The following is a 71,351-nucleotide window of genomic DNA, read 5'->3' on the forward strand; positions in this document are numbered from 1 at the left end:
GTAAAACTTAGCAGGTTTAATATTTAAACATGGCTCTAAATGAGTCGTTTTTACTGTTCTTTCAAAGTGACTGGGGACTCCTGGTACACTCTTTTGTGAGAGCAGCCAGACAGCCTGAAAGCTGTCCCATGTGGCCAACCCTTCTTCCAGCTTTCAGGGTAACACCTGCAGCACATTTGGGCACTCAAGAATTTAATAATCTATTATTTTTAGATCTCTGTTTTAAGTTTTACAACTGAAAAGAAAAAAAAATACTCAAAAAAAGGCACATATCTGAACTTTCAATGACCCTCAAGGTATAAAGTTTAATTTCTTGGTTCAGTAAAGCTGAATGATTTTTTTTTACCCTGTCCCATGCATTTTGACATTAACTGTGCTCTTGTTCACTTAGTAGACAGCTGAAAGTGCCAATACTCTTGGCTTTATCTGGCTCTTCCTTATATAAATGTAACTTCAGCTTCTCCTCCTCCCCCTCTCAGCTCCTCTGAGTGGAGCTACCCCCAGTTCTCAGCATCTTGCAAATACTGGTTTAGTTTTACCCAAAGCCTGTTCTTTTGGTAATGAGGTAATTTTGTGTATTTTAACACACTCTGGAAAGATCCCTTAAGTATTTCTGCATCCTGTCTCCACATATAAAAAGGTGTAGACAAAACTACTTTGAAGCACCCCATAATTTCTGATTTGTTCACCTGCTTGTTACAGAGTCACCTCTAAGGAGTGCTGCCTTCAAATGTGGTTTGGGATTTCCGTTTTTAAATGTGTTCTGATTTGTGTATGATTTGTCTCAAAACAGCTTTACAAAGGCTAAATAACTTTTTAGTGCAGTGTCACCAAAAAAAAATAGCTCTCATTCATTTACAGGAAATAAGATGGCCAACAATATTGCCCTGTAGGTTGATGAAACTGCCAACTTTATTTTTATTCACAGACGATTCCTGAACGGTATGATGTTTGTGTGTAAATACATTTAATTATAGCATACTAGCACTTTATTTACAGCATTAGATACTTGTGTTTTTTCTTTGGGAAACAATGCTTTCTACCCAAAAAGGTTCTTGCTATTCACAGTTGAACTGTGCTGTTAACATTTGATAGTTCTTGAATGCATCACACTTCTTTAAACTGTTAAGGAGTTAAAGCTTGAAGAACAAACTTTGGTTTCTTCACTCAGACTGTAAATTAGTCACTGTAATGAATTAATTAACATCGTTAAAAAAAAAAGTAATGCTTAGCAATAGTATATGTTTTTTTTTTTTTTTTCAAAACTTGAGTCAATGCTTAAATTTTGCATGGATTTCAAATCACTGTTGGTGGCTTGTAGTGTTCATCCAGATTCTTAGAGCATTACACTTCAAAACAAATCATCCATCTTGAAGCTCTGCGTGGTCTGACAAAAAGGCTCTGCCAAACCACCGGTCTGGTGGCAGGTGGGGATGCGGGGGAGAGCGCTGACAAGTGCTGTACTGCGTGTAGCCTCAGCTCCCAGCACAGCTCCAGGACAGCAGCTGACTCTTTGTGGTACATGCACGTGAAATCTGGATTATTACAGTTATGAGAAGTTACCACTTGCAGCAAGGGTTACACTACAAGGCTGCTGTTTCCGTCAATATCCACGGCACACTTGATCCATGGCCAAGCATATTCTGCAAGAGAGAAAATAACAATGAGAATCTTTTCAGGCTCTCTCTTCTCAAATTGTTTCCCAAAATGACTGGCAAAGCAGCTCCTTGCCTTCTGGGTTGCATGCTGACTCTGCCTAAACTACCAGTCCTCCCTTCCATTCCCTACCCCTCTGATTTCCTCTCTCCCTTTTCTTCTGCTTGCAAGGTTCCCGTCCCCTCACACGAACTACACCCTCCCAAATCAGAACTTCAACACCACACTTCCCTTGCCACTATCACAGCACTTCAGCCTGGACCCTTATTTTCCTGTTTTCCTGCTACAGGATGAGGACACAGAAGCGCTGTGGTCTTCTGAGTCAGCAGCTGAGAGGGCAGAGGAGAAAATACAGCAATTCCCAGCTTATTTTCAGTGTGACATTATACAGAAGTTACAGGGCAACACCCATATCCTGTACAACCCATCAGTCACGCTATTTTGAAGTTATGCCATACAGTGGGATCCTCTGACTGGCTTTAATTTCACCTGAGGGTTTCCAACAAGGAAATGAAAGGCTTACTGGGGATCTGGGTGCTTATGAGTGGGAGGGAATAACAATGATGTGTTTTCCAAAATTAGCATTCATAGTTTTAGAGTCAGATCTTTAATAACAGAATGGTCAACAGAGGAGAGAATACATGAGAAGCCTGTAGCGTTAGGCTTCATCATCCTATTAGCTTCTGCATTTTTATAGACACAGACAAAACTACGCAGAGTGCCTGGGAACCTCCTTACCTGTCAATGGGGTATCCTCCTTCACAGACATTGACCAAGGCGTACAGCTGTCTCAGGGCATACTCATACTGAAATAATAAACATTGTTAATAATTTCCAGGATGACAAGCAGTTATTGTTTATGCAAACTAAGTTGTGGAAGTATTTCAGAGATGCTATTAACATTCAAGGCACTTATTTGCAAGTCGTGATAATCTAGCACTAGACTAAATAGATTTTTCTTCTGTGTACTTTGTTCTTTGAACTTCATTAGGTAAATTTAGCTGTTGCTACGCATTACCCCTTAGGGAGGGCCCACCTAACCAATTGCACTCAAAATAAAGACAAAAGCCCACCAAAGAACCCAATGAAAAAACCGCCCCCTCCAAAACGCTAAAGAGGAACTAGAAGTTTAACAGAGCTATGTGATCTCCTAGTAGCCTTGCTGCTTAGAAGTTCCAGCTGAGAGATTGCATCTGCTTTTGATTTGCAAATAGTACTTCCATCTTGTTCAACTGGCAGCTAATTCCATTGTTTTCTGCTAAAATCAATCTTTTTTGCTGTTGATTCATCCTACCTGACTGCTTAGGTTACCTCGCCTGACATCGGGATTGGGTTTTCTGGAATGGAAACTGACCTCTGTTGTTCTTGGCTAAACAGTGCCTAGCACAACAAGATTTGGTACTCAGCTCGGATCCCAGGAAGAATAGATGGCAATAAAAACCCTAAAACAGAAGGTGTTCTTGGGAGTTCAGCCCCAAGATATCACGGATATCTTGATAGCATCAGCTAGGCTACTGCAAGGAACCACGCAACATGCAATCAGAACAGAGAAATCTGAATGTACTGTGAATTCAGAGTGGTGGTGCTATGTTTCTGTTTTACTTGTAGTGATGCTTTAAGCAGAAATACAACATGACTTAGTTAATATTGGGATTTCTGGTGAAGGAGTTCCTGAAGGGATACCTTTAGCTATTAGGGAGTATTTCTGTTTGCTTTTTACTAAAGGTATTTTTAGTAATCTTCATCTACAAGCATGGTGGAAGTGATTTCCTGCTTCCAAAAACAACAGTTGCCCTTTCTCCAAAACTAAGCTGTAAGACTGCCCCCAAGCTAGCTTTTTAATAAAAGCTGATTTTGCAGACCTGCTTATGACTACTTGTTTTACCAGTATGTGTATCAGGTTATGTCTAACACTTGACTTACCAAGGGAGAGTGCCAGTTGAAGCAATGAGCTTTGAAGTGGTTCACCACTGACTGGTAGCAGTCATAATTGCTGATGGTCAATCTGTCTGACAGAATTTGGTTGGTCTGTTCTCTTGATCCTGTTATTAGGGTAATGATCTTCTGCATGGATTCCTTGATAAATTCTTTAGCCTGAATATAAAACAAGAAGAACTTTAAAACCTGCTTTTTTTGAGCCCCAATTTGAAGACTTTGAATTAAATTTCTCATTAAACCCTTCTTGGCCTTCAGCTCTTGGGATCTTTAAGGTATTCAATTTTGCCTCTTATATTTGGCACAATCGTCTGTATCTGTCCCTTAGCATCCAAAAGAAAACTAGGGAGACAAAAACACTCCTGGTGCACAAAATAACTCATCCTCCTTCTGGAGTTCTGCCAGAATACAGTACCAATATTGGCTACACATCTGCAGGAGCTTTTGATCTGGAAGACTTCACTTGTACTGTGACAAGAGTTTCTCTAATACCAATGAATAACTCCTCCCAGCAAAAATTTCCATGGAAGCAGACAGGGAATTTCCTGGCAATAAAAGCTGTGAGGTTTTGCATTTCCTTACATCTGTCTTGATAATTACTACTTAACATGCCTCAGGGAACAGATCCCTGAATTTTAAGGAAGAATAAACCATCAGACAGATGTTAGAAGTCTGAAGAGTCATTTTGTTCCAAATTATGAAAACTGGAAAAAATCCGGCTGGTTCTGGGGTGTGACTTCTGGCATTGCTTATTATTGACACAAATCTGACCTTACATACAGTGTGGTAGTTTTTTTGTTGTTGTTTGCTTTTCATTTAGTTTTGTTTTTCTTTGCTTACCTCCAGGTGTGTTTTCATCTCTGCAGCAATCTTCTTAGCCTCATACATGTCATTGGTAGCCATCAGCTTTCGTTTCATGATAGCAAGAGGCACATCAGGACTAGGTGTCAGGTCGTAGTGTTCAACAGGTGGCAGTGAAATGGGGGCAGCTTTCTTCCCCATGCCCTGAAACTGCATCACTTTCATAGAGGAGATACTCTGAAAGTTAGAAAATAAAAAAATAAACTCTTCGCTGTGCAAAGCTAAGTCTCTAAACTTGTTTTATTAGAAAAAAATAAAGCAGTTCATAGGGTTGTAAATGTTTTTGTTATGTTTTCTTGTTTGTTTATTTCTTTTTCTAAGATCAAGGCTGCCAAATATGGAGGAACTTCTATTTCCAAATCTCTGAAAAAAGAACTGTCTGAAAAATCTCTGAAAAAGACCGTCACGTTAAATAACCTGATCTTTTGACAAATATTTCAAGTATTTCTATAAACACGTTGAATAAACAAGACTATCATAAATGATGCATCACCTCTTAGCTCCTCACATTCAACGGAACAACATGTTTTATTAACATTACATTAATATTCACAATATGCCTGGAAGTGGCTACTACACTTCTTATACTTGATTGATGTGAAGAGTTAAATCACAGGCAGAGCTTGGAGAACAATTTGTATCCTGTATTCCTTTAGCATCAGGATCAGCTCTTAGACGCTAAGGGATTTTTTGTGTGTGTGATGAACAGTTTCATTTCCTAAATCAACAGATTACATCGTTTTGAAGAGACGAATGTGTAGGGCAGAAAAAGTTCTAAAATATATCTGACCCTGACCAGGAAGCCCACTCACATACATACCTTGTTTCCATACTGCATCACATGGCTGGTGTTGGTGCGTTTCTTCACCAGCTGAAACTGCTTGTGGAGCGTTTCTTTTCTTAGATCCTCCTGCATAAAGAAACTTCCATGTAATCACAACTACTTGAATTCAGGTATTATAAAAATGGAAGGAAACCTGGAAAAGGTCTTGGGTGCTACCTTGTAGAAGGAAGTATAGGGCATGAGCTGTACAGCCTTTGAAAGACATAGAAGTAAAAATGGAAATGAAAATTGGACAGGATATTCCCAAATTGCTCTTAGCGACCACCTAATCTCCCAGCAAACGTGCAAGAGGGGAGGGGGCTCACATAAGAATCCCAGACTTGTTTCAATACTACTGTTTTCCGTGATGCTAGCAAGTGGGTTAGCTACAGTTCAGTATTTAAGGAGCTCTGATGAAGAGGTACAACTTACTGAACTGCCCAATTTGTTTAACAAATTTGGATATGTTGTCTCATTAGTAAATTAAGATGATGTAACTTGAAATTAGAAGCTAGACAGTTTCTAACCTTACTTATATTTAAATAAAGGTAGTTGCGCAACCAAAGTGGTTCTGAATAGTAGATAAATACTTTTATCAACTCAATTTCTTTATTTCAGTCTCACATGAAAACAAAGATTTTCATAAATCCTTCAAAAGAACTTAAGAACTTCTCTTTCTTTCTTTTTTCCTAAGCCTAGTGATATTCATGCATGGAAATGCAGAAACTATTTACTAACTTACCATATCTGAATCTTCCATCCAATTCACGCTGTACCAGTCACCAAGATAAGTCTGCCTTTCATCATCATAATAACATGCATAAGAAGACTCCCTGGGATTGGCAGCAGTTGTTGCATAAACTGTAAGACCAATGGAAAGTAGGTTTTGTTTTTGTTTTGTTTTTTAATACACCCCACCCCGTCCATGATTTATGATATACTAAATATATAATATATACACACAATATATTTGCCTAAGGATTTTGTTTGTCAATCATTTATTTCTAAATAACAGGAAGAAAATAAGCCTATAAGCCATTTTGTTCATCATTGTCAGTACTGTTTAAGAGCTCCTTCCTTGCTGCCAACTGTGTGGTCTGGGGCATTTAAACAAGAATATGCACTTCTGCGGGGAAAAAACTGTCAAAAACTACTTTTCAAAGAACTGCCTGACAATGCACACTGACAGCCTATACATTCATTTTCCTAATTACAAGGATGAGAATGTGTTTCCAAGCTTGGAATAAATCCTATAAATCATCTTTTATTCCAGAAATTTTTTCTTCTAAGAAATACTCTCTCCAGGATAACACTATGCTGAGGGAAAAGCTAAAAAAACCTCTGACCCAAAAGCAACATTTCCAGTTCTCTCTTACACAACAGAAATATTTTAAACACTTCCTTGTAGGTATTGATACAAAAGCCATAGTGGTTTTTTGCCAAGGTCAACTCATAGCGTATTTGCATGACTGAAGGAAAGTCCAAGTTTCAGAATGAAAAAAGTTGTGCATGCTTTTCCTGTAGCTGTAGTGTTGTTTCCACTCAAAAGGTATCTACAGTTTAAAAGCCAAAAAGAGTCTCAAATCCTTTCTGTGCAGTAAAGTGCTCTTTCTTAGCATCTTTTAAAACGCTTACTAAGTAACCAGTTAAGCTTTGCAGGTCACAACCAAAGGCTGGCAAAGACAGCCTCCTACATGAATTGTCAATTTTCCACCTTTGTAAATCAGTAGTAGAGCTAGTAATAAAATCAGTCACCAGACTGGAAATTCCTAACAGAATAAACTTTGAAACATGCTGATTCACAGAGCGTTTTTGAAGAATCTCTGCCATGAAACGTTCTGCGTGAACTTTCTGTAAATCCCTGACAGGGCTGTAAGTTCAGGTGGCTGCCAGCCAAACTGCTCCAGGGCCAAAGACCCAGGAAGCTGAGGACAGGTGTGTGCTTGGGTCTTCCCTGGCATCAGAGCTTCAAAACCATGAGAAAGCCAGAACATCTGGTCTCTCAGACACGAAGCAGAGCTTGAAAAAGTTGTGACTCCTCATGCTAATGAAGGCTTAGCTACAGCTGAGAGATTAGAAACCCTGAAACATCAGTGTTCCACATCCTGTATTACTGCCCAAATCAGGGTAGCAAACTGCTTGGCAATCATGTACCATGGTTGCCTTTTCTACTCAACGAAACCGTCAGCAGGAACTTCATCCCTGCTGTTAAACAATGCTGATGCTGAGAAATGTCAGTACAAACCAGGTGCTACCAGTTAAGGGCAACCACGAAGTTTCTGAAAATAAGTAATTTTTCAGCTTCTCATTTGCAAGAAACTCAAAGCCTAGATGGTCTTTCTAGGACTCTGTTAGTTCTTTAAAAGGAACATCTCATAAATGGAAAAATAATTTTTCTAACTCTTGTGCATCCCTGCTTAAACCGTAAATGCAAGTGCCTACAACCTCTCCTTGATACAGGATCTGTTTAGGTCTTGCCTACGACAGGCTGAGAAATCTAAGTCCACTAAGTTAACTGATTGCTCACCATTGATATGATCAGCCAAATGATTCATCATAGATCCAGACTCACACGCTTCAATGTAAAACACCATCTATAAAACAGATCAGACACCTTAAGAAATTCCACAAACAAATGGAGGAAAGTCCTTCAGTGTTTTTCAGCTGTAGTTAGATGGCCTGCCCTGATATCCCTGAAACAAAAGATATCCATAATGCTACAAAAACAAAACATGTAGGTAAACAGATCCATTTTTCTTTTTTGGGAACTAAACTATGTGATTGTTTTCACTTTCTCATAATGAAAAGATGCAATCCATCTCTGTAGAATCCATGGGAATCTAATGACCAATGTACAAAGCACAAATCAAAAACATGGTCAGTCTTTAGGCCCAGCAACGTACCACTATTAAATGTACTATTTCTGGAGCCAATGGCCGCTTATGTGGTCCTAAATACAGCCAGCCATAGTAGATGGATTACCACAGAAAGTTGCTTTAAAAAGGCTATCAAAACGTTCTAAATATTAGCTTTTCTGCTTAAAACAACTTGTGATGAAATAAACACACAGAATTTTCTAAGAAAAGGTACTGTCTCTACTAACTACATTAGTAACTGTAAGAAAAACATTAGGCAAATCGAACTTCCTGTAGCAAGAGCACAGTCTGCAGCAACCAAAGCACAGGAAGAACAAGTCAGGTACGCATTATGAGGGTGCGGTAGTTATAGATGTTGTTTCTCCACTGTTGGTCAGAATATATACGTTATCGGAAGTCTGGGCTATATCTGTGCTGTATCAATTGCCAATAGCATCAGTGAACTAAAAGTGAAAAGGGAAAAATTGGAAAGGATCAGTCCTGTAAGTTCAAAACCCTAATCCAAGTTTTAATTGTCTGGTACCAGATTCCCTGTGCTTTACATGACACTGGAACTGAAGACAAACCATGTTCCTCCATGCCAGCTACTCTTTTAATCACACAACTTCTGATATGCTTCTTTACCTTCTGGTATTTCTTGTGATGATACATGTACCAAATAGTCTTATTCAAGTCCTTCACGTGAAGCTGTAAAATAAGAAGGCTTGTATTAAAACTGCTGATGTTCAGTACACACAATTCATGTAATAGTAATAACTACTAACTGTTTTGAATACATTTATTCCTTCCCCTTAAACATATCCAGAGTTTTGTACTTCTGAAACACAACATTCTAGCATTTACCACTAGAAAAGAAGGGTAATGGTGCCAAATGGTCTATGTATTGCACTAGACAGCTAAGTGATAACCATGTGAAACAGAAACTGGGATAATGAGGAGAATATTGCTCCTTTTCGGCCCCCAACCCCCAGTATGACAGTTCATGGAATACTTAGTGTTTTAGATTTAGTATCTAAGTATGTCACTTCAAAAGATGTTTTTTTTATGACAAACTCCACAGTACTCCCCCATAGTGCTTACGTCGTCATCAGGAAAAGCTAGAAGTCCTGGAGCTCCATGGTCAGTGAAATAAACAAATACATGATCCTTGGGACCACTGTAAAGAGAAAATTGCAAACAAATTTTTCAAACCACTCCAACCTAATTTTTACCACCATAAACACTGTCTGCTTATCAATGCCAAGACCGAATGCCAAGATGTCAAGAATTGAAAATAATGCAGCTGAAACACCTCGTGCTCTTGGTAGTAATTTTTCCTCCTAAAACATACTACTTGGCGTGCTTATGAGAAGAAATGAGTATCTGAAGGAGGAATAAAAACAGGGGTGTATAGCTAGTCCACCAGGCACGGGGGATCAGTCAATTACACTTCATGTTTCAAACTGAAAACCGATTGCTGATCAGGCAGAGGCTGGTACTTGGCAGGAGTACAACTGTTTTTTAATGTTTGTCTGAGGAATCTGTTTTACTGTGGGCATTTTACTAAAAACGGAATCATTTTATAACTAAGTTATGGTAAGGCATCAGTAATGTGATAAACCATAAAAACTTTTGTTAAGATCCTTATGCATATTTATGTTCTGCCTTGTTGTGATCCGTATAGCCTTACATAGCCAGTTCAGCATTGACCTATGTCTCTGCAAAGAACTGACCTATAGACAAACTCACCCGTTACACTAGACTGGTATTTGTACTACCTGGCTCTGCACATGGTTGAGCATTGCATGCTCACAGGTCTGCGTGGCACACTGTTTGCAGTACAGTTTTACTGCAGTCTAAATCAAATAGATCATGTTTGTGATACTAAGGTATTGCCCTAACAGCCAGATCTGCAAAGGGATTTTTCTTATAAATCACCTGGAAGATGCTCTGGAAAGCTTTCAAGCAGAGGAAACAGCTCTTGCCCCACCCAAGAGCAGAAGTCAGGGCACTGACTGAAATTCACACAACAGAGCCTAGCACACAAAGGGCTGGGAGGCATTTTTCTCTCTCTCACTCTTGACCATAAGTGCAAAAAATTGGGCCAAGGTGAAATGTAAATAACTAAGACTTCTGTAACTGGGCTCAAGTTGTCTTCCTGGGCAGCTAAGAGTCTTTGGCCTTCTGCACATCCACTCCTTTATTTGACTTACAATTTCAAGGTTTTACAGGTGAGGTGTGTTCTGAAGTATTTTTTTTTTATTAGGCTAAAGAATGCTTTATATTTGCTGCTTGGCTCATTGCAGATACTAGAAAAGAACAATCTTGTAACTGTACAGTGGTTTATTAACTTTTTACCTATATGACTTGCATGGATTATTTTCTATCTCAGCTCTTCATGAGGAAGTTTAAACAATTGAGAGCAATAACTTAGTCAACTCTCGCCCTGCTCCTTCACTGTTTTTATTGTCCCCAGTGTCAGGGCAGGACTCTTCTATTTTGTTTCATTGCTTTGGCTCTAAATTGAACTGTTAGATGAAACAGGCACTTATGGAATTTTACTTACTTAGGCTAATTCTTCCCAATGGTCAAATTCATATTTTAAAGTTTTTACAAGAAATAGTGTATATAGAAAAATATAACATAACTGTCTTCTAGCAGTACTGTCAGAAATACACCACACCTTAGAAAATAGGCATCATACATCTCACGTTTGTCATCTAAATGACAAATACTTTAATATAGCTGACACTGTCCTCAAGATTTTTTTATATCTTCATTTATACTGGACTCAATACCAACCAAGTATCAGCAGTTGCTTGTTGGTGCTAGTTTCAGGAACCAGAACCATTGTATCTCCAATATGAATGACCTGGAATTGCCACCAATAGTCTAGCTGCATTCTCGAGTTGTAAAAGGCTCTAATTTACCTTCTTCTTTTGCTGAATTCAGTGCCAATGTACAACTACATATGCAATTATTTTCTAAATGAAACTTCTCTTACCTTTTCAATACTTTTCCTGATCCCACACCTTTCATTGCTTCCGCATCCCCTCTAAGAACAGCAAGGAAGTTCTTTGGAGTAACATCCTAAGAATTCAAGAGGCTTTCAATTAAATGTGATAATAAAAACAACAACACAATCTTAATTTAGAAAGATGCTTTCTGAAAGTCAGAACCCATGCATAGATAGCAAGCTTAGCTGGCCCTTGATGCTCAGGAACAGTACTTCTTCAGTTTCCTGTATTGTTCATATTCTGGAGTAATTCCTGTTCTAATACTTCAGCACTTAAAAAAAAAAGTGCAAGCCAAGTTGAAAAAGTGCTTTTGTATTAGAATGAAGATTTACTTGTTCTGTATAGTTATCATTGGAAATCCACATTTTTGTTCCTACTTAAATTTCTGGGGATTAAAAAAGTCTTACTGCAACTATGGAACTCAATGTTTGTAGTTTCTCGAGATTTCTGTTCTGGTGGTGAAGCCAAATAAAAATCTCCTGCCTTGCCCCACTTTCACCCATCTCTTCAACCCTACATCCAGGTCCCTACCATTACATTACACTGGCAAAAGAATTTCTGGATCTAGTCTTTTAACTGTATTACCGGTGTGGTCTGGAATAAAAAAATAATCCCTAAAGAAATAATTTTGATTTTAGTTTCACTGACACAGTTCCCCATCTTGAACTTAACACTCCACCCCCACCCTTAACTGTCGGGTTGCATGCACAGACCCTTCCTTTCAGTCTATCACCAATAGCACATTAGGCACTGATGACTCACTCAGACATCGAATTACGAACTCACTAAGTGATTGCATTACTCTTCTGACTTAAGGAAACAATTTGTCTTACGAATTAACACTTTTAAACTTATAACACTTTTGAATGAAAGACCATGTAAGGATTTGCTTTTATGACCACTGCTTCACTTCCAAACATCTAGTGTTTACATTCATCTAATGAACACTGAGCTTCATGCCAAATTATGAATGCTAGGGGTTTTACACTACATGCATTTTAGTGTGTAAGGTACAGTCTAAAGGGATTTATCCAGACCACTGGTTAACGCTGAACCTTAACTTCCCTGTGGAATAGGGTTTCATTCCTACCTCCTTTGTATAGTCCTTGGGCACTCCAGCGTACACATCTGTGCCATTAGGTCTATTGATGACAATGCCTTTTGTGGGATTCCTGAAAGTTTAAAGGAACATAAATACGAAGAATTAGTACTGTGCTTCACAACAGCCACAGAACAACTAGAAAAACATTTAAACTGTCCTGCCTGGCAAGTTTACCTTAGACAGTACAAGTACTAGTGCCATGTGTTGTTAAGTCAACACAGAATACAAAGTCCTTTTCCCTTCACGCAGTTACTGATGCTCAGCTTAGGTGTCTTTACCCTCACAGTACCTTCAGGTATCCTGCCTCAGACTCTGTAGATTAATCTGAGGATAAAGGCAGGTGGTCTGTTATCCTGTTACCTCCCTGCTTTAAGTCTTGCCTTTAACGCCCTTTATTCTCTGCTGCACTTGCTGCTGCGCATATGAAATCTGCTGATTTCTGCTCAAGTTTGTCTCAGCATTAGAGGCTGTATAAGTGAACGGTTTTATATCAGAAGCAGTGACACAATGACAGTGACCAAGGATGTGACATATACACTTCTTTGTTCAATCTGCTTTCTGGGGATTAATCAATCTGTGTACTGGGTCTGGCTGGGATGTTAACTTTCCCTGCAGCAGCCCATACAGTGCTGCACTCTGCACTTGTAGCTAGAACAGCAGTGGTATCACACCAGTGTTGTGTCTGCTGCTGAGAAGTGCTGGCACAGCATCAGGACTCTCTCTAACCCTCCTAGGGGGTGGGCAAAAAGTGAGAAAGAAACATCAGCAGGGCAGCTGACCTAAACCAACCAAAGGGATATTCCATACCATATGATGTCACACTCAGCAATAAAAGGTGGAAAAAGGAAGAAGAGGGGAGGGGTGGGCTCTCGTTGTGAGAACGTCTGTCCTCCTCCCGAACACCGGCTACGTGCGTTGAGGCCCTGCTTCAAGGACGTGGTCAAGCATCGCTCATTTGTGGGAAGTAGAGAGTAATTTCTTTCCTCTGCACTTCCACATCGCCTTTACTTGTTTTGTTTTGTTATTCCCTTTCCCACTCCCTCTTCCCCTTTCCCTTTTTTCCCTTTAGTTGAATTGTTTAATTAATAATAATATTTCCTTAATAATATTTTTTTTCCTCTTTAATTAAATTATCCTTATCTCAACCTCTGAGTTGTTCTTTCCTTTACTTCTTCCCCTCCTCATCTGAGGAGGGGGAGTGAGAGAGCGGTTGTGGTGTTCAGCTGCCTAGCACGGTAAAACCACCACAATCTGATAACATCTTTTCAATAAAAGCCACTGAGTCATACATTGAGCTTCCCTATGTTTCTGTTTTTAGGTTATCTGCTGAAAACTGTTATGCCTGGAAGCTAAGATCAATTGCTCTCATAACAATGAAGAACTGACAAGGAGCTCTGGAGTCCTCAGTACTTAACAGATGCTGAGCTGTGGATAAAGGCTTGGAAAGCTCAGGAGCATGTTCCAAAGCAGACTTACTGTGCTGATGGATAAAACGTCCCTATGCATATCTCAGGCAGCTTTAAAAGCTGTTCCTACAAAACTAGTACAAACTTAAAAATATTGGTGACTGTGGCATATCTGTAGCAAACATAGTTCATTACCAGTTTGTGTTCAACACTTACTCATCATTATCTGCAATGTCATCATACATCATGACAATGATCTGTTCATCTGGAATTCCATTTCGGTGTACGATCTGGTACGCATGGCACACGTCTGCCTGGAAGTAAGCAGGTTTTCATTACTTGTTTTAATGGAGACTTCAATGTACCTTTGAGATCAGAAGAAAAATGGCTTTGCCAACCTAAGATCACGCTGTTGTCCAAAAGAAACTCCATCCCAACATTTTAATTTCAAATTTAAGAGACTGAGGGTTGTTAGCAGGCTGAAATGCACAGATTCAATCCAAAACTCTCTGTCTTCCTCTAACTAGCAATAGCTGGATTAATAATAAAGACTATGATTAAAATCTCTCCATCTACCTATTTCAAATTCCTACTTAAACAGAATCCAGAAGTTAACTGATATTTGTTATAAATAATTTAACAAAAGGTTCTCAGCAATGTTTTGAATTCTGCAAGGGAATCTAAATGAAAACGTTGTGCACTGACAGATTCACAGCAGAGGAAGGAGGAGTTGGATTTCCACCAATTTCAATTAGTTCTGCACCAAGCCTGCATGAATAAGCATTAAAGACTGTCCTTGGCTTAAACAAGTACAGTTTACCAATCTCAACTCTGCAAAGATTTGGTTTTTGTTTGTTGGTTTCTTTTGTTTGTTTTTAATTTTAGTTAAGGAAAAATTCCTTTTTAATTATGTATTTCTCATAAAGTGACACCACAGCAAGCTCAGGGCAAGAAAACAGATTTCAGTGGAAATCAGAATTGCAGGCTTTCTATTCAGGCTATTTTTCTGACTTGTACAGGATATGAATAAGCAAATTTTCTTTATAGAACTGTCTTTTGATGGCACAGAAACAGCAATACTCATTAAAGCACAATTACAGTAAAGTATGAACCTCTATCAGAATGTTAAATTCATAGTGCACTCAGCACATAATATTTTTTTCTTTTTAGACTTGCAGCCTGTGAATGACTGAATGGGTTATCAGCAATCACACTTAAACTCCTGAACTACAAAACCTACCACATGCAAGAAAAGCTGTGCAGATTTAATAGAAGAAATCTCACCTAACAAAACTCCAAACGTAGGCAAGAAGCAAGCTTTAAAACTTACTTCTGCTGAACTAGTCTAGTTTGCTAATACATCCACCAAACTAGAGTGGCTTATGTGGACCTCCTAAATTTTAGTTGACTTAGGTACATTAGCAATTTCCACTAGTTTAACTAAAAAGATGCTGTAAAATCCTACCACTTTAAAATCCTTCATCTCCCAAGTGTGCTTGAAAAACAGCAGGCAGTTGTGCAAGACTCGGGGAAGGGTGAGGCACATTCACTGTTAAGGAACTCTCCCACAGCAAAATCTCTTCACACAACTAACCCTGAATGTTAAACTATCCTTACTAACACAGTAAGGATATTTCCTACTACATGAGTCAGGCTAGGCTTTCTCCCACCTGTCCCAGGCAATCTGTACTGTTCAGAGTTCCCCATTTCCTTGTATAGCACTATGGCAGCTGCTGCCTCGACGAGGCAAAGGCAGAGGTTAAACCCAGTTAGAAAGGTACCCCATGCAATACAAAACACTAGAGCACAGACTTGACTACACGTTTGATTTTCAGAAGGAAGCTGGGCAAAAGTAGTAGAAAACACTCATCTGGGCTTCTCTACACAGACTGATGAGTAGATAGATCATGGATCTCCTCTCACCCTTGAGACAGTACTCTGCTTCTGTTACGCTGAAACAGCTATAAGCTGGCAACACAAGGAGATGCTTAGGCTTATTTTAGTGACAAAATATCAACATATTCAACCAGTAAGTGTCTGCGCTCCCATAGATACGTGGCTGGCCCCCAGGAACTTCGGAAGTGCTCTAAATTAATACCCAATTACCCCAAATTAGTTCAGCTTTGTAAATGAATACTAACAGCTTTTTTTGGCCTCCTTTTCCTTCTGATTTGCTGACTGTTTGCTCACTACATCTTGTCTCACTCAGATCTTGGTGGTAAATTTAAATTTAAATTCCCTACTGTTCATGAAAACAGATCAATTCCCAACAACCTTAACTTATGCCTGTTTAGGGTTTGTCCCAACCCTTTAAGGCTTCTGCTAAGAGAATTGTGCCTACCCATAATGTAGTGGTACCACCAGCATAGGCTAGCGTAGCAAAAATATATTTTGCTGCTAAAATTCCTTTGGCTTAGCTAGAATAGTTTTGAGCAAATGACTTTTCGTGTGTAAAGTTAGCTGACCAGACAAGCCACCTTTGATGCCGGTCATATGCTTGTCCTGTTTCCTCCCACACACAGAAAAAAATAATCTCTATAAAACCAGAATAGAAACTGCCTGCTGCTAGAGTAGGGAGGCATATGTGAATCTAACAATTTCCCGTTGATCAGTAAGTGCCTATCAAATATTACTGTTTAAGCCTTGTTTCTTCCAGAAATGTTTGTGGCATGGCTATACATGTATACCACCCTAAGACAGGGAGCTAACATTGTTCCAGGTCTCCAGTTGGTGTTATTCTTGTTGATTTTGTACATGAAATGAATGCTATGAACATTGACTGTAAAAAATCATCACTAAATGCAAGTCATGCTTTTGTGGTCGTGATTTGGTGTGGGTAGCAGCTGCCCTGTTACCAAGAGCACAGAAGAAGAGGGAGAAGGTGTAATATATAGCTGTACAGCTGCTCCTGCACAACCCAGCCCAGGTGCCAGTCGTAAGGGAAACTGTTAGTGGGATGGTTCAGATCTTTTATTCCTAAGTTCCTCTAAACCTGTTGCTACATCAGCAAATTGATATGGAAAATCTATGCTTAAATTCACTGCACTAATTAACTCCTAGATCTTGAAATCATGGGGATCAGAGGTGGAATTCCCCTGTTATCCTGGAACGGGCATTTGGAAAAAACTCTGAAAGAAAACAACAGCAACTAAAACAACAAAAAGGCAACCATCCTCACTCTCCTATGTCATAAAGCTGTTTAAACATTTGAGTGACACAGCTTTCGAGCAGACTCCCTTTTTTTTTTTTTTTTGGACACATTTGAGAGCATTGTCTAAATGCTTCTTATCTCCGGCAGCTCGATGCCGTGACTCCTTTCCTGGGGAGCCTGTCCCAGTGCCTGACCACCCTCTGGGTGCAGAACCTTTCCCTAACACCCATCCTGACCCTCCCCTGTCCCAGCTCCATGCCGTTCCCTCGGGTCCTGTCGCTGTCCCCAGGGAGCAGAGCTCAACGCCTGCCCCTCTGCTCCCCTCGTGAGGGAGCTGCAGGCCGCCATGAGGCCTCCCCTCGGCCTGCTCTGCTCTGGGCTGACAGTGTCAGCCATGCTTCATTCCGGCCCTTAAACATCAGTCAATCAGCCAAAACCCACAGCTGTATTAAGCATTTAGGAAAGCTTTTCCCATAGCTTCACTTACAATTTGATAAGCACAATGAGGAAAAGCTAACTGAAGCTGAGTAGCCAAGGCATCCTTCATGTCTGTTAACTGAATGATTCGAGAATTTATGCGGACTGTCCTGAACAAAGTAACTGCTCTGCTTCATAGTGTCCAAAACTCTGTAAAAGTACAATCCCTGACCCATAAAGCTCACTAAGTGCAAGACTAAAAACAATGACCAGAAATAAAACCATGTATGCAAATTTTAAAGTTTCTATTTTCAACATTTTAATTTTGTCAGATTTTTTAAGCTATTTTTGCTCCTTGAGTATGTGCTCTGCCTTTAGTAGGACTGCATTTCACAGCAGGCTTTTCCATTGACACTATTAATTTTTGCCTTTCGAGGTATCCAGACAGAATTGGTCTGTCTTTCCTCTTGATCTATTTGTAAAACCAGCTTTAGGTTGGAGTTAGCTGGTACAATCACAGCAGTAAGAACAAGAAACACTGTTTTTGTCTAATCAAAAATACTAAAGATATGGGTAAAAACACTGAGGAACAGAGAATCACCAACCATAAGACTATACACAGGCTAGCTCTGTAATAACAGGAAGCCTATCACAGTAGGCTGCATACTATACAAAACATTTTACATTTATGTTAAGAACTTGATCAGATAACTGTAAAAGACAAGTTTTGATCATCCTGGTGTGGAAACAGTCACAGTTCAGGCATCAAAACAGAAAACAAGTGCCCTGCAAGGTGTGAATCTGAAGTATAGATAAGTGCAGACAGTGGTTTTTTTCCTTATCTTGCCTACACTTGAGGTTTGCACCACTGACAGCGGATTTTGACCACTGACAGATAAGTCTTAGAAGGAGTTTCAGATTCCTTGAGGTTACAGGTGCAAACTAACTTTCTGCAGGGTCTGTACTGCCTTTACAAACTTACTGCTCCTGGAGCCTGTACAGTATCCAACGATGGACTACTTTCCCAGCACATTTTCATGTATGAAATTAGAGACATTTTTAAAAATGAACCTTCTCCCCCTCCTTTTATGGTTGCATAGTCAGATGAACACATCCTGTCACCAGGTAACTACTGCGGAAAGCAATGGAGTACGTTTTGACTGTGCTGTGTGCAGACAGCATGCCAAACAACTGGAGCTCACAAAACATTATGTGTAATACATACATGCAGTGTTTTGTATTAACTGTACACCGAACAGCTGAACTGAGCAATTGAAACCTAGATATGTGTCAGCTGAGGTTTCAACTTACAAAGGGATATTATGAGTGCTTAGTGGCATTTAGGAAATAGTGTCCAGTCCAGTAATAAGTAACAGTCACATAGAGTATCTACTTACAGGAAGATTCACATCTACAAATTCTTTTGTGTGCAGGCTAGATCAGAGAGGCTCTGAGGAAGAAAGGCAAGGGCAGGAGGAAAGTGAATTAGAGTACAATGTATTTTCTTCTGCAATTTCTCCTTTGGAAAGTAGACGAATTACAAAAAAATCAAACAAAGAAATCAGCAATTCTGAAGCACTGCTTAGTTTTCTGTTAGTACAAGTATTACTCTACCTAAAATTATTATTCTACTGAAGCTTGTATGCTCACTGTAGCACAACTTTCATGATGGATGAAGTACAGAACTGGAAGTTCAAGTCTGGTTCGTGGTTCCACTGAATATGTCATTTAAACACAGTGGTTTTGCTTCCCTAGCTGGAAAGCAGGGAGTACTAACACATGCAAAGACATGGTGAGCAGTCAGCATAAAATTTCTAAAAATCTGTAACAACTCCCGAGTTCTCTGCAGTACCTTTCTTCCTCTGTCCAACTCTCCTCAAAAGTATCTATTGTTCCGCCAGTTTTGCCAGGAAAAGTTTTCCTAAGCTTCTGATACCGGAGACACCCTTTTCTGGCTCACACTTTGTAGCGCACACACAGTTCCCTGACTAGCTGCTGGGCATGTCACAGAGTATGCGCTCCTACCACAGCTGCTCACTCCTGCCCGGCCCCTAAGGTTGGCCAAAAGAGGCAGATAGGCAAGACAGCACAGGCTTCTGACGCGCTGCACCTCCTGGGAATTAATTCTTTTGTAAGAAGCTAGGCACACTGACTTGCCCAGAACAGATCAGTAGGAGCTCAATCCCATTGTGAAGGATCCTCCATGCTGACTCTCTTATTTTATGGCTATGATTTCATAACTTTAAAGGGATTCTTAATGGTGTTCTAATTTTTGTTCCAAATGCTAATATTATAAATGAAGCAAGAGGTTGAGGTTAAAATACAGGCACTTCTAGGCTTTAAATATTGCAGATATTTTGCATTGTTAGTCAATGTTTTCTTCAGAAATGAAGGTGTTCAAAGAAACCCCACTCTCAATTTTCTAAACCTGAAAAGTATCTACTTAACTATCAGCAAGTTAAAAAACTATCAGCAACTCAAAAGTTAATTTGCTGGTGTGAAATTCTGACTTAGCACTGGACACAAATACTTAAGCGTACATCTTGTGTCCTTCATGACTTCCTTATACCTGGCACATGTACTTGCTATTGAAGGTCCACCCGCAGAAGTATTAAAAGCTCTGTGGCTGGGCCACTGCAGAAAAGGAATTCTCGTGAACCACAGCTTCCAAAAAGTGATTTTAAGAACAAATGTTGCAGCATTAACTCCTCCTAGTGGAAGGGAGCCAATGAGACTGATGATACAGCAACACAACAACCAAAGCACAACTCAGAATTTAGACATGCCAGGAGGGGCAGTGATAAGTACAACACTTCTGTTTTTGCAATTGTTTTCTGTTGAGATTTCAGCTTAAAAAGTATCTTCCTTCAGATTTCATTGGCAATAGGAATAGCCTATGATAAGGCCAGTAATATATCACCTGCGGTTATCAGGTAATGGTTACAGTGCAAGGAGCTGCCCAAATCCCTAAAGCCAGTTTGTCCAAGCATTATGCTAGCATCTGCCAGTAACAGGTTCTTCTTCACGTGCGAGAACGTTGTCAGTCTGGTTCACCAAGCTTTAAGCTCATTACTGCACAGAAAGTTCCAAACCAACTGTGAGCAGAGAAGGAGGAGAGGCATAAATACAAAACCCAGCATGCACAACAAACACAGGGTAGGTTTGTTTCTCTCTCAATCAACAGAAACGGAGAAGATAAGGTCTCTCTCTATTTTACAGGCAGCTGCATTAAAAATAATCATTACTTAGCAAGTTTCAGGAGTTCAGCAGGTCAGTTCGATATGTGTACCCAGAACATTTACTACAGCCTAACTTCTAAAATACTGGTTCTGTACACTAGTGTGTCAATCTCTGTTCCACCTTAACTAACAATAGTCTAGTAAAATATTTTTCTAACACTTAGAAACATATAAATGTATGCTTTAAGTCAGAATTAAATGGACTGTGTTCTCCATGAAAGCAAGATGTTCCCATCTAACAAAGGCCATGTTTAAGTATAGATGAAATCTGTTTAAGGGATTGCCCAAGAATTCCCCAAAGGAAAAAAATTGCTGTAGTCTCCTGACTGCTGATTATAAGCCTTGAACTTAATCAGAGTTAAGTCACAGTCCTGTCCATCCTGACACTCTCAATCAGACCATAATTCCACAACACTGGTTTTGACAGCAGTGCCAATTTTCAGAGTTCCTGTTTCCTCTTCTCTTTCCAACCTGCACCCCAGTGCACTGTGTCCTTGTTGTGGCAGCACTAGTCTGTAGCCATGAACTGCTTGCCTTAGAACACAGTAAGCAAACTGATTCAGGCTAAGAAGAACCCTTGTCCTTCACCCCACAAAAACGTACTGTAGCTATACAGCCCTAGCCAAGACTTTTGCTGGCAGAGAAGAAACAGAGATATTTCATGTTAGGATATAAGAAATCAAGTGGACAGAAACATGCGGGTCTCTCAAAAATAAGGTTTAATTCTACACATCACTTATTCACCTGCAAGTTGGGGTCAGGTGCTCTAGCGTGGTAATGGAATATTTAGCCTAAATGATACAGGTCTCCCAAGACACAGAAGTGTGACTAGAGGGAGAATGAATACAGCTCCTGCTGCTAATGACAACTTTTCAGAAGATGAAAGGCTGGACAAAGTCATAAGCAAATTAATTCAGATAGCAAAAGGAAAAGCAGAGAGTAATTCTTGGGATGAGAATGACAAGAGCAGGCTGTGCATCAATCTTGTTGCTGTTCTTTTAGAATACTCCACACACTCCTGGAAGTCCAGAAGTGAAAGCACTTGCCCAAATGACATAAGGACTTAGCTAATCTAGGTAGCTACCATCTCCCTGAACATCCCAGAGCAGGCATTTTCCGGAGCGTGGCAGTGTCAGCATGTGGGACCAGTGGTCCTTACCTGGTGTCGATAGTTGTACCAGCCGTTTGAACCTGCAACAATCACCACCCAGTGCTTGCCTCCATCTTCAGGTTCTTCCAGGGGAAACGTGCTGATGCCCAGAGCACAGCCCAGCAGCACAACCACTTCCAATATCATCTCTCTTCTTTATTTATTCCGCAAATGGGAGAAAGAAAAAATCCCTAGTGAAGAAGTTTGAGAGAAGTAGATCAGAGGACATCGGTCAAAAAAACAAACCCAAAGCAAACAACTAGATGTCCTCCTTGTGTGCATGCTTTCTAAAGACCATTCAACCCACAGTGTAATTTCTGGTCAGATCTTTCCTCCTTAGCACCAAGCTGCTACTAGTTACAAGACTTTTCTATCAGCTTTCATATCTAACTGAAAGCAGCTCTGAACAGTACAACCAAGTCTTTCAGCTCCCTCTGGTTGTTTTGTTCTACAGTAGCTGGCAGTGACTAAAACCTCTAACACAGAACAAGTACCGCTATCAAGCATTTCACAGATGAAACTTTTTCAGAGTGATACTGTTCTCTTGGTCTTCTCTGCTTGGATAATTTACTGGTTTCTGCTGACTGGCAACGAGCCCATTATCATCAAGTCAAATCCCTGGTGATGTGGGCACAATGATGGACAGACACAGAGAACTGCTCGGGAGTTCAATGTCAGAGGGCCACAAAAGCTCTCTGTGCTCACAGCGCCAGCAAGGGTGGGGACAGCCCTTAGTGCTGTTTTGCGCAAGATACAGCCCTTGCTGCTGAGGCTGGGGGGAAGTGCAGGCTGTGAGAGCCTCGTGCTATTTGTGCAACCTGTTATGCTGGTGGAGAGCAGATGTGAACGGGTACCACATGAAAGAGCAGTATTCTCATCTATTTTGCACAATGGTTAAGCGTATGCACAAGCTGCACAGTGACAGAGGAAGGTCTGAGCCTGTGAACCCAAATTCAGAAAACCAGAGCCAGAGAAGAGTTTCGAGTCCAGGCAGAAATGGCACTTTCTGCTTTCTTGAGAGGACCACAGGTAGTGTCCCTACTAGTCGGCTGCCTGAGCACCTTGATCGTTTGATCAAGTTTGCTATACAACCAAACCACTTGACCACCTCTAACAAAAAGTTTGCATTTTTGGTTGGGGGTGAGCAGGAGGAGGGTTATGTTCACCTGTCACACAGTCTCAGGTCTGCTGCATCCAACACGCCATCCTAAAGCAAAGTCCCTCTAAGAACTGCAAGCTCTTGTGTGGGATTTGATACTGGTCTGGTTACAAGAACAGATTCTGGAGGTTGATCACTGTGCATATGTACGTAAGGGGTTTGCTAAGGGTGGAATAGTGTACTTAGCGTGGCTTCCCCTGGAAGAAAAACTGGGAACTCCCCAAACATACTGTGTGATCAGAAAGCACAATGTCAAAGCTGCCACTATGCCAAATAACTAAGCATTACCAAAGTCAGTACTGGTTTACCATACTACGCAGTTTGAGTTCCGCACAGCCAGAAGCACCCATGTGTAGCCCCCCAAACGGGGCTGCAACAGAGAAGTAACCAGCCTGCTCCCAAAGCAGCTGCGTACGGTGAAGACAGCTCACGTAACGAGTAGTATGGCTCTTTCTAAGACTGGATCTTCTCATCACCAAGAGAAGCAATGCAGGTGGTAATAGGAAAGAAAAGACTATAAATATTTTTGAACTTTTTTTTTGTTTTCTTTTTTAATGGAGCTAGCACAAAGTGAAGGAAGTCATGTTAGCACACTGTTTTTTCTACAGGAAGAGCTATTACCACACCAGTGAACTCCAGAACAGAGAAGGAAAAATAGAACCAAATGTTAAGTGCTGTGACAACGCTTCTTCCAAAAACTCATTTGAATCTAGTACACTTATCTTTCTGGAATAAACCACTGCTGCCACTGCCTGCAAGCATGAGATTTGGGAGCACGAACAATACTTGATAACTTAACAATACAAGGTTTGCTGAATTATTAGCTACTTCAGCAGTTACATGTACATGAAGGAATAAGCAGTAATTTCCTGCAATTTGATAAACAACTACAATCTTTCACGTCGAGCTGCAGTTGTAAATTCTTGTCATGGTGCTGCCATAGAATTTGTATGCCAAGTCTGCCTTGTCACTTCTTCAGATTCTTAACACCAGTGACAGGACCCGCGGGAACGGGGTTAAGCTGAGGCAGGGGAAATTTAGGCTTGACATCAGGAGGGGGTTCTTCACAGAGAGGGTGGTTGCACACTGGAACAGGCTCCACAGGGAAGCTGTCACTGCACCGAGCCTGTCTGAATTTAAGAAGAGATTGGACTGTGAACTTAGGCACATGGTCTGAACTTTTGGGTAAACCTGTGCGGTGTCAAGAGTTGGACTTGATGATCCTTAAGGGTCCCTTCCAACTCAGGATATTCTATGATTCAGATGACTCAGATAACATACTAACAACTGCCTGGAAGATGGGCTGTGCTTACAGCATCCAGAAAGAAACATCCATTCTATTGCTTATAACATGGCTGAGAATCATATCAAGTTGTTCAAAACTTTCGTCAGGTGCCAAAATATGCCATGGACTAACAAACCTATGCCTCCCCACCATTGAGAAATATCCTGAAATATTAGACAGGAAAAGAAAAATCAAAGTATTTTAGACCATACGCAGAGATCTTAACTGAGTTTGACATGCTGGAATATAAAGCCAAGTTTCATGTGAACAGATCCCTCAAAGCTCAGCATTTGTTTCACACAAAGAAATTTCTTCACATTAATTAAAGCTAACTTCTCATTTTTCCAGCTAAAATTGTTTATACTTCCAGGAGAAGCACAAAGAGGAAATAACCAGTTCAAGTGACCACTGAAGGGCTGGAGATCCTGCCACATGAGGCTTAGTTCTTGGAGATGCAAACCATAAATTCAAATTCAGGTGCCAAGAGAAGCTGTGGTGCTGCCAGCCGCTCACTGGGCAGCACAGCGATAGGGCAGAGCCTGGCAGAGAGGCACCCGGTGCACAGGGAGAGCCACTGCTGCTGGCTGGTGGCACACCACACAACCGAGTAGCTTCAGAGAAAACACGCTCCTGAGGGCCATGGGCTGAACTGGTAACAGTTTGAGCGTCTCAGCTGATGGATTCACAGCCTGGACCATGCTAACACAGAGCTCTTGCTGCCAGGACCCCAGGTGAGCAGGACATGGGTGCTAGAGCTGCCAGCCCCGGGGCGCAGAGGAATGAATGAAGACTGAATATCGAACGCAGTCTAGGTTACCAACCCGCTCAGGCAGTCCCTCCACGAGGAACTGAACAGCCTCCCATGAGGCACAAGGATATGCAGATCCTCACATTTCTCATCTCTGCCAACACAAAGTTGGGAACGATACAGAAGTGATGGGAAAACAAGTGCCAAGCAATGTTTGCATTGTGTTATTAGAAAGCCACCCATGTTTTGTCATGGATTATTTAGAATAGGAAACATTCCTCTCTTATAGTCTCTAATGACATAATCCCACTTATCTTTTTCCTTTACTATAATTAAATCATATTAACAATAGAAAGGGGGAAAAAAAAGTGCATTAATAGTGCTTATTAACAGTGCATTAATAAGCCACAATTAACAAATGCTCTGTTCCCCAAGGTTTCCCCAGGAGCTTTTAAGATAGGCTTAACCATTAAACACACGTGCGGTGGGAATAGGTCTTTCATTTCTCGTTTCCAAACACTAAAGAAAAATAAATACCTATTTCTGCTTGGCTTAAAGAAAGCCTTTGATTGCTCAGGCAGGCAATTTAAAAAGATTGCGTTCTGGGTTGTGTTGAAAGAGTACTTGACCCACAGTTGAGAAGAGAAAGTTCCCGTCACATGCTATGTCTTCAGGTTGTATTAGAAGAGAAACCAGCTCGGCTGACCAGCTTACCACAGGCACATAAACAGCCTTTTTTTTTCTTTTTTTTTTTAAAGCAAGGAATAAAGTATCTGTCACAAGCCATCCTAAATGCATGCAAAGCAAGAATCTCACTACACAAAATAAACATCATCAGAACTGAATCCATCATGATCAACTGATCAAACGTGGCAGAACTGAAAATTCACAAGACCATTTTAGAGCTCTGGCTGACCCCCCAGAAATAGGCAAGGATTTCATCAGCTCTTCCTCGTCTTCCTAGTGGAAGAGTTAACCTTGCTTTGGAGACCATGTCAGGAGAAAGGCACATTTCACAGACATGGCAGCATCTGATCCACACACACGGGACCACTGCACATTCAGGCGCAGTTCGGATGGCCCAGTAAGCAGTGTGACCAGAGTAATTCACTCACCTCTTAAAACCTGCATGTCCTCCCTGAGGTCCCTTAGCCATTTCACATGGCATTGCTAGCACACTTCCCTGACTTACTACAAGAGGGATGCTTAGCAGCACCTCTGGAAGTGGCCAGCTCTGCTAGAATAATTCTGGCCAGCAGGCTGCTCCCTCTGCGTTCCCAGCCTTTCCTTAGCGAAGCGCTCCACTAAGATCAAAAGTCTCAGAGCAGCAAGATACCAGGTCATGCTACAGAAAGTAACTCGTGTTGATTGAAGTATTTTCCACTGGTGTTTAGAGAGATGTTGCCACCTTAGTAGCTAAATTCCAAATAGCTCAAGCACAGCCTCTAAGAGCTGCATAAACAGAAGCCGTACGCACATTTTCCCTTTGTATGAATTAACAACAATCTTGGAGAAAAAGAACAGCCTTAGCTAATCAGCTGATCACTCCAGTTCTTGGAACTCTTTTTTTTTTTCAGCTGCTGTTCTTATGATCTTTAGTTTTCAAAGCATTTTTATGACCTTTTAGTTTTCAGAATCAAGGCACAATTCCTCTTCCCAGACAGTGTTTGCACACTACCAGTCCCTGCCACATTTAGGTGCTGATTTCTGCAAACCACGCAACTCGTGATAGCCCTCCTCACAAGAGCCTGATGTCTGCAGAGCTCTGTCAGCAATATTCTACCTACTTGTGCTGTCTGCTCCGCAGGCTGAAGCACCAGAACCACCTCAGCCCCTGCAGGGTTAGTCTGATTTTCTTTGTACACTTCCAGGGGAGGAAGGAGAAGTCTTTGTGACCACAGCCTCTGATAAGCTACGTTTTGAAGGAGATGGAGATTAGGGTCTCTGTTGCAATGCAATTATTTACAAAGTCTACATGTAAATACCTTATGAATCAGCTTAATTGATTAGCACTAATGCACGTAGTGGCTAATATACCTTCAGAAGCCAGATAAGCCACTTGCAAAGCAAAAGCAAGAGTTCATTACTACGTTAACTCAGAACAACTTAGAACATTTCCAACGCTAAATCAAGGCACCCGAAAGCAATTTTAAACTCATCCCGCTGCTGGCAGGCTCCTTTCCCTCAGCAGCAGAGAGGCGGCACCATTTCCCAGAGGGAAAAAATAAAAATAAAATAAGACTCCTTGCGCTGGGATGTTTCCTGGGACGGCGACAGCCTGCCGGACCCGTTCCCGGGGTTATTTCGAGCACTTCGGGCAGAACCGAGCAGCCCTGCCTGATGCGACAGCTCCCCGCACGCCTCCCAACTCCGCGACGCGCTGCCCCGCGCTCATTACGGGGTTAATTACCTCCCTCATTAGGGGCCATTAAACCCCCCACGGCGTATTAAGGACCCCCAAGCCCCGCTCTCGCTTTCCCCCGCCCGATGCCTGGGGCCGGGACCCCCTCCGCTGCCAGCCCCAGCCCCAGCCCCAGCCCCAGCCCCTGCCCGGCCCGGCCCGCCCTTACCGCGCTGCCTGCGGGCCGCGGGCGCTGTGATTGCGGCGGGCGCGGCGCGGGGCGCACCGAGGCCACCGCGGGCCGTGGTGGGCGGGCGGGGGCTGGCGCCGGCCAATGGCGGCCGGGCGGGGGAGAGGCCGCGACGCCCCCGCCCCGCCGCACTACGCGCCCCGGCATGCCCGGCGCTCCCCCGCGCACTAAGGGCAGCGGGGGATTGGCGCGCAAGGCATGCTGGGAGTTGTAGTCCGCCTGGCGCCGGGGCGCCGCGGCGTGGGCCGTGCTTTTCCTGAGGTAGCTCCCGAAGTCGTGGAAGAGGACGAGGGGCCCGTGCTCGTCCCGAGGTGTTTCAGCAGAGCTGGCCGGCCGAACTGCCTCCTGGCTCTGGTGAGGGGCAGGAATCTGCGGGCAGCACCACACACAGGTGCGGGGCTCTGGTCTGGTGGCTTTCTGTTTTCTCTTTTATATGCTCCAAAAAAGCTGAGAAACTCTGCTGTAATCATCTCCGTTTTTAATGAAAGAGAAGAAGAAATCATTTTGGGGAAAAAAAAAAAAATAAGAAAAAGAGCCACATGCTATTTGCCCCGTTAACCACACAGAGAGGAGCACACCTGCTTCCATCACGCCAAGTATTGGTTCAAAAAAACAGGTTTATGAATTGTGAGCAACCAACCACATTTCTGAATGCCTGCAGAAAGTCATGCTTCTGCTCAGAATTTGCCTCTTGTCTCATCTGCACCGCCTCGGCTTTGGTTAGGTTAATAAATTTAAAAGGTCAGTATGCGTTAATCATCAGTATTTTGTAGAAGTGCACAGTCCTGACATCAGGCTGTTAAAATTCGGGCTGGTTCAGAAATGGCCTCTTTGACTTGACGCAGACCATCGTGCTGGTTATCCAGCAGGAGGAACCAGCCCTAAACCTTCCTTTCCCCTCCATCTAATTTAGTCTTAGACACAGGTTATGCTTGTGCTCTGAGCACTAGCCACCAGCGCTAAAAGCCATCTAGTATTGCTTAATAACATTGCTGACCCGCCTTCCGAGTCTAAAGGTGGCTTTCACACTGTGTGCCCCTGCTGAGCTGTGTGGATACACTTTGTGTCAGCTGTCTCTCCTGAAAAGGACGATGATGTCCTTGCCAAATAACTGTCTGTGGATTCTACACTCATTAAACATCAACAGGATGTTCTTCGCTTTGAAAAATAACAGGTGGGAAGATCGCTACATGAACCTGCATCTCGGTTAAACTTATCAGACACACATACTAAAGACACAGATTTTTACCACCAAGTGTGATTTTTTCTCAGATGGTGTTGAAAAGAAAGTTCACAAGCCTTCTCGGATCAGATGGGAAGCTTGTGTAAAGGAGGGATGAATGCTGTTGCTGGGCACATAGGCTGAAGTGAGCTGAGAGAACGTCAAGGTACAGCTGCGGGGAGTCTGAAGAAGTGGTTAGGTCTCCTACAGCAGGAGTCTGAAGAAGTGGTTAGGTCTCCTACAGCAGGAATCCAGCCTGACCCTTGCTACCACTGCTGCCATGGAAGAGAAGAAATGAAAGAAAGAATGGTTTGTTGATCACACAAACACAGATTGCATTGCTATATAAACAAACATACGTGTAATCTTTTCAAACAGAGAAAAACATGTATGGAGGTGAAGCCGTCATGTGTTTATGAAACATCTTGCTTCTTGCTCTAACAGCTCTAGAAAGCAAAAGTAGCCTTCACCCACATGTCTCATAGCAAAACTTTTGACTCTCTTTAATGCATTTCCACCAGCCCGCCAAAGCCACACAACACAAATGAGAACTAAGATGCTAGCAAACTCTGAAAGTGTTGACCAAATGAGAACAAAAAAACCCATGTGTGAAACTTTAAAACTTGCAGATAAGGTGGGTTCTTTCTTAACATTCAGATTTTAACCAGCTGAGGATGGAAAGTCCTACAGACCACAAGGCTGCTGTACAGTCAGGGTGGGAGTTTGGCTCTGATTCTGTTTTGCTAAGTGCTCTGATGGGATTCTCGCTCCTACATCTGACATTTTTGACAGAAGACTGTTCTTAAATAGCTGGCAGGGTAATAATAGTAGTTTCAGTAAAGCACAGCTTTCCCCAAAAGAGGTTTCCCAGATTTCAAGCAGAGGTCCGGAGGTGTTTTAACACATGTATTTATGGTAACATGCTGCTAACTTTACAGCTGACAAATGTTGGACCAAAAAGTCATTGGTTTTGCTTTTAATATGCTGAAAAATATACTTATAAAAATGTACAAGAAACATTCTGGACTGCACGTTTTATTTCTCCTTTAATAACATCTGAATAGATCAAGACTGTTTTTTTTGTTTTGTTTTGTTTTGTTTTTGTTTGTTTTATGAATCAAGGACATTTTTAGATGGGAGGAAAGGGTCTGTACTCAATGAACCGAGCACGTGTAGGTCATGTATCAGTAAGCCAAATGCACGGGTTACACACCAGTAGAATAAATGAACATGAGTCAGGTGACTGTTAGATTAGAAACCAGCCAGTGAACCAAAAGACGCCTGAAAGACTCCACAAACAATTTATGGATTTTTTTTAAGGAAAGTTTCCTACTTCTTGGAAAAGTTGACACCAAATATTCTTGAGCATTTTCAAAGAGAAAAACAGAATGAATCCATGAACATGTCCCATGTGGGTGAAACTGGAGAATAAAAGACAGAAAAGGATTTTACTCTTTAAAAGAAGATTAAGTGACTTGATTTGGTCACAAAGTTTAAGAATGCAGGGGACCAAAACCACAATAGCTGTGTTGGAGCTAGAGCTGGTCAATATACTGTTACTGTGATACCCAGATGCTTATTCAGCCATTCAGCTGCAGATTTGCTCACACAGTCACTTGTTTCAGGACATTTTAGCCTTTAAATTGCTTTGCCTTATAAATCCCTTTATATGTTTGCACAATATTTACCAATGCAATGTCTTGAGTAGGTGAGATAAAAGGCAATCTCACCTCTTCCCTCTTCTGTGTAATGTTTAGAAGGATTTTCTTCAGCCACTCTGTACACAAGTGGTCTGGTCAGCCACTCCAGCCCTGACATGACAGCACACTCTTTGTACAATATCATCGAGTTCTATTAAACAATGGATTCTTAATCCAATTTGAAATGATTGCTTAACATTAGTCCTAGATTGCAGATATTCAAGCAATTGTAGGCTTCCCTCATCTGTTTTTAGAGTATTTTAAGGACTTCTTATGTATGTGCCTTAACTTGCTAACTGTTACCAAAACAAAATAAGAAAATATTTTCTGAAAAACAAAAAACAAACAAAAACAAACAAACAAACAAAAACGAGTATGTAAGATAAAGAGTGGGAGAGATTTCTGGTTAATGAAACAATGTGCTGAGCTTGGTCTTTCAAAATCTTCACCAACCATGAGATAAGATTTGACAGCCTGGTAATGATGCATGACTAGCTGGCTTGTAAATGCAAACATCAGGCATGGTTATCCCAAGTGTTTGAAAAGAGGGAAAACTTATTGCATTTTAGCAAAACTAGTAGATTGACAAGGAGCTGATGTTAGTTATCAAAAACTAAAGAAACAAAAAAAAAAACACCTTGTATTCATTTTGGGAGGAAAATGAGAGGAGACTTACATGAAGTAACCTTAATTCTGAAAGGAATTGAATGGTGGGCATATCATCATGGAGATAAACTGAGATTAAGCAAGCCTGAGAGCCAGAGGGGTACAAGGGTTTAGTTCACTTACATCGCTGTGGGAACATATACACATACACTTTGTGAGGCAGTGAGGGGAAGCCTTATCCCTACAGCTTCATACGTGCTTTCTTCATCTGTCCTGACAGATTTAACTAAGTTTGCCAGGTGGAGGGGAAAGGCTTGAGACAGTATCAGAGGAAAACTGGGAACACAATGCACTTAGTGGGTCCTAGTGAGGTTTTGTGTATATTGTGTCAATAAATAATTACATGCACTGTTGTGTAGAGAGGAAGTAATGGAGGTTTCAGAAAGATCACTTAGAAAAGAAGATTGAAAGACCTAGGGCAGCTTAGTATGGACAAGCAAAGATCCAGGAGAGCCACTCTGACATGCTTCGGACAAGAGGAAAAAAAAAAAAAAAAAAAAAGCTTTAACGTCTCCAGAAAACAGAACAATAAATATGTCTTAAAGTCTGTGCTAGGAAGGAGGGAGTGATGTTCACTCTGTGAGCCTTTGTGTCCATTCTGTTCCAGTTCGTAGCAAAAATAGATAAGCACAGTGTACCGAAGCATGCCACTAGTCTAAGTCACTGATTTCTGCCTAATTGCAGAATGCGCCTGCACAGCTCTGGCTCTCAGTGGAAGCCTAACAAAACAACTGAAATGCACTACATCATTGTTGTAATGGTGGGAGTAGAAATTTGAGGGGGAAAAATAAGGAGGGAGTGTTTACTTCTATCCTGACCTGTATCAAGGGCAAGAGAATAGGAAAACCTATAGAAACATATGTTGAAGGCAGGAATTAGAGACATCTTGTCTGAGGATCTGCCTAAACATACCACCCTGTTTTATATTTGTATCTGGGAAAGTCTAAATAAGTGTGCCAGAAAGCCTCGGTGTAGGACAGTGAAGTCAGTCCATAGGAATAAAGAACAGCATCAGCTTCAGACCAGGAGAGGTTTCTTTGAGCGTCTCTTGCACAGATGGCTGAGAAAAGGCTCAATGGAAAATCTATATGCACTCAGCTGAGGGTTTAGCTGTTATCCTACAGAAAGCATGAAAACTACTTCTGTCCCTTTGCACATCTTTTCTGCAGACAACTTGTGTTTCTACCTCTGTGTTAGGTGTGTTGTATGCAATAAACTAGCATTTAGGATAGAATGAAGTAGGTGTGAGGTGATAGCCTCAAATATCCACCTGACCAGGAAATCCAAGGGAAGGACAATGTGTGCTAGGCAAAGCAAGCATGGGGGAGGGAAAGTATGGGATCAGATGCTGAACCTGCCAATATTTAGTTCTAGTTCAGCCGTCTTCTTATAAAATATCCACTGAAGACTGTGAAAACCAATGTCAGTGATGAAGTATATACACCCAGAACAGGATTCTCTAGGCTTGACCTATGTTGTCTTTCTTCTTCATCTCAGGCAATCGTGGGAATCCTCGTATCTGACTTCCTAACCATCAGTGCATGCGTCCCCTTGATAATGCTTTTTTTCCTGCAAACCATTATTGTCTAATTATGTGGTGTGTTTGTGGTATCATTGTGGACATCTGCACTCAGATTAAAAACAGTTGAGTTACCCATTGCCTCCATCAAGAAGAATGCTCTTTTCTCTTTCTGCTGGTTGAAGTACCCTTCCCCCTGAATTAGATTCAGGCTTGCCCAGTCAGTCTGCACATTACAGCTCCAGGATTAATCCATGTAATTCACAGCGGAGACAGGGAATTGCCAAATTGGCCTAGTGAAGACCTTAGATCCAGCGCCCACATCACCAGGTGCACTTGCCTTTCGTGCTGGCAGCCTGTTGAATTTCATGTCAGGCTTACAAATGTGAGCTCACAGAACTTGTTATTGCCATTTCAGCCACAAATCATTATGACGATCTTAAGGACATTGTATTGCCCTGCAGTTGTTGAGTTTTCACCCTCAGGAGTGATAGTGTGTAAGCAGAAGATAAAGGATCCTCAGTAAAAAACTCCACCTAGAGATGTGCTGTACACAAACTTGGACATCTCCAGGACAGGCAAGACCTTTTAAAATTGTCCCCCACAGTTCTACTGCCAAAAGGGAAAAACATATCTTTACTGAGATAAAGGAAAAGGAAAAACATCATCATTGAATTAGTAATTACAAGAGGAGGCAGGTGTGGAAGAGGTGAACAGTAAAAGGGGTCAATTCCTTTAAATATTTTTCATAGAATCATAGAACCATAGAATGGTTTGGGTTGGAAGGGACCTTAAAGACCATCCAGTTCCAATCCCCTGCCGTGGGCAGGGACACCTCCCACCAGACCAGGTTTCCCAAGGCCCCATCCAGCCTGGCCTTGAACACCTCCAGGGATGGGGCATCCACAGCTTCTCTGGGCAGCCTGTGCCAGGGCCTCACCACCCTCTGAGTGAAGAATTTCTTCTTCATATCTAATCTAAACCGTCCCTCTTTTAGTTGAAAGCCATTCCCCCTTGTCCTATCACCGCACTGCCTGACAAAGAGTCCTTCCTCAGCTTTCCTGTACCCCCCTTTAGGTACTGGAAAGCCACTGTGAGGTCTTACTGGAGCCTTCTCTTCTCCAGGCTGAACAACCCCAACTCCCTCAGCCTGTCTTCACAGGAGAGGTGCTGCTGCCCCCTGATCATCTTTGTGGCCTCCTCTGGGCTCGTTGTAATAAGTCCATGTCCTTATTGTGACCCCAGCACTCCAAGTGAGGTAGGTCCTTTATTGAAGAATGTCTGTTTGTGAACATTTTCACAAAAATGTTTTGCTTTATCAAGCTTCAGTAAGTATCAAAAAAAAAAGAATTAAGGGAACTATCACAAGTCTTTCATTCTTTACATCAAGTTGTGTCCTCAGTAGGGAGGATCAATTCCTATCCTTTTAGAGAATTGTTCTGAGTAACCTGAGTTTTTTCAACAAATAATTAATTAAAATGAATGAAGAAAGGCATATGGCTGAAGGCAAATGAACTCCCCAATCCTCAAATGACATTTGGCTCTCCAGACTTCATATTCTACAAGTTGCTCTTCTTTAAACGTCACTTGCCACTTTGGGTCTCCGAACTTGGACGGTTCTGTCAGTGTCCAGGAGGGCTGGCTTTGTTTCTCACTGGAAGAATAATGGGCTATCTCTGTCATTTGCATATGGAGAAAAAGGAAATAAGATAGTGAGGACACTGCAGGAAAAGATGCATCATGATTTATTACAGGAAAAGAAAGAAAGAGGAGTAACGAAAGAAAGGGAAAGTGATAACAGTTGAAAAACTGAGAGTGTGTGCGTGCACCTAACACGATTGATTTATACCGTGGGAGAAAAAATGCACGCACAGCCCAACTTTGTGTGCTTCGTTCTGATGCAACTGAGGACATGACAGTGGAGGCAGAGCAGTCTTTGCAGACTGCAAATGAGCAGTGGCCCGACTTGAAATATCTTACCCATGAGCCAGCTTCTGGGCATTGGCTCTGTATCATTACCTGGTTCCAATACACTGCACCCTGGCATTTTGTTTACATCCATTAGCTAGAGTTAGGAATTTCCAACATTTCTTGTTAAAATAGAGCTCTTTAATCCTCCCCTCCCCCCCCCCCCCCAAAAAAAAAAAAAAATTCTATCAGTTTGCCCTGATATTTTCCATGCTAGCTGTTGGTTTCTAGAATGTTTGATTTCTAATAATTTTCTGTTTATAAATCATTCAGTAATTTTGAGGAAATGAGGTATGTGTTTGGGCAAAGGGAAACAGAACTGTCTATGTTTAAAAATTCTTTAGAGTTGCTCTTGTACCTGTGTGCTTTAAGAAAATATGCCAATTATTCAATACATTAAAAAATATATCCTTAAAGGCTTATTATTTGCAAAGACACCATCTCTCACTCTGGGAGTCAAAATCCAAGGGAGAATGTAGCTGAGAAGTATCTCCTGACCTGTTCTTATGCCTTCCCTCATCACCTGCCTCTGAAGATTTTCAGAGAGGGAATTGCGCTCCAATTGGCACAGCTCCACTAATATAACCAAGAGGAATTATGTTCAAACCAGGGCCAGGACTTTTGTTGCTGTGTTTGTGACAAGCCAGTTGCATCTGGTCAAGTTACCTTCAAAACCCAAAGCTGCACACACTTAGTAGAAGCACATTGAAAGCTGGTGACAATCTCACAGAAAAGTTCCTTAGCACTAGGCATGGTCCTTTCCCCACATTTGTACATTTTGACCAGACTGAATCTGGTCTGATCATGTGTGGTAAGGGACTTCCTCTGCAGTTCCTCCTCACTGTACCTCAATTCCCCGTCTGGGGCATGAAGATAATAAGGGCAGGTGGATGTGGCCTGCCAGATATTTTGTAGACTGACATATGCTGCATATGTATCCTCTCTGTAAGCAAACACAGATACTAGGGCATTGATTTTGGCCCTCCTCGTTTTTATTTCCAAGTTTGGGAATAGATGGTTTGTGTTGTTTTGGCCTTGAATGATCATTAGACATTCACAGTCACATGTGAATTTTCCATTGAGGGATTCTGTAAGGTGTTCTGAAGACCAAACAAGTGGAATAAAAATAGAATTATTCTGTAAATAATAAAATATCTTAAAAAAAAAACCCTGCCCTTCTGTATTAGTTAAGGGAAAATTAACTGATCCTATTGAAATCTGAACAGATGGTATTATAACACCTGATAACAAAGCATTAGTTATTAGGGTTTAAAATATTATATGAAGAGAAAATACTCTACATTTTTGGTTCCTTCCTACTTAAGGATAACATGACTTCTGTGGGGTCCTGAACTCTTTTTTTCTAAGTAGTGTCTGGGAAGGTGATAAAGGCACATGAATTGAAATGATGATTACGTGCAGCATGCTGAATCACGTGATGTGGAAGTCAAAGGTTGTGAATTCAGTATTTCTACTCTGTTGCTTAATCAGTCATGAGGCAGGATGGATTTTCTATTAACTCATGACAGTACTAGCTCTGTGAGAATGTTTGGAATAGGCAGCAGGGGGTTTAAGTCTTAATGAGGCCTAATGAAAAGTGATAATTCATATCTGTAGACGAACATTTTGGAGCCTTTGCCCTATACTGGAACTCTCCATAATCTTCCTACACCTTGTAGGTTCCTATATTGTCTTCATTTGAATTCTAGCTGTTGCATCAGCCTTGAGCCGAAGTTCTGTGTGGTGAAATTATCTGAGTAGGGGTTAGTTGTAATGTGTCTGGTGTAGAAGATAATAAAGAAGTAAACGGAAAATGTTGTTTTGTACTGAGAGAGGTCAATCAGTTACCTTCACGGGGGGCTTGTTACTTACGGTGTTGGTACTGTGTGCCTTAGCAGCACTAGCGAGATGTTTCAGTCATCAGATTCGTAATTTGGCAGCTGGAGCTTTGTGGGCTAACAGACAGTTTTTCCAAGGCCTTGCACTATCCTGTCTGGAAGAAATGCTGGAAAAATTATTCCTTTTAGAGCTAGATGCCTTCCTTTTAATCACCAACTACTCCATCATTTTTGTGGGCAATGTGACATGAAGGAATGCATGATCATGTGACGATCTTTCAAAGTCCTCTTTAAGTAATTGTTCCTGGTCTTCCACAGTCTCAGGAATGACACATGGATTGTGCCATTAAAAATAATTCATGCATATGTTCTCAGCTTTCTTATAACTTATTAATTATACTCCCTCTGGGTGCAAAAGACATCCTATATTATAGAATCATAGAATGCTTTAGGTTAGAAGGGACCTCATAAGGACAGAATATTTCTTAGAAGCTTTTTATACTTCATCCAGGAAGATTACCAGGGTCATTTTTAGGTAGAACCTGAGGGGAAGACAAACTTTTGAGGAAACAAATAAAGGGTGAGGGTGGGAGAAATAACGCTAACAAAAAATCCTAACCTAGTATTATGTTGACTTTAACAACTATCCTTACTAAGAATAAGCATTTACAGAAGAAAAGGATCAGCCATGAAGCTTGAAAGTGTTCTGGTACTGCAGGTTTGGGGCACTGAGTCACAGATAATGAGAGGGAAAGACACTGCTGTCACAAGTGTGAGGACATCTGAGGTGTGGAGGTCCCTCCAAACAACGCTAGCCAAGTGTCTTCACCCAAACACCATTGCTGAGAGGGACTCTAAATAGTAAAATGTGTATGGACAAGAATGTGAGAGGGATCTTGTGCTGTCCCATATAAATCAGACGTCCTCCAAAAGGTTTCACCCTGAAATAGTGACTGAAAATTCCTGCAAAAACCGTCTCTTAGTCAGAGTAGACTTACTTGTTAAAAGTAAGTAAATGTGAAGTTCATGTTATCTAGGAAATGTGCCGTATTATACTTGTGTTTTTAGGACTGAGACAATTGTGAAGCAAGACCCACTCTTATTCTCCTGCATGTGACATGAGCCCTATTCTTGGGACATTTTTCTCCACCCCTTGCTTTAACTGACCTATCAGTTAACAGAAGGTGCTCTTTGGCTTTCCACAGAAAGTTTTGGTTTTCTCCTTCACTCACCATCATGTGCTAAACACGCAAAACAGATGCCTTAGGCCCCACTTCCCCTTTTAGCTAATTAATACAATAACTTTGAGACAGATGAAACAACATCATGAGAGAGGTATTCTTTTCTTCTTACCCAACAATAAACACTGTTCTGAAATTATCTAAGGTACTTGCTGTGTACTTCAACCCCATACACGCAAAGCCATAGAAAAGTCTCCTGTTTGTACAAAAACTTCCTTCCTCCTGAATGTGCCTTTTATGTGTTTAACAAATACTCATACGTATCACTCACTGCTGGAGTTATATGTTATTCCTTGTAGGATGGTAGTAGTTTTCATTTATAAAATCAATTTTAAATTCTTGTTTTTCCTTTGGTTGAAAGTGAAACTTGCCAAATAGAGCAAATATATCTAAAGAGATTGCTGAAGATGTTCTTTATGCCAAATCTCTTGGCTGGAGCATTCACAAGACCCTTTTTTTGTCATGCAAACCTCCACATCACGGGGTTTTGAGAAAGGAAATGGGCTGCTTGAATTCATCAAGGATCATGATGGGTCACCAGGAAATAGCCTGAGAAAATCCTGAGTGACTTTATGAAAAGGAAGTCAAAGACTGGAAAGAGAAATGGGTTTAGAGCTTAGATTATTTCTTTACCAGAGGGAGCTCCAAAGTACTTTCTTATAAAGGAGTCCATATGGATGTGGGAAGCCCTCGGGTTGCCCTCAGCTCATGTCTCGGAGACCAGTCGTGATAAATTAGGTGAACTTTATCTAAAAAAAAATAGTTAAGACAACCTTTGGCTATTTACCCGTTACGCACATCACCTTTGCTTGCACAGCATCTTTAAAGTATTTTTAGGCAACACTCGTGTTATCGTACAGAACATATGTGTGGGAGGTATTGCTGCAAGGCGATAAGGGAGCCTGGACACGAGATAGGAGCCGTGTCCCCAGCCGCTCTGCGGGAGGAGCACGGCGGGGCTGGGGCTCCCCCTGCCCCCTCAGCGCCGCACGGCAGGCAGCCCGCGCTCCCCCCGGGGCGGGGACCGTTCCCTCAGGGCCGCTGACGTCACCCCGCGGGGCGGGCCGTTACTGGGGGCGGGGCAAGGGCGCTCTCGCCCCGCCCCTCGCCGCGCTTGTGGGCGGGGCTTGTCAACGCCTCCTGCGCATGCGCGCGCGGGCCGGGGGGGTGCCCCGGAAGGCGGCCACGTCTACCGGAAGGGGCTCGGTGGTGCCCGGGCCGCGGCCTGCCCCGGTGGGTCGGGGCCGGGGGGGCCGTGAGGGACCGGGGGGGCCGTGAGGGGCGTCTGATGCCGGCGGGCTGCGGGGTTGGGGCGGGGAGTGCCTCCCGCTGGGTCGCATACCGAAATCTGCAGGCCAGACCTTTAAGGAATGAGGTTTGTGTGTCTATGCCTGTGGTAAGCGTCTGGCTGCTTCTCGTTCCCCCCCCGGGTTTGGGTTCTGTCAGGTGCTAGCAGGCCTTGTTTTGTGTTGTTGCTTCAGATTGGCTAACAAGCTGGGTGCTCCCTGGCAGCTGCTGGTGCTAGGAACAGATACGTGGGCTGATGGTAAAGTTTTGGTTTTGTGCATTGTGCCAAGGAACGTATTTATGTCCATTCGTTATCCAAACACTGAGATATGAAGCTGGCAGGACAAAAGCATTAACACAGTTACAGCCATAATACATGAACACAGCATTTTTTCAGGTAACTCATACATCTTGTCTTATCAACTCCTGTCTCATTTTTCTATGTCTTTTGCAGCTCATGTTCCTGAAATTTTAATTTTGTAGAGATCATCAACAGACATCGATCATGTCTTGGCTGGTTGATCTTGCTGGAAAGGCAGAGGATCTCCTCAACAGGGTCGATCAAGGTGCTGCGTCGGCTCTGAGCAAAAAGGACGTGGCGAGCAGTGCAGTTTATGATAAGAAGAATTTGGACTCTGCCAATGAATATTCTGAACTGCGCCAGCATACAGGAGAGCTGAAGTACCAGACGTCATCCAAAGCAGCCTACATTTCCTCAGCAGCTGATAATATTAAACACCAAAAGGCTACAATCCTAGCAGGAACAGCAAATGTTAAACCAGCACGTAGGACATCTTCAGAAGTTGCTTCTCCTGCAGAAAGCGTTTCCACACCCAGAGCTTCCTCACATTTTGTGAGGAGAAAAAAGTCTGAACCTGATGATGAGTTGCTATTTGATTTTCTCAACAGTTCTGAGAAAGAGCCTAATGGAAGGATGGACTCCAAAAAAGAGAAGAGCAAGGCACCTGTTACCCAAAATCACTCTCGGACTTCAAGCATTAGTTCTGTGTCTACAAGTACGCAGAGTGGAAAAACTACTGAAGATAATTCCACCAGGAGCCAAGGCAATGGTAGTTTAATAATTTTGAACCTAGACATGTTTAAATCTCACCTACATGTAGGGTAAGGCTAGGTAATTGATTTACTGACACTTTTTGAAACATTTAGTGGCAGTAGTGTGTCAGATGTGTGGAGTTCAGCAGGGCCTGAACATCTTCCATCACTGGGATTGTCACACTGATTTGGCAAGCGCTGTAGGTACCACCTAAATCCTGCGTGTTCTCGAAACACCTCAGTGCTGCTGCTCACCTCCACCTCCCTGAGCTGTGGGCTGACCTTGCATCAGCTCCTGTGCGTCCCCACTTAGTAGCATAGGTTCTGGTGCTGCTGTGTTTGTTCCATCGCCCAGGGGCTCTTACCTGGTGATGCCACGTAGGTGAGACGGTGACATTCGCCACAGATGCTAGATGATGCTGGTTGTTGCCTAATGCCCCACCTGGGGTAATGTGAGGTTTTCTCCCTTCTGCCGTGAAGGGGTAAGCTGCCAAACTTGCGTGGCCTGCAGAGAGGGGGAAGCTGGATGTGGACAGGCTGTTGTAGAGCTACAGGCCTGAGAGAGTGAGATGGATGAGACCTTTGGGTTTGTCAGTAGTTTGTTACTGCAGTCCATATCCAGAGCCTGAAATAGCTTCCAGGCCAGATGGTCAAAACCTGGGGCTATTCTCAAGTCTCTGCTAAGGAGAATGCAGCTGCAAAGTGTCGGGAATTCGTGTTCTCTACCTCCAATCTATATCTGTGCTGTTGTTTCTTCTATAAAATGGAAGCAAAGCATCGTATTCTTTAATTACGTAGTTAGTTACTCTTTCTGAAGTTTGAGCATGTGAAGTGCTATAAGTGCCAGTTTTTGACTAACTGTATTAAGCGTGCTGAAGAGTGGAAGATGTAAAGATGTAGAAAGGGGTCATTTACAAAAATGTGACTTTTGTATTTCTGGGTCTGTAACTTCAATAACGCTTAATAGTTACAAGTCAAATATGTAAAACGACACCATGGCATTCTCTGTCTTGATAATTGGTGCTCAGGGATTATGCTTGTTTTGCTCAGTGAGTTTTCCCTTGAGTTCTTTTCTGAGGATTTTTGAGTTTTGCATCTTGGAGCTGCCAAGCGAGGAAGCATGCAATTGATAAACAGAGTTGGAGAACACTAGTTTCAAAGTCAACTGCATAGATCCTGCGTTTAGATAGCCTCTTTAACAGTTGTTGGAATAGATTATGGCCCGTTAGCTGTAGACAAAAACAATGCTAAAGTTTGTACATTGCCCTGGATGCAATTCAGTATGTGCTGTAACTGGCCAATTTCTTGCTTCATTAGCTTCATTAATGTCTTGAGTTTTCTATCCAAAGGAATGAAGATAGATTGTCTGATAATTTGGAAGTTGTGTGAATGAACTGAAAGGAAGGAAACAACATTGCTTAGAACCATTTAAATAGGAAAGAGATTTGAGAAAACCTGGAATGAATTTTGCTGTCACTGCAGCTACTTGCTGGTATGTTGCTCAGCATTAACAGTCTGTCCCAGCTCCCCGGGCACTGGGTGATACCTGTTGCAGTGGTAGCCAGGAAGGTGGAGCAGGTTGGCTGGAATCAGAGTGAAATAAATAACGTGGCAGCTAAACTGCAGTCTCACATGAATTTGTGGCAGTCTTTCCCCGTGGATTTTCGTGTTACCTGCCTGGGACATACTGAATTCAGAAGTCGTGGTTTTGCATCACCTGCTCGTTTGCTCCTTGCGTGATACACTGTCTTATGTAGGTGCAAAGCTTCCAGCTGCTTGTGCATTGAGATCAAGACCATCAGAGTGGCCGCACTAATTTCAGTGTTGATTCCAGTGTGCAGACAGCTGGAAGCAGTGCCCTGGGTGTGTTTGTGCATGCTGGGCAAGGGCTGTAGCTTCCCCCATCCTCGCAGGGGATTCTTCAGTTCACTGCCAGGAATTCCCTTACTGTTCTCATTGTGGTTCTAAGATTAAAAAAAAAAAAAAAAAAAAAGTAAGAATCTATGTTGTTTCCATAATAGAGAGAATTAGTTTCTGTTGGCAGAAAGCTTTTAACAGTTTAACAGAGTGTATCTACCTTACTTTTTCCCATTAGAGAAAGGAAAGGTTACACTCCTGCTTTGAGTCACTGCAACTTTCTTCTTTTAAAAAGAAGAATTGACAATGAGATGATGTTTTGACTGAAGTGAGTCTTAAAATGCTTTTTTACATAAAAGTAACTAAAACGTGTAGCTGCATGGCTGAATTACATATTTAGGCTTGACCCCAAAATGATTAAGTATAGCCATCTGAACAGACTTTTAAAAATAAAATCTGTGTCTGCAAAATCAAACCCTTAGTGGAAAATGAGATGAACATATACATAGCAACTACTGCAATTTTTAGTACTTTCAGTATCATCTGCTTCTCTCTCAACTTCTGAAGACATCTCTGGGCAGCATAGTCATGAAAAAGTGTTAACATCTTAGAACCCTAAGGAGAAACTTAATGATTTTTGTGTTGCTGGATTAGCAAAATCGCTGCATGATACCTGTATAGTGTATCATTGTCTGCTGTGTGCAAGTCCATGTGGAGAAGCAATGCCATGTTCCATTTCAGTATAAGCTATTTTGATATTATTTTTTTTTAGCTTGAATGCATTTAACCACTGGTGCATAACATGAAATTACTGTTTGTATCAAGGTGATCTCCAAATACATTCAGTTCTAACTTGTCTCTCTCTATACAGAAACTCCAGACAGTTCAGATTCTGGTCTGGGAGCACAAGTGGATGGCGTGAAGGATTCATCACTAAGTGCAGCAGCTAATCCTAGCCTTACAGCTAATGATGATTTCAAATCACACGAGCTATCCAATCTTCGCCTGGAGAATCAGCTGTTGCGGAATGAAGTTCAGTCTTTAAATCAAGAAATGGCATCATTAATTCAGAGGTCCAAAGAAACACAAGAAGGTACTGTACTTGGGAAACTAAACAGTGTGATATAGTTAAAATGCTAGTAAACTGGAAAATGATGCTACTACTTTGTGAGTGTTCTGTGGTTCTAATAAAGTCTTTCTAGTTATATTAGTATGTATGACTTACCAAGCAAAATGGTTCCTGGAATCCAGAATAATGAACTGGGAGAAACAAAAAGTCTTGTTCAACTACAAAAATAACACAAATATTGACTAAAATGATGTAGATGAGTTAATTTCAAAACTTATACCTTCTTAAAACAACGTTAACAGATGTTAACATTATTAAAATATTCTTCCTGCCTTTTAAAAGTCCTGGCAAAATAGTTAGTGCTTTAAGTGCTTGAGACCTGACTACTTTCGGGCTGTAAGCTTTGATCTCTAATGCCTATAAATTGACATTAAAATACCAGATTTAATATTTTTGTATGATTTTACTAGCTTTTTCAAAGCCACATGAAGTGGCAAATATAACAAATGAATATAAAAGCACTTAAGTAATAAAATGTTTGTCAAACTGCTACAGTTAGGCACACGACAGAGGGACTGTGTTTTTTTCTCAAAGTAACTGTATGAGCCAGAGAACTTTTGTCTTCATTGAAGCTTAACATGTAATCTTAACTAGAAACAAAAGTCTAGGTGAGTATCCAGGTGTTACTTTAACACTGAGGTATTTTTCTGCTGACTATTTTAGGTTGATCTTATTGTCATATTGAGTTGAACTAGATGCTTTATGCAGAGGTTTGAAAAGGTTTGCCCACACAATCAGGGCTATTCAACAGTAGTTCATTGCAAGGGATGAGGCAGGTAACATTGCCAGAATGAAGATGCCAGTTTTGAGATCATGTGCAAACAGTTATGGGTCCGATAGCCAGAGTCTGGCATTTATTGTATCTTGGCACAAAGTTTTAGTATTACTGATGTGCATCCTGACCATTTACACTTGTAATTCTCTATTTGTAAAAACTTCAAAGAAACCTTTTACTTTGTAGAATTGAACAAATCCCGGGAAAGAGTAGAGAAGTGGAATGTTGATCATTCGAAGAGTGACAGGCTGGTTAGAGAACTTCGAGCTCGAGTTGATGATCTGACGGAAGCTGTTGGTGCCAAGGATTCCCAGCTAGCTGTGCTGAAAGTACGGTTGCAAGAAGCTGACCAGCTGTTAAGTTCTCGTACGGAAGCTTTGGAAGCATTGCAGAGTGAAAAATCACGGTACGTCATAATTTCAGACTTCATGACTTTGCAAATAGTAGTAAACTTCAAAATTCAAGGTAGATTAGTCTCTTTAAGAATAAAAATGAATAAACTAATGTGGGCAGGTTGCATCAAGTTTTGAAATATGAATGTTTACGTTAAGCCCATTACATCATAGCTGGCAGTGGAAACTGGGTAATTGAATATTAAATAAGAGAATTGCCACCTCATCACTGAAATACATTTTGTGTAATGTATTTACATTTATGTCACAGGCCTGAAGCTAAAGATCTCAAGAAATGTTTATCTTGAAAAATACAATTGCTTATCCGCACATATAAAGACTTTTTGACTTACGTCAGTACTGGGATATGACATACTTGGACACTCCAGAATGTAGGTCAGGGAGGGACTGCATGAGTTACTGACTCCACACCTCACAACTGTAGCCAGCCGTGTTCAGTAATTTACCGTGTAAATTTTCAAGATTGGTGTTAAAATGAGGTAGTTATATTTCTACCTTAAAATCGTACTAGATTTGTTATTTCTCAACTAATATGTGTATCACTTTCAGGATAATACAAGACCACAGTGAAGGGAGCAGTCTGCAAAATCAAGCCCTTCAAACCCTTCAGGACAGGTTGCGTGATGCAGACTCTGCACTGAAGCGAGAGCAAGAAAGTTACAAACAAATGCAGGTTAGATGGGAAGATTAAAGAAGAGTTTCAGACTCTCCTTTTGAGATTAGATCTGTGAGGTTCTTACTACTGTCTTTTCCCCTTGACTGTATTTCCTGTTCAGGGTACTGAGTGCTTGGAAAGATGTGCCTTCTGCTGCACTAAGCATCCTTACGATGCTAGTTTACTTTTTATGTTATTTTGAAAGCTTTATGATTTAAAGTTTTGGAGAATTGATGCTGAAAAACTTTTTTTTAATGTTATCTTTGATGTAAAAACATATCTTAAAACCAAATCTATAATCAATTTAATTTTCCATATATGGATTGTGTCCCCACCCACTGTATCCTACAATTTTGGTGTGTAATCTTAAAAATATTAGGCTGAGTGATCACTGCTATGATAAACGTGGTAGTTCATGTTGCTGGAACTTGTGCATTCCACATTTAGTTTGGACTTTGTTGTTTATAATATTTGTGAAAATCCTTGTTGGTGTTTTTTTTTTAACCACATCAAAATATGGCAGTTGAAATTTGATATTTTTTTCAGGGAAAGCTTGCTTTTTGTTTACCAAGCATATATAAACAATAAGACCCACTTCTGATGTGGGAAAGAAATTTATATTTTTACTGTTCTCATTTGCCACTTCCTTAAGCTAACAGGATTTTTTTCACATAGCACTAATGCATCTCTGAGTTGGAGGCAGTCGATGTGAGGTGTTGTGTCAAGTGTAGTTGCTCTTAAACTTTTATTTCTTGCTTTCTAGGTTAAAGTTGAGGTTGTGTTTAAACACAACGTGTTGTTTCTTTATTGCTAATAGAATGAGTTTGCGGCACGTTTAAGTAAAATGGAAGCAGAACGTCAGAAACTGGCAGAAGGGATAACTGAAGCAGAAAGAAAGTATTTAGATGAAAAAAGGCGAGCTGATGAGCTTCAGCAGCAAGTCAAAGTAACTAAAAACCACCTTGAGTCTGCAAAACAGGAATTGACAGACTACAAACAAAAAGCTACTCGCATACTCCAAGTAAGCATTTCTTTAAAGAAGTCCAGTTTGATTTGTACACTTCACTTTTTAACGTGTTACGTCTCAAGTAATTCAATCTGTGTTTTTTCCATGTAACCTGTAATTTACTTTGGGGTATATGATACCTGTCCAGAACAGCTACCAATCTGTTTTGTATCTCAAAAATTCAAATTTACAGGTTGGGTTTCATAATTAAAATGGAAGTTACAGGTTCTGAACTTAAAGAAATATCCAAGTGAACCATTGCGCTTATTGTGCAACAGCTGTCAATGTGTTCCTAATAGATACATAGATGTAACCTGCAATTTGTTTAACTCCCTGAGTTCTTGTGTCAAGAAAACTGCTCTGTTCTGCCTGAGGCTGAAGCATAGCATGGCATGGATGCTTACGTGTAAATCAAAGAAAATATTTTTATATATACTCAAAGGTTGCACTATATAAACAATGGCAAAATTGCATATTTTGTGCATTACTACTTATCAAAGTTAGAAAAACCAAACTTGGCTAATTTGAATTTTGTTTATGAAAGTTAGCAAAACATTAAGGATAAATTTTATTTTAGAATAATGAATTTAGTCTGGTAGTTGAGGACCGTATTTAAATCATCGTGCTGAATACAAGAAGCATGAGATCAGGAATCAATGTCAAGCTAACGTTAGGTTGATTCTGAATAAAAAGGTTAATTTTGTTTCCCAGAAGAGTTATTGCTGGTTTGGTTCTTATTTGGCTTTGTTGGCAGGAGAAAGGATAGACTAAAGCTTTGCCTGTAATGTCTGTCTGCTCTCTTGTGTTACCTGGAAAGCCAGAATTTTTATCTGTGACACGTTTAACAATCCAGGCACTTCTAAAGAGAAAAACAGCACTCTTCTTTAGATAACACAAACTTTCAGTAAATCCAATATAATGGCATACAGGAAATCAGAAAAAATAACAGTAGAGAAGCATTTTCCATTTTAAAATCTGTAGGGTCATTAGTAACTTGTCTTAAAGACCAGATAAAGCAGTTAGTTTGCTGTACATCTACATACGAATTTTAGAGCAAAGCCGTTTTGACAAGTTGTTTTTGAGCACTTGTTAAATATTGCCATCGATAATACATTGATTTATTATTTCAGTCCAAAGAAAAGTTGATAAACAGCCTAAAAGAAGGCTCTGGTATTGAAGGTATGGATAGCCATACTGCAAGCACAATGGAATTGGAAGAACTGAGACATGAGCGTGACACTCAGAAAGAAGAAATACAGAAGCTAATGGGACAAATACAGCAGATGAGAACAGACCTGCAGGTAGCTATGATTACTACACGTCTGTGTAGTTAACCATGTACAAAGGACTGTTTTCTTGTGTGCTTTAGGGCTGTTGCTTCTAATGTTTGCTTGACATAGTATTAAAACAAGCCATTTTTTTTCAGTGTGGGGCAAATACCTATAGATACCCAATTTCTTTCCATGTTCTCTCACTCCCGATGATGGGAGGAGTGTTACAGACACCATTCTTTCTTTCCTCACTATTACACACTCCTTTTGAGGTAAGCATTTCTTTCCAAACAAGCCTGGTCATTTCTGCAGAGATTACAGTTGCTTCAAGGATTAGTAGCCCTTGCAGAAAAGGATGTGGGTAATCTGAGTCGTCTGGGGCATAATTGGCTCAACCCAGCAGCTGCATGCAAGCCTGCTTCACACACTTGTAGCCGCTAGACAGTGGAAGGGAAGAAGTCACTTGGAGGGTTCTCATGTTTACAAAATGCATTTATCTTATTTCTATTACAATAAAAATACTCTGTATAGAATGAGTGAAAGTCAATTATTTCATTCACCATCACGTTCATTGTTCTTGGAAGGAATATTGAAGATTAAACTTCTGTTACCTATGAGAGATTGAAGTATTGTTTGAATGTTAGTGAAATGGGAACACTCTGTTAATTTCAGGATATGGAGACTCAGCAGGTGAGTGAAGCTGAGTCAGTGAGGGAGCAGCTTCAAGACCTACAAGAGCAAATAGCAGCACATAAAATGGCCAAGCAAGAGGCAGAAGCTGAACTAGAACGGCAAAAACAGGTAAGGAATTCTTGAAAGCTGTTTGGTCTGTCTTATTTTAGGCCCCATTTGGTGTCATCGGTAGAACATTCAGCTTAATGAGAGAGGAGCTTATATGGTATTTAGATTATTCTTTCTTCCTGTATTCTAAAGAAATCCCCTTAAGTTTAATGAGTGTCACTAGGCCACAGTGCAACCAGTAAGAAGCAGTACTCCTGATAAATGGGTGTAACTCAGTGATGAGTTAAGGAATAAACATGACCATGGGGAGTGCACAAAATTGATCGTGACCTTAAATTTTATTCAGCAGGGGAACAATTCTACAACAGGGGTATAGTAGGATGTGTAACTGTTATTTATATCAAGAAATTTAAATACTAAAAATGGTTACGGTAGGACTTCCTATGCTCAATATCTACGTACAATTTAGCTCTTCAAACAGTGTTATTGTAATGCCAAATTCATAGTCTTTTTAATCTACTCGTTATTCAGTTCTGAAACTAAAGTTAATTACGTTCACCCTGCTGTATAAGACAAATAGCTGGTAAAATGGTACTAGTGAATTTTGTCAGATCTTGTTATCTTGTTAAGCAGGTTTATGCTAGAAAGAGGGGGAAAAAAGGCAAACTCATATTTTAAACTAAATCAGTATAAATCGGACCAATGCTTTGCACCCTATTAAAATTTCAGTTTCAAAAAAAAAAAAAAGCTCATGCAAAGAGAATTAATAATGAGGAAACTGGGAGAGTACACTGTATCTGCTAGGAACAATTTATCTTACAGGATTATCTGTCCTTTCAGAAATTACATTTTAATGAGATGCTAGCAGCTTGAACTAATTAAAAGGCAGAAGTCGAGGTCTGCTCTTGATGGATAGCTGATGTTTGTTATATCAAAGCAGATGGTAGTCTGTATTATGTTACTCCTGCTGTTCTGAGGGGTATATTTCAAGTCAATACTATGTATAGAAAAAGTGAGGTGAAGTCTTTTTTTAAAAAAAATAAAATAAAAATAAAGGTATTATCAGTTATTACAGAAAATGAGCTATTCCTTTTGATGACATACAGGTACATGTGCTTTTAAGGTAATTGATAACTTAATAGAATTGTAGTCTGTTCTATCTGGGAGTTGCTTTAACTTGCTGGAAGGTTTCTGAGACTGAAGATGGAAAATAAGTAAAGGTTATTTCTTAATTTTTTCCTTCAAACCATCAGATATACGATTATCTGTTTTCTGTAGCAGCTATTAGCTGAAGTGGTACAGTGATTTGAAGGGTGTCTTAAATTAAAAGATAAGTATGGTAGGTCTTTAACTAGGAGTTAACACAGCCACTAAATCCTGGAAGAAACAAAACTTACAGCTAGTTTTGCTGTTCAGTAACCTGTTCCTTCCCATTTCCCTGTATTACATTCATTTATTCTAAACTTTTAAGGAAGACCTATTTCATACACGGGTATAGATAGATATGCCAAGGTTTTGTTTTTTTTTAACTTAGAAAAAAAAAATGTGTCTGCATCTTCAGTTGATGGGTTTGTTTTAGGAACACAGATTCCCCCAAAGTATTTCCTAATCCTTTATTAATCCATTTAAAGACAGCAATATAATAAACAATATAAGGAAGATAAATCATGTTCACAGTGAAATCTCGTGAACTAGTCTGGACTAGTATTTGTTAAGTCAGTCTTCACAAAGGAATTTGATAGTCTTTAAGTTTTGTCTTCATACTCAGCTCTTTCTTTTTCCCAGTGCTAGACAGAAACTTTTATATTAAATAAAATAAAATTATATTAAATTTCAGTTTATATTTGATTCCAGTATATTGCCTACTTGTGTTCTACTGTGAAACCCTTGATAAGAGAATGTCTCTCAAAGTATACGTATGAAAAAAATCTTTGTTATCCATTTCATAGGAACTCCATTATACTGAGGAGGAATTGTATCGAACAAAAAATACTTTGCAAAGCAGAATAAAAGACAGAGAGGAAGAAATTCAGAAGCTCAGAAATCAGGTACTGTGTTTGTATAGAACATAACTTTATTACCTTTACTTATGAAATCAGGGTTGAAACCTATTAATTTGCTTAAACTGCACAAAAGACACAAGTTCTAGTAATGAGTTAGTGTGTACTTGTTTGCAATACAGAGTAGAGCTCTAAGTGGAGAGAGTACAGGAAGGCAACCACGAAGTAGTAAATAACGTAATTTTATACTTACATGTGCTTTTGTCCTCAGAGGAAAAAGAAAATTTGTGACCCAACTAGACCTGTTGGGGTGGTGCTGGATCAACATTCTTGTTTATGAAAACTATGAAGTCATTGGTGTTTGATCGGGTCATCACTATTTCTGCAGGGATCCTTTTAATTGGGTATAGGAACATAAGATGTCCTTCAGACTAGTTACCTGTCTAGCCTACTGTTCAATCTCAGACAGTGATAATGAGGACAGAATGTGAGCCTGGCCACTTCCTTCACTCCCTTGTGCTCCCTCATCATCTGCAGTTGTGTTAGACGTGTTAAAGTCCCTGCTAATTTCTGCCAGTATGTTTGTGTAACTCTTTTCCTTAAATCAGTCTAATCCCTTTTGGAACCTTCTGATAGTGTCAACCATCATCAGCCTCCTTGGACAGCAGGAAGGCTTCAGCCTTATTTTGTGTAAATTATCTTAGCATAAGGAAAAGTAGTCAATATTTAAATAAGCTGATAACCTAGGGTCAGCTATGGTCAGCTGTACAGCTAGTGTCAGAAGATTGGGAAACTTGTGTAGTGTGATACAAAGTTCATGAGCCTTTTGGCAGATGATTCTTCCGGTAATGTTGGTTTCAAGAATACCTGCTACCCGCCCTGGTACATTACATTCCACTTGTATTTCTTGATATCTCACTGCCTCTGGCTCCTGCTGATTCCATTGTCTCATCGTTGAAGCTACATCTTAATGGTATAGGATGGCTCAGGTCTAAAGTGGGAGTGAATAATCAGGTTTTGTAATATGTCATGTTTGTCAGATTTTGAACGTGTTCTGATTTTTTTCCTTTGCTTTGTTTTTTAGCTCACAAACAAGGCTCTAAGTAGTAGTAGTCAGACCGAACTAGAAAATCGGCTTCATCAGCTGACAGAGACACTTATTCAGAAGCAGACCATGTTAGAGAGCCTGAGCACAGAGAAAAACTCACTTGTCTATCAACTAGAACGGCTTGAGCAACAGCTGAAGGCTATCCAAGGCAGTAGTTCTAATGGACCTTCCATCAACATGTCAGGAATTGATGGTGCTGAAGGTAAATAATGAATGCTAATATTTAGAACCTTCCATTCTGCAATTCAGCATTCTGTATTTCCTAATGTCTTTTCCTGTAGGTCTGAGTTTATAATGGGAAAAAAAATCCGAAAATGGTTCTTATAGCAGAGACCTTGTTAGCAGCAGCCTGTATCAAAAATAGTTAAATTAAAACCTCCTTTTCGTCTGTAAGTGATGTTAAGTAAACTTAATAAAGCCAATTTAATTCTCAGTACTGTGACACTATTAGAACAAACTTACTTACAAATCCTGTCGCAGGTGCAAATAAATCTGTCTTTGGGGGTTTAAACAGAATCTTAGAAGCAGGAAGTATTGTTCCCCTTCAGAAAGGTGGTGGGAGGTGAGCATTAACACGGAACTTTTGAGAGCTGATAAGAATTTCCTCCTTTCTTTCTGTTCTTCTTGAACAGCAGCTTAAAACATGGGGGTTCTACTGAGGTGGGTTTATCTGTACTATGTAGCAATCATCCTGTCTGTAGGAGAACCTCAGCAGACAATACGTGGTTTTGAGATGTTACTTTTCAGAGTCAGTTTGAAATGATACATATATATATATATATATATATGGTGTATATATATAATATATGATATATATGATAAGACTTTAAAAGCAATTAATGAATTCCAAGGGGTGTAAAATGACAATCTAAGCTTTTGTTTCTTTGCTTGTGAAAGACAGACCTCTAAGAAAGTCATGAGAACTAGCAAATTTGAAGTATATTTCCTTTTGGCTCATGTTTAAGCAAGTTCAGTGATTTTGGTATCTTCATGCAATCACAACTAATCTGTGAATCTTTTTTAAATACAGTTGATGCGTAGTAGAGGTATAAACAAAATAGAAATATTTGGAATATACAAGTTAGTATCAGAAATGCTATCAAAATTTTACGGTATGAGAAATAAAAGCAAATGGAAAAAAAAAGCTTTACAGTATCAATCCTGTTATTTTATATACCTAATAATAGAATTATTATTGCTTAATGGAGTTAAATACCAAGCTGTCCATCTCATTAACTAAAATAAATTTTTAAGCGTACTGAGTTGAAGCGATGCTTACCTTGATTGTAAGTTTATCAGGAATCCTCCCCTCACAACACACATCCTTGCCTGCATCAAAATGACACTAACAAATCAGATGAATCACTGTTTTTGATTTTTATATATCTTTTTTATAAACTTTTTTTTTTAAATTTAGACAATAATGTAGCTGTTTTAGATTAATGAGATGTTTTGCTTTCTTTCCTTCAAATAGGTGCTCGTATGCGTAATGTTCCTGTCCTTTTCAGTGACATGGATACTAACATGGCAGGAATGTATGGGAGAGTTCGCAAAGCTGCCAGTAGTATAGATCAGTTTAGGTAAGAGTGTGCTAGAGGAATACATCTTGTAATTACTGGAGTCCTTTTGCAGTTTTCTGTGACACAGCTTCTGTTTTGAATTGCTTTCCTCACAGTAAAAGTAAAAAATAATGAAGCTAATGTACTGAGTACAGTATAAATTACTAAACATTGACCTAGTTCACTTGTGCTTTCCAAGGATATTTATATCCTTGGGACGTTACAAGCTGTAGTAAATTATTCAGACAGTGCTCTTGTATCTGTAGTTTTTGATACAGGAGGATCATTAAACTATATACAAAAAAATTAACCTTTTTCCTTACCAACTCCCATCTTTTTCACTTTCAGAGGTTTTGATTGGGTCTGGGATAAACACTGTATGAGTATTAATTGGGGACTGTCAATTTTTTCTTTTGTTTAGGTATCCTGATGAAGGCAGGATTCTGTGTTCTGACCCAGTACTGCTGTTTACCGTAAAAGAAAGATAACTGTTCAAGGAATTAGTAAACAAAAATCATTCTGGGCCCAGCAAATGACTTACTTTGATCCATTTTCTCAGCAGTTATTCACAGCAAAGGTCTGCCCCAAAACTTCAGTCAAATACCGGTAGAAAACAAAATTAGGTAGTGCTTTTTAATTCTCAGATATCTTAACAGGAAATCCTTTGTGCTTTTATGGTAGTCTGATTTAATTGTGAAGAATATTGGGATTTCCTTGATTAGAGCCTACTGTCTGAGATTCATTTGGCAGTATCATAATCACTTCTGTATCTGCATGTGTTTTTTTTAAAAAACAACATTATTGAACAACAGTGCACATCTAGTACAGTATACTTTGTAGTACTGTAGCAGTAAACTTTGAAAACCTATGTCCTTTTCATCTAATAGAATACAAGAATGGTGATCTGTTAGATTTTACAAATGAGAACAAGGTTTTTAGATGCTTCAGTCTTTTAAAAAAAAAAGATTAATGAGAGCTCCTCAAGTAACAAAATTTGACAAATTTGTGAGTTTAAAATGTTTATATCACTTCTTGAGTCTTAGCTCTGTTCACAAAGTCTGGGCCTAGCATGTGACAAAAAAAAAAGAGTACATTTAGTGGTCTAAATTCTGAATTTTCTCACTCCATTGAATGTCTTGAATACATGAAGTAAAATTCAAGTCAGAAACAAAGACACATGTATAACATCAGCTGTAATTTGAGTTTGTGGTGAGTAGAATGAGAGGAATGGGATTTTTTTTTTCTCACTGCTAACTTGTACGTGGTTTTTTTTCCCTTACACAGCATTCGGCTGGGAATCTTTCTAAGACGGTATCCCATAGCAAGAGTCTTTGTAATCATTTATATGGTGAGTAAGTTTTCTTCGAAGTAAGAATATAGTGCAGGATTTCTATAGCCGGTTCATATAGTACATCTGAAATTGAAATTTAATGTTTAAAAGCAAAAGGCTTTATAATTAACAACTCAACGTTGGTTGTTTTTTTTTTTTGAGTAGACTATTAAGTAGTACTTACAAAACAGCATTCTGGAGTCATGCTTGCCAGTTTTCAGTTTTTCCTATGAATTCTTGGAATAGTATTCTAAAGACATTCATGTGACCACCATTTAAAAGGCTGTAAAAAATAGAGTGAGAATTAAAATAGAAAACAGTATTGTGACCTGTATACACTGAGTTCAGGAAAGTGACTTCTGTTGTAGGTGTTCTTAATATTTGCCCATCCACTTTTTTTCAGTAAGTAATAATCACACTACTCTAGTAGTTGAAAAGCTAGCAAGTAAAGTTGTTTCGACTGCAATTCACCAAGTAGTAGAAAGTTGCTTATCCGTATTAGGTGAGATTGTCGGTTGCAATTGATATGAAATTCCTTCCTTTTCCACGGGAGGGCAGATGTCTGTCAGTTGAAGTGACCTGCAGTAAGGTATGTGTGCAATCTGTCCTGCTTGAAAATACGCATTAGTCAAGAGTTTGAAATAAAGAATTTATGTTGCTTAAGAACACAATGATTTCTCTGAACAGAGTCTCTGAGAATAGTTGTCACTGTCTCAGGAAATAAAGCAGAGGCACATAAATAAAGGAAATGACTGTTTTCCCCTGTGATGGTTTCTTCCAGCCTATTAAGTCCTGTAAGGAACAGGGCTCTCTAATTCCTGGCTTCTCTCTTTCTTTGTGACTTAGGCTTCCCAATATGTGAATAAAATGCTTTGTGCTAAAACACTGAAGAATTTTACTGCTGAAGCTACTCAATAATGGTTGCACAGGAGCCCTCTATTGGGCAATCAATGACAATTACACTTTTTCAGCTGGAACCTTGACTATGACTATTGTAATATTAATGCATAGGTCTTGGGTTTTTTGTTTTTCGTTTGTTTTCTTTTAAGGAAATATGGCTTAGGTACTGTCAGTTATCTCCCTTGTTACACCCCCACCAACTGTATTTGGTTACTGGAACAGGTTCCCCAGAGAACTCCGGCAAGCTTGGAGCCATGATTGCTTCAAGAAACATTTGGACATTGCTCTTAGATGAGTGGTCTGTTTTTTTGGGTGGTCCTAGGTGGAGCCAGGAGTTGGACTCGATGATCCTTGTGGATCCCTTCTAACTTAGGATAATCTATGATTCTGTATAATTTCAACAAAATTTGAATGAGAATTTACATTCCTATGATGTTCATAAAAAATCCTTAAAACAGTGCCCTTAGTAAGGGGAAGGAAAGGAGAACTCTGCTGTTTTTACACTGTCTGGTGTCAGTCAGTTGGCACAGAAGCTGTGGCTTACCACTTGCTCTAGGCTGATCACATGATGTGGTTTCTGTGGGCTAGGCTGGGTACTGGGGAGAACACCTGGAGTTACTGGGGCATGGATGGAAAGAGAAAGCAGAGGACGTAAAAAAGCCACCTGTATTGCTGTAGATTTCTTTTTGTTGTTTGTATAAAATCTTCAGCCTTGTGTGAATGGCATCTTTGGAATCTGACTCAGCATTTCATTGTGCAAATAAGAATTATTTTTTTAGAAGTAAAAATGATACGAAAAATACTTAAAATGTTTGTACAGAAATAGTTTCTTTTAGCTCACATTGTTGCTGTAAATGATGATTGTGCTGATAAGTTAATGCTTTCTTCTCTTTTCCCAGGCATTGCTTCATCTGTGGGTAATGATTGTTCTACTTACCTATACCCCAGAAATGCATCACGACAGTCCCAGTGGCAGATAGACCGAGACAGGACCATATGCTGTGCTGTGTAATTTGGATTGGCAGTGTATTTAGAATAATCAGTCCAGAAATACTGGCAAACTTTTTCTCCTGGTGTTCAGGAAGAATGAAAAAGCATCATGCCTGATTTATCACTACTTCTTAAATACACGTCTAATACTACGTAGCTTTTCCAATTTACCTAAAAAAGCATCACTTTCCTGAAGAAATAAAGCTATTATTAAGTTAAGCTCAGTTTAGCTTTTACGTTTTACGTAAACCTTCTCATGGTTAGAGTAAAAGACAAAGTTTGCACCTACAGAGAAATGCAAGGATTGCTGAAGTTACAGATAAATAAACTGTTTTAGGTAGTGCTGGTTATGGGCTATGGTCAGGTAAAAAACTGTACTTAGCAATTTAAATAAACCTTTCTTTCTGGTTTCTTTCAGTCTGCTTTTGCACTTCTGTTTTTAACTTTGTAAATAGTAGTCTTTTCTTTAAGGAAACTGTTAAACTGCAAAAATAACAATGGATTGGTGCAATACCTTTTTGTAAATAAGCTGAAAAATAAAATATACATTCTTCTTAGCTTTGTACTTCAGTGCAATAGATGTATCTTCCCTATCAGCTGAATAGTGGGGTTGCCTATTTAAATGCTGGTACTAGAGCTTTACTGGACAGAGAGAAATGGAGGTTTCAAGAAGGAAGGTTCAAATCCTTCAGAAATAATGGTGTTTCCTTTTTCTCTTGAAATTTATGTATTTTAACTGCATTTTCTTATATACCTCTCATTACTATGTGTCTTAATCAGATGTTATAGTCACTGAAATATTTATTTTCTAAAACTTTAGGTACCTTATTAAAACTATTTCTGCGACAGATTTTGTATAATTAAAAAATAATTCTGTCTAAATACTTACCAAATGTACTAATAAACACATCTCATCAAAGACTTAAGTAAAACCCATAAAATCAAACCAAATCTATTGGAATAGTTCTCTTGTTAGACTGGCATTTTTAGTTATGAATTGATACGCTAGCACAATAACACAAGGTCACTTTCCTTAAGAATTTTTTCCTGTGTAGTACTCAAAGCTGAGTAATGAAAAGATGACTAAAAGCAATTTGTCACACCTACTCTGAGGGATATAGTTCAGTTGTCATGTGACTTGAACACACTAAGCTTTGGTCCTGTGCACGAAGTCTGTCATACTATCTCCTATGGAAATGTTACAGTGGAAAAATGACTATTGCTGCTCTGATTCAGATCTGGTAGAGAAAACTGAAATGTTTTGATGAATTAAATAATAAAAGAGCATTTTCAAAAAGCTGTTTCTGTACCCTCTGTGTTACTTGATGTACTTTTCCTAATTTCTGTTGTTCGTTTCCAATTTTGATACTCAAGCCATTCTTGAACCCTGTGGAGAGCTTACTGCTATAGAAGGAGGTCAGGTATGGGCATCTGCAAAACCTTCTTCTCTATATGTGTTTTTTTTGTTGTTTTGTTTTGTTTTTTGGTTGGTTGGTTGGTTTGGTCTGGTTTTCTCTAAAACATCCAAACCACTGCATCTTAACCTTTTGGGTACTCCAATATACTGTGACAATTTTAGGGAGAACAGTTTTGTGGTATAAGCCCCTCACCTTTGCTGGCATTACACCAACTGCACAGCTATTCCTACTTCTCTCTTGCATATGTTTCTTTTTTCTACTTTTTGCTGGAGATGAAATCCAGTGATACTTCCTCCCCCACCTCCCCCCTCTACTGGAGTAGTTTAGAACACAAGTAGCCTTGTGTTATTGACCTATGTAAGCATACATTGCTAAAATGATTTTGGTTTTTATTCCTTGTCCCAGAAATAACTTTTTTTTTTTTCTTTTTTTGCCACTTCAGTTGCCATCTTTGCTATTAACTTTACTTTTTTTATTTATTTTTTTTCTATTTGTGAAAAGAGGAGCACAGCTCTTTGAGGGGAGTACCTGGTTACATTTTGATTTTTAAAAGGTACAGTTTTATCACACTGTGAATGGGCATGTTTTCACCCTGTAAGAAATGTGGAAATTGGCAGTTTATAGGTGGAAGTCCTTGCCAGACAAAGGGCTGTTCAGTGTGGAGCATTGCATGGGGTAAGGAAAGCAATGTTCCTGTGGCACTATAGGCTATACTTGTATAAGTGACCACCTTCACAGCTTTCTTTAAATCAGAGAAATGTGTGAAAAGTCTTTATGATCATGTTAAACACTTCAGAGTTGCACAAGCAATACAAAGAACTACTCCTTAATGCTTTTGTTTAAATAGTGGATTCTTTCCCCCTGTAATTCATGTTAATAAACTGTATATACTGAGGTGCAAGAGCACACAAGACCGTATAATGGGGTCTATCTGAATATAAATGTCAGATTTCAAGTCGAAGGGCAAGGTAGACTTCCTGCCTCGGATTAATAGCTCTGGTCCCTGATGTCAGCTGTCCTGCGGCAGCTCCAGGCCAGAGGTGCAGCAAGGACAGCAAGTCAGCCAGCAGCTCCTGGTGGGGCAGGAGCTTCCCTGAGGGAACAGATGGCTTCGGGGTGAGCAAGGACCTGCCGCTGGCCTGCATCTTCACTGATGGGAGGATATTCCTAGCACCAAGTCTGTTAGTTAGGGCTATCATACTATGGAGCAGTTAACCTACCCTCACTTCATAGACTGCCATAGCAAATTTTATTTTATTTTTTTTAATATTTTACAGATGCTGGTCTTGTCTTCACATCAGAAAAGAAATGGCCATAGTAACTCACAGAAAATAGCAATCTCTTCCAGCTGCAGCATCTCACTTTCTTGAGAGCATGATAGACCACTGTGTGCCTAAAGAAAAGTCCTTCCTCCCTCCCTGAAACTGGTCCAGGTACCAAGTGTATGTCTTTCAAGAAGAAAGAAGATTTTGAAAGAAGCAAAAACAAAAAAAAAAATTGAAAGAGACTACGTTTTTTATTATTATTTTATTTTTTCCCCTTCCAACTGTGCTGTTTGCATGTTATGGTCTGGAGTAGATGGCGCATCACTCTGGCCTTTCTAGGGGGAAGCTTCCCCCATCCTGGCAAGACCTGGTGGCCTCAGGGGGCAGCTGACAGACCGCAGGCAAGAGTGGCATGGGTAGCAAGAGTGAGAGTGCTCTTTTCCTGATGTTTTACAGCCTAGAAAAGGCCTGTTTCTGTCAGAGGCCAACTATCTCAGTACACATTCAATTAGACACATGCTCTCACCAAACTTCAGTTTCTGCAAAAGAGGGTTTTAGGTGAGGGCTCACGTGCCCTGCCACGACAACCAGCTTCTTTGCCACCTCAGTTTGCTGACATTCAACCTCTGGGCGTCAGCTGCTGTATTGGGTCAGCCACGTGTATACCAACGCCCTGCACAAAGGAAGGGACTTCCCTGCTTGATTGTTGGTAACAAGGGAGGAATCAGACTTGTACAGTCCTTAACCGACTTATTCCTGATCGGTCACAAAAGATGTTATTTTACCTCAGATATTGCATTTCTCTGCCTCTGTCCTTCTTTGCTGATCAGTATTTCTGCTATGCTGCTGGGTATTTAGCCATAAAACTGTAAGGCAATTTTTATGAATAACCGTTTGCAAATACTAATAATTCATTAGAATTTTGGTGGCTGTCCTTTGTACCTTGCCATCCTGCCCTATGACTTGAATTTAGAAATCCTTGACTTGGAAGCAGGCAGACAGATGCTACCAAACCAGAAATTATACAAGATGAATAGTAGCTCACACAATTATCTGCATCCATGTGCATGCGCTCACATAGCTCATCCTCTTGAACACCATTTCCTTTCCATGTGTACTCATGAATTTAATCTGTATCTTATGGGGACCTGGTACTGGGCTGCTGACAGGACCAGACCCCACCACTAACTTCCGGAAGCAGTGAGAATGATCTTCTGAGCACTCCCTACCTAAAGCTGCTTCCTGACCACATTGCTTGAATTCAATGCTTCTGCGTCAAGGAGCAAGTGCAAGCAATTCGGCTCTGTGGGGAATGCATCCAGTGCTTCAGGCAGCTCAGGGAGCATGGGAAATCCTGGGCTGTTGAATAGATCCGAGGTGTAAGTGAAGCAAAGTGAGGAAAAAACTTGGGCGGGGAGCACAAAGACACTTTCTCAAATTGGAGAGGGAGAAAAAAAGCTGCTGATTTAGGTTTAATGAACTCTGCTAATGATGTGGTTAGAATTCTGACAGGTCAAATCTCATGTGAGAGACTTCTTGTGGGAAAAGAAAAGATAATAGAGAAGGAATGACCTTGTTGTGCTGTGAATTAGACTCCTCTAATCAAGGAATCAGAACCTTGGATGGGCTTTCATCTTAAATTTACTCTTCCTCATGCTGGAATTTATCTCTTTTCAGACAGATATTGCATATGCAGATTTTTTTTTAAATTTTATTTGTAGGTTCAGATCAAATCAGGCAAACTGTAGTTTGGGCCCACACGTGTTCAAGAGAAGGTGCAGGAGGACACAAGGAAGCAGGAGTCTGAACTCTGCAGCAGCAAGCGGGTGGGCTCCGGGCATCCTGCCCAGCCGTGCGGGTGTGCTTGAGGAAGGGCTGTGGCAAGAAAACGATGTTCTCCTTTGCTATGGCTACCTGCAGCAAAATATCTGATGTGATATAGGAAGGACTGGGGTTTGGAGGACCTTGTTTGAATTTTGGTACTGTGTTGTTGTTGTTGTTTTTTATTATTATTATTATTTTCATGAAGAAAAGGAATCTGTTTTGGCACTCTTGCCGAAGAGGAACATGAACAAAGAGAGCACCTTCTCTGTTTTTATGCTAATGTATTGACATATTTTCTCAAAAGTTTATAAAGAAGTTATCACCTCAATACTAGTGTCTCACAGCAACCTGGAACAAAGATTATTATTTGTATGCAAATTCAAGCCATAATTAAATCCTGAATGGTTTTATTAAAAAAATTAGGAAACTTGTTGAAAGCATTTGTGTTGATCTCTTCAGTGGCAGGAAAGCATAACAATTCCCAGCTAGTGTTTAATTTGTAATGAGAAAACAAACTCTGCTGGGGAAGGGCCAGGAAGCACCAGTTCCCTGCCCGAAGCCGGGAAGAGCTCTATCAGGTGCACAGGAGACATGGAGATGGCTGGTAGAGCCCTAAAACCCCTTCCTGCTGCCACTGGTGGGATGCAGGAGCAGTGCCCAGAGGGAGGGAGGGTCCAGGGGCTGAGCACCCCCAGGGCCAGGCACTGCTCAGGGCTGTTTGCAGGCACACTGCAACCAGACAAAAGTCCTGCAAAGGCCGGGAAGGGAAATAAAGGGTGCCTGAGGACTGGGGGCCTTGCTTGGCAGCAAGGACAGACATTTCCATAGGCATAACATGGAGCGGTGTGATCACCTGTATCAGTTATACGTGACTATTTATCATTAATCCACGGTTATTGAAAGCATTGGTTTGAACTTCCTGCATCTGCTGTTTCCCCAGGGTTCACGCAGATATAATTATGCAACAGGTTTAATAAAAGCAAGCAGAGCAGCTGCTGCTTTGTCTGGGGATGTGTGAGCACAGGCTGTAAACCACCAGCAATGAGGCTGACCCTGCTTGGCCACCTCCACCACCACAGAGGCGGTGGGATGGAAGCTGCGCCCACCCACCCACGGTGTGTGCCTGCTCCTGCACTTGAAAGATGTGTGGGGAGGAGGCTGAAACGAGCTTGTCTGGGACACAGGGGAGTTTCTGGGAAGGTCAGGACCAGATCCTAACCATGGGATTTTCCAGCACGTGTTAGTGTCTTTTACTTGGTTTCCACTTAGGTGAACCTCCTGCCTTCCACTTGAAGGCAGCTGCTGCCCTCCCTGGCTTCTGGAGTAGCAGATGAAATATGTACCTTTCAGTCTTACCTGCTTCGTCTTGTTTTGTTCACAAATATTACATTGTCTTTACTCCCAGGACCTACTCCTATATGACACTAAGGCCCAGGGCTGTTACAGATGAGACGACACAGAGGTTTCTTCATTTTTCATTAATAATGGGTTCAGGTCAGCAGCAATATAAAGTTATCAGTTTCCATGTAATTTTTTTCCCTTGGACTCTTCCAAGCATAGCTGCAAAATGTGTTTACAATATCCTCATCTACCTGTGGAAGTTACGTTTCAATTCTGCTTGGTCCCAGAACAAGACACCCATTAGCAATGCACATATGTCAGCCCAGCCTTCCCAAGAGGACCTGCCACCCATCCCCATGTGTGTGGAGATGTTTAAAGCCCAGGTGCTTCTGAGTGATGCTCTCCTCCACACCTTGTGTGGCTGTCCCACAGGAAAGCTGCACTTTGCTTAGCACTTCAGCTACCTCAAGTCATCTTTTGAATGCCTGAGTAGGAAAAGTTGAATTATTTTGAGGTTTTGACCATGTTGTATGTCTAAGTTGATCTATTCCTTTCTGTAAGGGCTTGTGTTTTTGAAAAAAAATATCTCAGTACTTGACTGTGAAAAAGTTATGGCAAGTGTTGCTTTGATTTCAGCTAGCAATGTCATTGTATTAAAAAAGAAATCTGGTGTAATGTAATTTAGACTGAGCTGATGTATGTTGGGGGGCAGTAACGGGGACCCACGTTCTCCTGAAGCAGATTCCTGAAGCTCTGGAGATGAAGGAAGAGCAGGCACAAGCCTTGTGATGGTGACCTGGTGTTGTGAAGAGGGAGGAGGAGGAGGAGGAGGAAGAGGAGCCCGTCCCTCGCAGGGCTGCAGGGCTCGTCTTTCCCAGCGAATTAGGATCAGCCAGGTCTGGCTTTTAGCAGTAGCGTGCCTGCCTAAATTGCTGGTAGGTAAATTATATTTTTCTGTCTAGAATGAGGTAAATGCACATTTTATCTAGCTAATTAATCTGAGGGATAGAACTAACATGATTACAGTGTTCTTCTTTCCCTCACTCCTGTCAATATGGCCATGTGGCATTTGTATATCTGAGCCTTTATTAAACTGCTTTATTTGCAAGCAATCAAACTAGGAATATTACAAGGACACGGATGATTTTGTTCGGCCTGTCACCTTTATACACGGCTAACAAGCAAGGAAATGGCAGTGGCTTTTATTGTCTTCCTATCTCTGTAAACTCCCCTTTATTTAAAAAAAATAAAGCTCTTAAATAAGCAAAGAGGAACAGGCTTGGAAAATTCTGTGGACTCCAAGGTGCTTCTCTGTTTTTCCTCTGCAGGAACAAACACCGCCAGTTCCCCCTTTCCCACACGCCGAACCTTTTATTAACATGTCAGGAAACATGACTCAATCTGCAGCTTTGTCAAGACACAGACAGGAAATTTAGGTGCTTGCATTACCAACTGCCACTGTTTTGTTACATTTTTCCACTTAGATCTTGATCGTTCAGTGCCTCAGCACAGGCTGTTTCTTTGAATATAGTGACTAATAAGATAGTCAAAATTGCCTTGGCATTAAAGCTTCTTCGGGAGGGTGATGAATTATCAGTGAAGAAAATAATCCACATTTTAGAGGGGTAAGGAGAAAGAGGTAGGAGACTGTCCCACCTGACACTTCATGCTCTGCTTCCTAAGGCCCAGGCCTGAACACTGACCCCCAGAGCCTGGCAGCCCTGAACAGACTGCATCACCACAGCAAGCCCTGTGAAAGAGCAACAGCCAGGAGACTGTAAAAAAGGGGGCTTGATTCAAGTTTTGTTTTTTAGGGCTTGCTCAGCACATTTTTTATTTTCTGCATGGGTTTAAATAACAGCTGAAATTGCAATTTAGTGCAGGGCTGAGAGTGCTTGGAAATCACCATTCTGGCGGCTCACAGCACCTGTCCTGGAGCATCAAGCTCCTGAGGTTTAACTACCATCTTAATTACCAACATGGTCCCTTTTACCACCCCTCGCTCCAAATCCTCTGAGTGTGAGTTACAGTCCTGCACTGAGGGGCACAGGCTGGGCTCCCAGAGCTGCAGCAGGCAGCTGGGACTACTGCAGCCTTGTGGCCCCCAGCTTTTGGCCAAGATAGGTTTTGGGGAGCAGCAGCTGGCACGCAGGTCCTTCCTTCTCCCATCTCCTCAGCCATACCGAGCATGAACCCTGATATCTGACTGCGGCCCCAGCGAGGTCCGGAACTGCTGGTTAACCCAAGGGACAGACCTCCTGCTCAGCTTCAGTGTTAAGTGTCCACAGTGAGGTAAATTAATTCTGTATTTCAATATCAGAAGGATGGAAGGAATATAATGGTGTTAGAGAAGGCTGGCTGCCTTCCCAGGGAGAGCAGTGTGACTTAGCCCAGAGCTGGCTGGAGAACCAAGCAGTTATCTCTAGCTCTCGTAGGGGCTGCAGCTTGTACATAAAATAATAAATAATAATAAAATAAAATAAAATAAATAAAATCATCACCTATGCCACACCTTTGCAGAGCCTCTTTAAGCCAGTTTCTTTCACAAACGAGCACCTTGCTCATGCAGCTGTATGTTGATGTGAACATGAGCAACCACAGCAGACAGACTGCTGATCTCCCACACCATCCCAAGGGCAGGTCTATAGAACAGCAGTTTCATAAAGCTGATAAAACAAGTATGCTTTTATTTACCAGTGCCACATGCTAACAAGTCAGAATATCATAGCTGCTGTGATTCTTGCACTGAATGCATGCCTACGCATGCCAGCAGGCTGGGTAAGGGACCATGGCCACCACCAGCACCCTGCTGTGCTCGTCCCACAGTGTGGGTGTGCTGAGGAGGTGGCCAAGCACCTCCCAGTGTCCATGTGGCTGGGAGGTGACAGCAGGACAGAGGTCAGCGGCGGTCACAGCCCTGAAGCCACCTGATGTCCCGTGCACCACCAGGGGATGGTGTCCTGGTGTCCATCACACCTCCTGGGGCTCATTGGATGTCTGCGATTATAAGGCTGAGGTTCATAGGAAGGATTACTCCTGGGCTCCTCAGACCCCATCCTGCATTATCCATGGGCTGTGTTGGTGCCAGGGCAGCTGGGGCTTCCTCAGCCCCATGGCACTGTGGCCGGGCAGAATGCTTCTCCTTCACTTCTTCAACCCCAGCCCCTGGGGTACGGCCTCCTAAAATGAAATTATGTCTGAATGCCACATGGAAAGAAGCAACAGCTTATTTCTGAAATGTCAATGCCTTTTCATTAAAACTATTCCTCTGGAGGGTAGGAAACCCTGGTACAGTAAAAATACCATTTTACAGGAGAAAACAGCACTGACCCTACCAGAAATGAATTCCTCTATACATCCAGCCCCCAGTCATTGTCTAGATAGGATTTGGCAGGAAAGGCAAACTCAGAAGAATAGTCTGATCATCTTCCAAAAGAACAGCAGCAATAATCAACTTAATAACAGAAGAAATAACTTAGGGCACAGGAGAGGATGGAAATGTTTGCTGAAGGTCCTTAGGATCCTGTATTTTTCAGTCTGGATCCATGACCTAAATTTAGTAGTTTAGAAGATCCAGTGGTGTTCAGCCAACTCCACATATGATGGATTGCAATACTGTGGCATGTGCCTCCACTTGAAGAGGTAGCAGATCTGCAGCGCTTAGGAAGCAATGAGGCCTGAGCAATGGGTTTTGAGGCTGAGGAATGTGCTGGAGGCCAGAGTCCAGCAATATAGTCTGGACTTGGAAAGGCTGAGTTCATCCCTGGCTAACAGCATCATCTCTCACCTTTGCATTTAAAGACATGGACCGTCCCTTAAATCGGTTCAATGGACTTTATTATTTCAGTTTTATTTCCTCATGGTGCTGAAAGCCATTATTTCCTACCTTTCAATATTTTAATTGTGTCCCTTACCTGAAAAATGGATTATCTCCTCTATCACAGAACTTGAGATTTAACAGGACAAATGAGGCAGAGAATGAACATGACTTTCTATGCTTTTAATAGGCACCTAGATGCAAAATTTCCTAGCAAAAAGAATTTTGTTTCCCTGAATGCTTGATTAGCATGAGATTACTAAGCACTTACAAAGAGATCAGAGTTTCTCTTGTGCTCTCTGAAGGGTGCAACAGTGGCAGCTGGTGTTCTGGAGCACTGCTTTCCTGAGACTCTGAGTTTTAATATCCTTCTGAAGGACTGTTGAGCACATGTTACTGCTGATTGCTACTATCTATTCTGGTTTCAAATTAATTCTAAAGTGCTCCATTTAATGCTGGCAGGTGCTTTGTACTGAATAGACATGGCTTGCCCAAGCCAGTTTGGGGACATACATAATTTTGTAAAAAGCTGTTTCTTTGAGGCACATTCAATAGCCTCATCTGACCCTGAACCTTTAATCCTTTAGCCCAGCCATCACACTGCTTAACCTGAATCCTGCCTCTCCAAACCAGCCCCCAGCTCCCAGGTCCCTGCCTCCCCCTCATGTCCTCACCCAGAAACACAACCACCCTGGCCATGGGCAGGCTCAAACTAACCACAGGGATGCCCTTCGAGGCAAAACACAGAGGTAAGTCGTAGAACTGCTTTACTCAAGATTTTAAGGATGCTGAAAGCTTACATGTGCTCAAACTTTGATTAGACTCCTTAGAAGAAAAATATACCAAGGGCTCTTAGACAAAAACATGCCATTTTCGGTGTGGAAAGTCTGTAAGCTGCTGAAGCAACATTACCATGTGGTTATGAACACCTCCAAGGTCTTGCACGCCTCCACGAATTTGTTTGGGCTGGTTTGGGCTGCTGCCTGGGGCTTTGTTTTCATTCAAGGGGGGCACAAGGATTGACCTAATTCATCCCTCTCATACAATGGGGATGCTAGCATGAGCCCTGGAAGCTGCACATTACCTGCTGCCTGTGCACAAGGCAGCAGCTGGCCAGTGTGACAAGGGGCAGAGCAGGCTGCAGTACTGTGGGGTCCCGAGCATCCATCTGCATCATGGGTATGTGTGACAGCTGGTAATGGGATATCCACTGCTGCTGCAGAGATGGTGGTGGTGACAAAAGGCTTTCTGCTGCCTGTACACATTTTCATCTAAATACATGTAATGGAAAGGAGTTACTCAGTTGATACCAACCATTCACCCTCTCTGAAGATCAACTTTATGACAGTTAATTACAATGAGAGATAAAGAGAGGAGCCCTTTTACAAGAGGAGGTTGCATTGTCAGGCTTTCCCTCGATGCTGAGCTCCAACAGTGGCTCTGAACAAGGCTTGCATACATGTGGCCACGTGCCCTAATCCTATAGCCATCGTCTACTGCAAAATATGCCACCCACATGCTCATGTGGGCTCGATGACTCATGGCCACCCCTTTCCAGTCTCAAGCTGTGCCTGTGGAGAAACCATCTTCCACCCTCCTCTCTGTGGGAGCAAGAGGCGGGCTGTGACTGCAGCCTTTCCAGGCCAAGTGAGCACTGCGCTTCCACCCGTTGGTGGTGAAGAAGCTGGCAACGACATATTGCAGTTGGATGAGGCTCATGGTGCCAAAAACTGTTGGCAGATTGTGTCTGGAGCTCTCTGTGTGAATGCTGGGCTTGCAGCAGGGTGTCTGCACCCAGGGCTTGGTGGAAGAGGCATGTGTTCCTCAGGGAGCTTCTGGTCATGCTGGGGCTGATGTAGAAACACAGAAAAGTTAAAAGGACACTCTCTTTCACAAACTTCCAGCTGCCTGGGCTGAGAGTCGGTATAACAGAGAGTCCTGCAGGCCTGGAAACATTTTGGTCTATTTGCCCACATGCCTGGTGACAGGATGAGAGGGAATGGGCTAAAGTTATGCCAGGGGAGGTTTAGGTTGGATTTAAGAACTTCTTTACTGAAAGGGTTGTTAGGCATTGGAATGGGCTGCCCAGGGAAGTGGTTGAGTCACTATCCCTGGATGTCTTTAAAAGATGTTTAGATGTAGAGCTTAGTGGTGTGGTTTAGTGGAGGACTTGTTAGTGCCATATCAGAGGTTCGACTCGGTGATCTTGGAGGTCTCTTCCAACCTAGACTATTCTGTGATTCTGTGATTTTGGAGCCAATGATTTGGCCATTTCCCTCTGTGAGCTATTCCTCTCTTCTGCATTGTGCCTGAAGTGGGGAAAATTCAAGCCCTTGAGTTCAGGCCCAACTCAGAATGACCTCTGCCTTCACTGCTGTGATGTCTAACCTAAAGGCCTGACAAAATGGTGGAGAAATTGGTGGTGAGCAGTGGCTGTAATGACTTGAGTAACACTCTATGCAATAACAGCTCATAGCTGTGACCTGGGACCAGCAGTTTACCTCTTTACCACTGGATTAGAGCTTGGGCTCTAGGAATGAGGTGTCAAACATCTCCGGTCAGGCTGGAAGTGTTCTCTGGAGACTACAAATTGAAAGACCCAAACCCAGAGCAGGGGTCTGCCCCCTCACTGTCCGGCCCTGTGTCAGCACCATCATCTCTCCACAAGCCAGGCAGAGAGGAGAGCCTAACCAGCCACTGGTGGAACAGGCCCTGTAGAGCCCGAGGGCCCTGGGAATGGACGTGGTGGCAGGGTGCAGGCAAAGGGTACGGCTACGCTGTCAGGGGACCATAACACTAATGCACAGCTTTATATGGCTGCGGATCCACTTTTGACCTTCAGAAGCGAGAACTGGAATGCTAAACTGAGGAAGAACACTCACTGCCATACGCACGAGCTCATTAGTAGCTTACTGATAATAGCTCGGCCACGCACAGGGCTAAGGGCAGTGACACCGGCTGGCACAGCTCAAAAGGGACCTGAGTGATTGGCAGCTCAGCTGAAGCACTGCAGTTCACCACACAAACCAGCACTCTGCCACACGGCAGGCCCCTCTCTAAATTAACACAGCTGCTGAGGGGATCAAAAAGATGGGCCTTGATGTGCCTGTGTTGTAGACGAGCTTAGCCAGTCCTTGGAAATGGCCCTGCAGTGAATATGCTGGCAGGCCCAAGTCGGTCTGGGATCTGCACGCAAACAGTTGTGGCTGCGAATTAGCCCTTCCATGGGTATTTTAAATTATTTTAAGCAACTCTTCACTTAGCTGCTGGAGCTCAGATAGGAAAAGCACCCTAATGAAATTCCACTTCTGCAGCATGTCTAAGATAAGAGCCGAGAGGCTCACTGCCCATGCTGTTGGGGAAAACACATAAATCAAAGCTAATTTGCTAATTTGTGGTGTCCAGCTAAAGTGCACAGCTTCAGTATTATTATTACTGAGCAGTGCAGGTTCCTGCTCATCTCTTCTGGTCTGGAGGCTTATCTTCACACCAGGCCTAGCAAGTCCCGGCCACAGTGTCCAGAAATGGAAGCACCCAGAAGCAAGGCTGATTTTGAAAAACATGTGCTTCAAGCCACGGTATCCTCTCCGCAGCAGGTTCCCTGCCTGTCAGACAGGAGTGTGGTCACTGCAGGCTAACGATGTGGTGAATCCCTGCTGCTACAACATGTGAATAGCTACGCAAAATAGCTTAAATTTCAGGTTGTGCACTCAAGGGAGGAGCTGAGGACAGCACTGGGCATCTCTCTGCCACATCCTATGGCTTTGCCAAGATACTCAATGTCCGGCTGCCCACAGCACCAGTGAGTGCAAACCACAGGACAACATTTCCCCCAGCAGAAGGAGTCCCAGCCCTTTTCTAACAAGCCCTCTGTCCAAGGCTCCCTTTTCTGCCTGATCCTGCAAAGCTTCCTGCCTGCTCTCTGCTGAGACTGCAGAAATGAGCTCAATTACAGTATTTTAGGTGTTGTCACTGGCTGCTGCACTATCAAAAGTACCCAGCAGCATGCAGTGTGCACAGCTTGTCTTTCTGAACCCTTTAATAAAGTCAGAGGCAGTTTCATTGCTCATATCTGGATGGAGATGTAAAAAAGATATGTGAGCTTTAAGGATCTCTTGAATCCCAAAGACTTGCTAATACTCTTTGGATAATTTTAGAATACCATCAGCAACATATTCATACCAGCAGCTGATAGCCCTACTAATATGGACTGATTTTCCCCCTTTACCTTACGTATGATTTCATCTCAGGTACAACATTTACCCACTGTGGCAGGAAGAAGTTTATTCAGATGTTTTGATCATATATAAAGTCAGATTACCTTTACCAGTTCTTTCTTTAATGTAGGGCAGCAATGTTCAGATCTTTTCCCTTGGAGGCTTTTGACTTCTCCAGAGTTTGTTTCTGCATTCTTGGTTGTGTTTTCTGGGTACACAGACATAGATTCATGCAGCTAGGCATAGACTGAGGTGGAGAAGAATGACTTTCTCCTGCCCAGTCCTTGGAGCAGCCTATTCCCTGCCCTTTGCATAGAGTGACACTAGTTATTAGTTTCCAGCAGACAGTGTTTGCTACCCAGGATTTTCTGTTAGTTCTCACCCCTGGGACTGTCTAGATTTTTTTCAGTGTCATAATTCATTTCTTTTGAGAACCCTAAATGTCACCAAAAAAAGAACAGGCTGTGCTCACATTTCCACGGAAGTGCTAAGTCCACCTTGATGGCTATGAACCTCTTTTTTTGAGAATCTCTCAAATTTCCATTTTCTCACTAAAATTCCCCATGCTCCTTGGGCAGATTTTGAACGCATCTGGCTGCAGCATACACATATGCCAAATTCTGCTGGGATCAATGTTAAAATGTACTTACTTCAACAGATAAGATATCAAGATATTGACTGGGTCTTTAGTCGATGTCACTGTTAGATTCTGTACACCTCATTAACCTACTCAATCGGAGCGCTCTAGTTCCAGTGGGAAATGTTGCTGTAATTAAGATCCCAGGGATCTTAAAAAAGAGTAGGAACAAAATAAATTGAAGTGAAGCTGCTCTCAGCTCCTGTAAAATAGCAGCAGCTATGTTTGATTTTCCTGTCAAGCCAGGAGAGTGGTGCTGCACACACATCACTGATCACTTGGAAGCAAGTTATGGAGCCAGACCCAGCACGGTCGAGACAAGAAGTGCTGACTCTAGGGCAAAACACAGCATGCAGCAGCTGAGCTCTTGAAGCATTGCCTCACAGATTGTCTTTCTACTGAAGTACTGGGTTTTCCTTCATTTTCTAAGCTGACCTGCTGCAAACTACCTGGTGACCAGATGCTGCATGTGAACAGCTTGAAGGACACACAGATGTTTAGCAGCATCTCCTGAGAGTGGGTGAGTGCCTTGGCTCATGTTCACCCTCTTACTGTGGCTCATGTTGTGGCATCACCAGCACCACAGTGAGGCTGTGCCCATGCAGCCTGCCAACACGTGCTGTGGTGCTGCCTTCCCCATAAACTCATCCTTACAAAGTGATGTGCTAATTCAACAACTGGTGCCCCATTGCTTTGACATGGATACAAGTTAGATAATTGAATATAAAAATCAGAAGAGGGGAAAACACATCCCTTGTGCTCCCTCCTAAGCTCTTTCCTCTGATTTTCATTCATTTGCTTCTTATTAAAGATCAACCAGATAAACTCTGTCTTGGATTTCTCAATAATTGCTCTTTGCATAGTACAGCGTGCAGCTGGAGGAGACCAGGAGGGAAAAAGCTTTCCCATAAGCATGAGATGTTCAGCTTTAAAGAGCAGAAATTAAGATCTGGCCTGACAGAGCTGGCATGAGGGTGACACCTTGGCAGGGATGTCACAGAGCCTGTAGCACCGGCCTGTAACCGATAATCTCCTGATACTATTACAGGCACTGCCATTATGGCTGTCAACTTTAATTAAGCACACTCCCATTTGCTCTGTCCTTCTAATGTTGCTCCAGGGCCGCTGCTAATTCAGCGTGCAGCCAAGTTTCATCAGAAGGGTGGTGCTTTTTTTTATTTTATTTTTTTTATTTTGTTTTGTTTTGTT

General features: G+C 41.4%; 2 protein-coding genes across 4 annotated transcripts; one reads left to right on the forward strand and one right to left on the reverse strand.

The window, feature by feature from the left end:
* Positions 1-888: 888 nt before the first annotated feature.
* Positions 889-27,528, reverse strand: LGMN (legumain). The gene is made up of 14 exons (XM_035327116.1): positions 27,375-27,528; positions 21,622-21,803; positions 13,872-13,969; positions 12,238-12,319; positions 11,135-11,220; positions 9,232-9,307; positions 8,776-8,838; positions 7,803-7,869; positions 6,018-6,136; positions 5,273-5,362; positions 4,432-4,629; positions 3,580-3,750; positions 2,395-2,462; positions 889-1,643 (listed from the first exon to the last, which is right to left on the reverse strand). Exons 2-14 carry the CDS (start codon positions 21,757-21,759, stop codon positions 1,604-1,606), a joined length of 1,296 nt encoding a protein of 431 aa, XP_035183007.1. The 5' UTR covers positions 21,760-21,803; positions 27,375-27,528; the 3' UTR covers positions 889-1,603.
* An 11,125-nt stretch (positions 27,529-38,653) lies between these two features.
* On the forward strand, positions 38,654-56,920 carry GOLGA5 (golgin A5). 3 transcript variants are annotated; one of them, XM_035328021.1, is made up of 13 exons: positions 38,654-38,782; positions 39,291-39,906; positions 42,618-42,839; positions 43,837-44,056; positions 44,613-44,736; positions 45,536-45,739; positions 46,855-47,025; positions 47,668-47,796; positions 49,686-49,784; positions 50,821-51,046; positions 52,319-52,424; positions 53,688-53,751; positions 55,533-56,920. In XM_035328021.1, exons 2-13 carry the CDS (start codon positions 39,342-39,344, stop codon positions 55,611-55,613), a joined length of 2,211 nt encoding a protein of 736 aa, XP_035183912.1. In that variant the 5' UTR covers positions 38,654-38,782; positions 39,291-39,341; the 3' UTR covers positions 55,614-56,920. The 3 variants fall into 3 exon arrangements, with proteins under 3 accessions (XP_035183912.1, XP_035183914.1, XP_035183913.1); XM_035328023.1 differs by having other exon boundaries at positions 39,291-39,900; XM_035328022.1 differs by lacking the exon at positions 38,654-38,782 and adding an exon at positions 39,027-39,076 and having other exon boundaries at positions 39,287-39,906.
* The last annotated feature ends 14,431 nt before the right edge of the window (positions 56,921-71,351 follow it).

This window comes from Oxyura jamaicensis, chromosome 5, assembly GCF_011077185.1.
Source record: "Oxyura jamaicensis isolate SHBP4307 breed ruddy duck chromosome 5, BPBGC_Ojam_1.0, whole genome shotgun sequence".
NCBI classification, from domain to species: Eukaryota; Metazoa; Chordata; class Aves; order Anseriformes; family Anatidae; genus Oxyura; species Oxyura jamaicensis.

What these genes read in the sequence shown, in the direction of transcription:
- LGMN (XM_035327116.1), bottom strand. Translation starts at nt 21,759, where the DNA reads ATGATATTGGAAGTGGTTGTGCTGCTGGGCTGTGCTCTGGGCATCAGC. An exon ending in TTTGGCTGATCATATCAATG is followed by an intron (nt 6,137 to 7,802) that starts GTGAGCAATCAG and finishes TTGGTCTTACAG; the next exon opens with TTTATGCAACAACTGCTGCC. An exon ending in GGATGGAAGATTCAGATATG is followed by an intron (nt 5,363 to 6,017) that starts GTAAGTTAGTAA and finishes TTCTTTATGCAG; the next exon opens with GAGGATCTAAGAAAAGAAAC.
- GOLGA5 (XM_035328021.1), top strand. Translation starts at nt 39,342, where the DNA reads ATGTCTTGGCTGGTTGATCTTGCTGGAAAGGCAGAGGATCTCCTCAAC. An exon ending in AAGCTACTCGCATACTCCAA is followed by an intron (nt 45,740 to 46,854) that starts GTAAGCATTTCT and finishes TTATTATTTCAG; the next exon opens with TCCAAAGAAAAGTTGATAAA. An exon ending in AGATGAGAACAGACCTGCAG is followed by an intron (nt 47,026 to 47,667) that starts GTAGCTATGATT and finishes TGTTAATTTCAG; the next exon opens with GATATGGAGACTCAGCAGGT.